This window comes from Nuphar pumila, chromosome 12, assembly GCF_984573655.1.
Source record: "Nuphar pumila chromosome 12, dmNupPumi1.hap1.1, whole genome shotgun sequence".
Lineage (NCBI taxonomy): Eukaryota > Viridiplantae > Streptophyta > Magnoliopsida > Nymphaeales > Nymphaeaceae > Nuphar > Nuphar pumila.
Window position 1 is genome coordinate 37,627,217 of NC_143260.1, and position 72,089 is coordinate 37,699,305.

The 72,089-nt window shown below is 36.2% G+C and overlaps 2 protein-coding genes and 1 pseudogene across 2 annotated transcripts; 2 read left to right on the forward strand and 1 right to left on the reverse strand.

Annotated features, from left to right (window-relative positions):
• The first annotated feature begins 27,395 nt into the window (after positions 1–27,395).
• Positions 27,396–34,023, forward strand: LOC149820732 (vesicle-associated protein 3-1-like). Its single transcript, XM_089983831.1, has 9 exons — positions 27,396–27,542; positions 28,601–28,723; positions 30,706–30,776; positions 31,013–31,094; positions 31,418–31,533; positions 31,610–31,795; positions 32,652–32,693; positions 33,458–33,535; positions 33,675–34,023. Exons 2-9 carry the CDS (start codon positions 28,675–28,677, stop codon positions 33,783–33,785), a joined length of 735 nt encoding a protein of 244 aa, XP_089839957.1. The 5' UTR covers positions 27,396–27,542; positions 28,601–28,674; the 3' UTR covers positions 33,786–34,023.
• A 1,982-nt stretch (positions 34,024–36,005) lies between these two features.
• LOC149820733 (pentatricopeptide repeat-containing protein At2g29760, chloroplastic pseudogene) lies at positions 36,006–36,500 on the forward strand (annotated as a pseudogene).
• Positions 36,501–40,521: 4,021 nt separating this feature from the next.
• LOC149820734 (N-acetylglucosaminyl transferase component family protein / Gpi1 family protein) lies at positions 40,522–52,084 on the reverse strand. Its single transcript, XM_089982449.1, has 10 exons — positions 51,799–52,084; positions 49,228–49,680; positions 48,979–49,137; positions 48,796–48,905; positions 48,487–48,708; positions 47,892–48,386; positions 47,203–47,561; positions 46,519–46,612; positions 46,258–46,423; positions 40,522–40,903 (listed from the first exon to the last, which is right to left on the reverse strand). The coding sequence occupies exons 1-9, from the start codon at positions 51,979–51,981 to the stop codon at positions 46,303–46,305; spliced, it is 2,196 nt and encodes a 731-aa protein (XP_089838575.1). The 5' UTR covers positions 51,982–52,084; the 3' UTR covers positions 40,522–40,903; positions 46,258–46,302.
• Between the last annotated feature and the right edge of the window lie 20,005 nt (positions 52,085–72,089).

A 72,089-nucleotide genomic window follows, 5' to 3' on the forward strand; every position in this document is an offset into this window, starting at 1 on the left:
AGGCAGTCAAAAATTTTTATAGTGATTCAATCATGCATATATGTATTATAAAGTATTAAAAAACTTTCATATATGCCAATATTAGGCTCATATGTCTTCTAAGGTTGTCATAGTGATGAAAGCATGCTTGTATGTGTTCTAAGGTATTCAAAAAACTTTTATAGTGATTAAATCATGCATATATGTGTTATAAGGCACTAAGAAATTTTTGTAGTGATGAAATCATGCATATATGTATTGTAAGGTTGTAAAAAAACTTTCATAGTGATTCAATCATGCATATATGTGCTATAAGGGTGTCATAAAAATTGTATAGTGAATCAATCATACATATATGTGTTATAAGGTGTCAAAAAAATCATAGTGAGGGAATCATACATATATGTATTCAATCATGCATATACTAGCTTGAAATCTAATGACATGAATCTTTATACCTGACGGACACCGAAGCTCATGTTGAATGCATATGAAGTTCTCCTATCCTAAAAAAAGTTGCATAACTCATTACAGACAATGTTGAGAATGACTTCATTTAAAAAGTACTGCATTTTATCCTCAAGACGTTGACAGACACCATCCCAACACATAGCAAGGTCAATCGGACGTTGGGAGTTGATGTTGGCAGGAGAACTCTGAGAGCCATTGCTGCAGAAGGCAACGACTGCTGTGGTGTTCATGTTACTTCCAAACCCGAACACACGACCCTTTTTGAGTTCACCAATTGGAGTCACCTATGCTGTAGGATAAAAAAGCGGATGCTAAGTAGAGTCATCGCCATATCGCTATACCATTTGCTGCTCGTATGACTCCTACAGAGTAATGATTAGAATATGAATTAATAATTAAGAATTACAATGTTTATGATAACGTAATTCATAGTAACTTGTATATTATAATGTTTATTAATACAATAAATATATACCGATGTCGCTCTCGCCTTCTCTGATATAAAATCTTTCGTGGAACAAACACGTCCTTATAAGGCTATCTCATTTTTCTACTTTCTACAATGTTAAATGATAAAAAAATCGATTAATAAATATGCAAAAATGCTTACAAATTTGACTATATATATATATATATATATATTGATGAGTTACCATTTTCTTCCGGTCGATCCTTAAAGTCCTAAATCCACCTGTGTGTATATGGGCATCGAGCATCTTTGCTCGATTTTGTGCAGCCTTTGCTGAGCGGTTTTGAAATTCATTGTTCGCCCACTTGTCGCATATGCCCTCACAATAATCTCTCTTGATAGCAGAAGGCTCATGACCTTTCCACTACAGTTGATCATCTATGTCACCAGTTGCTTTTTTTGCTGCAGTCTTCATATTGTGCAGCATGTCGGCAAATCGATTTGCAGCCACCTTCTGCCATACTACCCTCGCGTCTTTCTCCTCATTCTCAGTCACAAAGCGATAAGAAACCTACAAATACTTTCAGAAAGTTAGCACACATGAGTATAAAAAAAATTAAATATGAAACAAATTAGTCATGATAAACGATTGCATACCATGAATGAGGACATTAATCTGTCCAACACCTTCGTCATGTACTTTTTCCATTGCGTGATCGGTCCTAGAAGATGCTGCAGTAGTAACTTCCTAATTTTTTGTATTACTTCTTGCTGCTCGAACCTCGCACTATACATGAATTGATACACATTAACAATGGACTGTAGATATACACTATGTATAAGATAAATATTGGACAAGTGATAATAAAATACTTACGGTCGACTATCGATATATACTATTTGAATGAGTCATTGTGTGTCACACTGACAAGACCCTGCATCCAGCATTTTCTCGTGATGTGTATGAGTAGCTAGTATACAATTATTTAAATGATATACATATCAAAGCATTGCATGAAGATGAAGGCTGAGTCTGCCTATCACTGAGCTAGGATCCTATAAAGACGATTAACAAGTAACAATGTTTATATCAACATATAAGTAAAAATATAATGAATGCCTATATTTAAATATAACACAAAGACATTTACCTGATGATGTCCCACAACCTCCACTTGGTCCTCAACCATTGTGACCTCCACAAACCATATTCTAACAAATAAAAATGTTATTTAGATAAGTTACATGATATGCAATTTCATGGATACATATTCAAATAAAAAATAACTTCATGAAGCATGAATACAGTCATATCAAACGTGACAATATAGTCAAATCATTCATAGCATATCAATGTCAAACATGTACTTGCAACAAACACACTCCAATATTCCGCTAACTACTACCTCATAACTACTATCTCATCAAACATGACAATACATTCAAATCCTTCATAGTACTCAAACATGTATTTCACTAGATCGCGTATGCTTCATCATCACTTGTTTCACTTTCATATTCTTCTTCCTCCTCCTCCTCTTCGTCTTCTTCTCTTTTACATTAAGTGCCCATCCACTTGGTATATCATTTGGATCATATTCTTTCATACATGTGTCATCGGATAATGGAGATGTGACATACAAACAATGTGTGATATCGTGACCATAGGAGAAGTCATATATATCATCTGATTGATAGTAATTGCTCTCTTCAGTTGACTTATCTTCCTGTAATTGATCATACTCAGAATATAGTTTAGACTTAACCTTACAAACTGCCTACCATTCATTTCTATCTGACTTCCTTGTACTTGGATATGAAGTATAGTAAACTTGTTGAGCTTGCGAGGCTAATATGAATGGTTCATATGTTCCAAACCTTGATTTATGATTCACCTCCACAATGCCTGAGGGTGAGAGAAAAGTAGCAGAGTGACTTGTATGACACTTCTTTTGACCTCCTGCTACCATTTCTCCTTGTCTTTGGCTTGAACCGAGGATGTCCACATGATGGACATGATCTACTATTTTTTGATCTTTAAAATACAACACACAGTGATTTGGACAAGCATCTATCTTTTGATACCTCATACCTATAGCATTAACTGTAACCTTCGCTCGATAGAGATTTTCTGGCAATTTCTCATCTTTGGGCAACACACTCTTCACAATAGAGCACAAACAGTCAAAACATGATTGACTCAAATTATAATCTGACTTCAAATTCAGTAGTTGAAGAGTTGCAGACAAGATAATGTGACTCTCGCAACCATTCCACAGTGGCTCATCAGCATCTCTAAGTAAGTCATAGAATTTACTAGCTGCATCGTTTATTGCTTCTTTCTCTACCCCAGTTGGTACATCACTATGTCCCATAGCAGAACCCATTTTTGGTCCTGGGATATCAAATATCAAATTCACATATGGATTATTGTGCACCACATCCACCCGTGCGTCAAAATTATTCTAAAATTCTTCACCATGAAGCCTCCAATTCTAATAACCACTAACAAAACCCTTCCTGTATAGGTGATATCTAACGCCATTAGGTTCTACAAATCGATTGTTCTTACACATTATGCAAGGGCATCTGATCCGACTGGTGGGATCCACTACACTGACACTTGTCGTTGCGAATTCAATAAAACTATCAACACCATCCATATATTCATGCGATACCTCATTATCAACTATCCTACAGTACATTCATTCATGGTTTAAAGTCATTTTGTCCTATAATATTACCGATATTATAATCACCAGTTAAAAGAGAATCTTAATAATGCTATGGTGAAAAAAATATCTAATTTATCTACTAATTCTTGTTTGGTGATTGTTTATGAGTATTTTTTTATTTAATTAATGCATACATTTTCTTTCCCTCTATACCACAAACATGCTTAACATAAAACACAATTTCATGAACTATTAAGCATGCATTGATAATTCAATATTTTTGTATGTAACACCATCATATCATATTTATACATATCACGAGAATATATAGAAATATGAAATCACATTCCATAAAATGATACATTCATTTGAAGTATGTTTTCATGATACAATTTCACGTGGAAGGCATAATCAAATGAAAAATAACTTCATGCAAGCATGGATACAAATACATCAAACATTGTAATACATTCAAATCATTCATATCAAAACAATGTCAAACTTGTACCTGCAACAAACACATTCCAATATCCCGCTAACCACTACCATGCCTAACATGGAATCTGTACTCCAAAAATAAGAACACTTCTATTTTCATACATTAAAATCATGCTCAACATGATCTCCAAACTCCATTAAAGCAATCCTAAATATCCACAACTAAGTGTGTGAACATAAAAGTGTTGCATTCAAGAAATTAAATAACATGTGATGCGCTTGCATCACTTACTCACCACGGGTATTTACCCGATTTTCATTTTACTTGTTTATTTTCGCATAGCATTTTAAGCCGCATGCGATGCTTAGCATTAAGCATTGTGCATTTTGCTCTGTTACGCACTTGCAATGCACATTACTCTTGCCCGCTAAAGATAAAGACACAAGACAGTATGAGCTCGACAAAGCAAACATAACGGTAGGGAGAGGATTCCTCTGCCGCTGTTGCTTAAACAAGGGCAGGGGGCAAGAGCCCCCTACTGGAAAGTACCAGCGGCAGGGGTGTGGGTGCTCCTGCCGACCAAGCAAACACAACGACAGTGGGGGAAGATCCCCTGCGCTATTGCTTAAACAAGTGTAGGGGGCTCCGCCCCCTGCAGGTAGATCCCCCTGTCGCTGGAAAATACCAGTGGCAGGGGGACTCCCACCCCTGCCAGTCGAGAAAACAGAACAACAGGGGGGGGGGGGGGGGCAGATCCCCCTGCCACCCTTGCTTAAACAAGGGCAGGGGGGCTGCGCCCCCTGCCAGAAAATACCATCAGCAGGGGGGAGGATCCCCCTGCCGCCTTTGCTTAAACAAGGGCAAGGGAGTCCGCCCCCCTACCAGAAAATAACAACGATAGGAGGGGCAGATCCCCTACTGCCCTTGCTTAAACAAGGGTAGGGGGGTCCGCTCCCTTGTCAGAAAATAACAACGGCAGGGGGGGGGGGCGTCCCCTGCCGCCCTTGCTTAAACAAGGGCAAGGGGGTGCGCCCCCCTGCCAAAAAATAACAACGGCAGGGGAGGGGGGGGGGATCCTCTGTCGAAAAATAACAACGACAGGGAGGGCGGATCCCCTGCCGAAAAATACCAGCGACAAAGGGGCGGGTCCCCTGCCGACAAGTTAGAAAGAGGGTCTGAGGGGAGGTGCGGGTACGGGAGGTGAGCTCACCGGTGTATTTTCCTATCGGTGGGTCATCGGAGAGCGGGGGTGGTCGGCGGAAGAGCGGAGGCAGAGATGGCTGAGGCGATCACCAGAGAGCAACACGAGGGTGGTCAGCGAAAGAGTAGGTGCCAAGATCTCCTGAGCGGTCGTTGCATAGCGCGAGGTGGACGGGGCAGTCATCGATAGCGGGAGGTGGTCGGGGCTATCATCGGAGAGCGGGAGGTGGTCGGAGAGGTCGCCGGAGAGTGGGAGGTGGTCGAGGCAATCGCCGAAAAGCGGTAGGTGGTCGGGGCGAGCAACATAGATGAGTGTGTGTGTGTGTGTGTGTGAGAGAGAGAGAGAGAGAGAGAGAGAGAGAGAGAGAGAGAGAGAGAGAGAGAGAGAGAGAGCAAACACAATTTTGTGTCCTAGATGGGCATTTTACATCAAAACTTAGCGACAGAACAATTTCATCGCCAACACCGACGTTAATTAGCGACAAAATAATATCCGACGCTAAGCCATCGTTAAGTTCCGACATATTTTGCGACAGAATAATATAAGTTTCTAATCCGTCACTAAGTTGCGATGGATTAGTGATGAATATTATTCTGTCGCTAAACCCACAATTAATTTCAATGTTAGGGACAACTCGTTTTCTCTCGCTAATCCGTCACTAAATTGAGACAAATTATTTTTGCCGCAAATTTTTGTCGCTAATTGACAATTTTCTTGCAGTGTAAATAAAAGATAAACAAACAATCCAAAATCATCTACAACCAAACATAAATATTACAAGACCAATAAATATATATCTATAAAAAAATGATGCCCAACGTGAGTGGGACCTTTTGCTCCTCATCTACACTACAGTTGAACAGCTTAAATGATGGGTCACATTGATTGCCGAATAGAGATGTCATTTGCTGAGAATAGGTTAAGAGATTGAACAAATATTATTAGGGTATTGTGCAAAATAAGACACATGGGTACAACTTTTTTAATTTATAATCAATAAAAAATATGTTTTCAAATTTAATATTAAAAATAGTTTTTTACCCAAATAATTTTAAAAGTACTAAAAATTGTTAAATAATACTAAAATATTATCAATAGGCTTATGCATTTATGTCAGCGTGTCATAGTGGGTCAATGTCATGTCACAAAAACACTCAGCCAAAATCCCATGTCATGCAAGGAAGAGAGATAAACTAAGAAGGTAAGACATGCATTATAAAAAAGAAGGTAAGGTGTGGTCCACTTGCTATACAATCAAGCTTTTGCCATCGAGTTTGGGTTTTGGAATAGGTCTCTCAATAGGTCAGGTATATCTGAACCATCAGGGTATACCCGAACCCGCCCAAATGGTACATGCTTGAGCCCTATACAATGAACTTGCTTGAGCCCTATAATAGTATTGATTATGGTTTCAAGTAGGGGATAAGGAGTGTTACGACAATAAAGCCATACATGATACTTCAAGTACAAGGTTTTGATGATGAGCAAGTGGAATCAACTGCATTTCAGCTAAGGCTTTGAAGAAATTGAAGAATTCGGTGAAGAATCCTTGAAGACTAGTGTGCAAATGTTTAATTCATTAAAAGTCTTAGATTCTTGTAAGAGCCTTACTTAGAGTGCATATTTAGGTTGCATTTCACCTTAAAAGTCTTTAGAAAAACTTTTCTAAAAGAAACTCTTTTGAAAATCTTTTTAGAAAACTCTTTTCTTAAATTTTCATGTTTATTAGTCGACCAATAGACTTATCAGTCGACTAATCCTTTCGCGCCATATTTTCTAAAAAGTCATTTTTTGTCAAATTAGTCGACCGAAGGTTTTATCAGTCGACTGGACAGAATGTCTGTTTTCTGGAAAATTAGCAGCAGTCGACTAAACAGAACATGTATTTTCTGAAAAATTTAGCAGCAGTCGACTAATGCTTTTTATCAGTCGACCGAACAGAATGTTTGTTTTTCAGAAGTTTTTAGCAGCAGTCGACTAAAAGGTTTTTCAGTCTACTGATGATATTATCAGTCGACTAACTTTTCTTAAGTCGACTAAGTTTCAAAAGTTCAGATTTTCAAACGGCTCGATTAACAGATCAGTCGACCGACGATAACTGTCAGTCTACTAATAACTAACTATTAGTCGACTAACTGATGTTTCAGTCGACTAATTTTGCCGTTTTCCTGAAACTTCAAAAAGGCGTGTCTTTTCATTTTTCAAACGTTTTGATCGTTTAAAATGGACAGTTTTGACACCCTTTCATACTCTCAACGTATGGAATCTTTTAACTATAAATATGAGTGCATTCTACACTCAAAGATAATCAAATTCAATAAAAATTATAGTGAATGACTTCTTGCTTTTCACTCCTATCCATTCAAGTATTTGTTTTCTCACTCACATGATATTTTTACTTCAGTTTTTCACTCAAATCACTTTGAGAGATAGTGAATTCGTGAGTAGAGTGTTTCAACAACCTCAAAAGCCAATTGCATCTCATTTGCATTCAAAATGAAGGCTCATAGGTTGTATTGTAAGTTGTTATTTCTTTTGTGTAAAAAGAAGGACTCCTTGGTGTAAAGGAGTTGTTTGCTTTCAGTAGGGTTGTTACTGAAAGTGGGACCGGTTATGGTTTGTGTGATCTTGTAGTTTACAAGGTTGATAGTGGAAAATCTCAAGCGGGTTTTGCTTGGGGACTGGATGTAGGTCGGGTTTGACCGAACCAGGATAAAATCTTGTGTTCTTTGTGTGTTTGCTTTGAGATTTGCAAAATCATTCAATATTCCGCAGAAATTTTTACAAGCACTATTCACCCCCCCTCTAGTGCTCGTTGCCTCGATCCTAGTGCACTTTCATTTGGTATCAAAGCACAGGTTTGCTATTACTTTGATTTGACCATCATCTAGCATGACAACTACAACATCTCAGCACAAAGAAGGAAGTTCCTCTGTTCGTCCTCCTCTCTTCGACGGAACAAACTATGGATACTGGAAAGTAAGAATGACAATATTCCTGCAATCCATGGATCTCGATATCTGGAGAGTTGTTTCAGAAAAGTACCAAACTCCATCAACTGATTTAAGCCGATGGACCGATGATGAAAAGAAGACTGTTTCACTTAATGCCAAGGCAATGAATGCCTTATATTGTGGCATTGACAAGGTAGAGTTCAATCGCATCTCTCAATGCTCTACAGCTAATGAAATCTGGCATACTCTTCTCGTAACACACGAAGGTACGTCAAAGGTAAAGAAATCTAAAATTGCTTCTTTAGTTCATAAATTTGAATTGTTCAAAATGAAGCAAAATGAATCTATATCGGACATGGTAACTAGAATGACCGATATAACTAACACTTTGAAATCCCTTGGAAAAGAATATTCACAAGTGGATTTAGTCAGAAAAATTCTAAGGTGTTTAACTCCTGAATGGGAGAGAAAAACCACTGCTATTGAAGAAGCAAATGATCTCAATACTCTCTCTCTTGAAGACTTAGTTGGTAACCTAATGGCATATGAGGTCCAACTTCAAGACAGACAAGAAGAAGAGCCTAAGAAGAAATCTCTTGCTTTTAAGGCTACTTCTGACTCAGAAAATTCTGAAGAAGATGAAGATGAAGATATTGCCCTCATCACAAGGCAATTCAGAAGATTCATCAAAAAGGGAAGATTTCAAAGAAAGGCAAAGAAAGCAGATTCTTCCATTCCCAGTGAAGTAAAGTGCTTTAACTGCAAAAAGGCAAGACATATCAAGAAAGATTGTCCTCTTCTCAAATTCAAGCCCAAGGACCAATTCAATAAGAAAAAGGCATTTCAAGCATGTTGGGATGATAGTGACTCCTCTTCCGATGATGAATCAAATGAAGAAGTCGCCAACATGTGTTTTGTAGCACAAGAAGATTCGGTAAGTCAATTTGACTATGATGAGTTATTTGAAGCATTTAATGATTTATATGCTAAATTTAAGAGTCTTAGTTCTAAAAATAAAGAGTTAAAAACTGAAAATTTAACTCTTGACTCTCAAAATAAAGTGTTACTTTAAGAAATAGAAGATCTCAAGAAGGAAAATTCTTGCCAAGCACTTGAGATAAAAGAAATTGGAGTTATAACCAATCTCTTACAAAAGGAAATATCTAGTCTTAAAGAAAAGTCAAATGATCTTCTTTCTATAGTGACCAAATTCACAAATGGTCAAGAGAATCTAGAAAAACTTCTTGGTTCTCAAAGATGCTCGGTTAATAAAACCGGATTGGGATATAGCTTCTTTGATACTCAAAATAGACCAAACTATGTGGTGAAAAATCAAAGACATTATTCTCAACCTTTTGTTCATAAAACTAAACTTTCTAGTTCTAATAGAAATGCATCTAGAAATGTTTATTCTAAATCCTTTTATAGAAAGAATATTTATTATCAAAGGAAACCAAAATCCAAATGGATATGGGTTCCTAAGACTAACTCTCATGGACCCGAAAATAGAAAGGGGTCAAATGCTCTGTTTTCTGATTTTGTTATAGGTACACAACATAAGGAGCAAATGGATATTGGACAGCCGCTGTTCCAAACATATGACTGGAAGGCCGGAGTTATTTTCCACCCTCCAAAATAAGGATAGAGGAACCGTCACCTTTGGTGACAATAACAAGGGAAAAGTGATAGGTATTGGTAATATTGGTAATCCAAATCCCTTGATAGAAAATGTTCTTTTAGTTGATGGTTTAATGCATAATTTAATATTTATTAGTCAATTATGTAATAAAGGTTTTCATGTTTCTTTTGAAAATGATTTATGCTTAATTTCTGATTTTCAATCTAAAAAGATCATTTTTAAAGCTAAAAGAAGAAAAAATGTCTTATTGTTTCAAATGAAATTCAATGGTTATGGCACAGGAGACTTGGACATGTTAACTTTAAAATTATTTCAAAATTATCCAAGAATGATCTTGTAAGAGGCCTACCTAGAATACCATATAAAAAGGATCACTTATGTGATGCTTGTCAAAGGGGTAAACAAATCAAGAGTTCTTTTAAAGCAAAAGATATAGTTTCAACAAAACGTCCTCTTGAACTTTTACATTTAGATCTATTTGGACCATCTAGAATTCAAAGTTTGAATGGTAGCAAGTATGCTTTTGTTATAGTAGATGATTATTCTCGGTTTACATGGGTGATTTTTCTAAAAAGCAAAAATGATGCTTTTTCAGAATTTTCTAAAATTTGTAGAAGAATTACAAATGAAAAATCTACATCTATTATTAAAATTCGTAGTGATCATGGTGGTGAATTTGAAAATGAATCTTTTCTAAAGTTTTGTGATTTACATGGTATATCTCACAACTTTGCTTTTCCTAGAGCGGATCCACAAAATGGAGTTGTTGAAAGAAAGAATAGAACTTTGCAAGAATGTGCTAGAACCATGCTTCAAGATAAAAATCCTATTCAACACTCAAGAACTAAGCATATTGAAGTTAGACATCATTTTTTAAGAGATCATGTGTTAAAAGGAGATATTTCGTTAAATTTTATTTCCACTAAAGAACAACATGCTGATATCTTCACTAAACCTCTTAAAAATGAAGATTTTATGAGAATTAGGAGAGAACTAGGTATTTGCTCGTTTTTGGATTTATAAAAATGCTGATTTTTGAACAAAATCTCAAAATCACACTATATTAGTCGACCGATAAAATTTTAGTCGACTGGTGTTTTATATATTGGAATGTATCACACCATATTAGTCGACCGATATATTTCTAGTCGACTGATGATATTTTTAGAATAAGTCGCACTTTTTACGACTAAATTTTTTTTAAAAAAAAATTTTAAGTGAAGGGACCCGACACCCCTTGGATTTGTTTTAAAACCCATTTTTTTAAAAGAGGCATCATTTCACTTCGTACCTTTTCGTTTTTCTTAAAAACGAAACCCTTAAACCGAAAACCCCTCTTTCTCTCTTGCCTCTCTCTCTTCCGAAAAACCCTCGGAGTGTCGTTCGACTCCATCATCGCCGGGATTTTCTTACTGTAACAAGGAGACGCCGGAATCTTCTGGCCGTGATCTTGAAACGCCGGAACTCTCTTGCCGTGACAGTGCATTGCCGGAATCCCCTTTTGGCCGACTTCTTTTCACCGTTAGTCACCACATTGTCCTTCGTTTTTTGATCGCCGAAAAGCTTTTTTCCCTTGCCGGACGTCATTTGGAAGCCGACATTTTGGTAACCATGCCTCGTACGAAGTCTGCATCTGCAAAAGGTTTAGGTTCTCCTCCTCCAACACCTACTTCAAGACATGGTTTTTCACTAAGATTACTTCGCAATCCTCTTCTCTATGACACTTTTGGATATATTTCTGCATTACCTATTTTACCAGGCCGAAATGTTCTATTTCACTTGTTTTCTTGTTACAAAATAAGAGAATTATTTCCTGGTATTTCACATCTTTTTGATGCTTGTGCAGACACCCTTCACTATCCTTTTCTTATTCACTTGTTTTAGACGAATTTACAAATGAATCATGAAACTGGAGTTTTGTCTTCTCTTGTTCGTGATGTTGAAATCGAGTTTGATTCGAAATTACTTGGAGAAATTCTTGAAATTCCACCTTCAGACACTCTTTTCAACACTATTGAATTGAATGATGAAAGAGTTTTTGAACAAATTATTCTTCCAGAAGCACCTCACTGCCCTCCTTTCAAAAATACTAATCTTCAAACTCGTGCACGCATTGCTGGATGAATCCTTGCCCACAATGTTCTACCCAAAACTGGTTCTTTTGATTATTATTCCACAGATCTATCTACGACTCTTTATGTTTTATTTGGAAATATTTCTGTCAACTGGGCCAATGTGTATTTTACAAACTTGTGGAAACAAAAACCATTTCTTCCTTATGGTTGTCTTTTAACCTGTATTTTTAGACACTTCAAAATTCCTTTAACAAATGAAAAATACATTGAACAAAAAGAGTTCTTTGATCAAACAATTTTTAAAAGAATGAAAATTAAATATCTGTCTCCCTTAAATGTTGATCAAACTGAACCATCTGATCCTAATGAACCATCTATTTCTGAACCTTCACCTTCTACGACACCTTCATCTCATGCAAAAAGAAAGAAATTTTCGATGAATCAAGACCATGATGAAGTCATGCAGAGACTGGAAGCTTTGGAGCTGCATCAACACACCTTTCGTGAAGATGTGACTCAACAACTTGCTTCAATTCGGAAGGATGTAATTGCCATTAAGGATTTGCTAAACTCTCTTTTCTGATCTTTGATCTTTGAAAAACATACTTTATGGGTTGTAATATTTTTAAACTTGTATCTCTATTTCTGCTTATGCTATTTTTGCCCTTACGCTTTTTGATTCTGACAAAGGGGGAGAAAAAGATAAAGATAGCATTACATTGAAATTGCAGGAGATCTTGAGAAAAAGATGATAGCAATTACATTACAGAAGATCTTGCATGAGAAATGCAAAATTAAGAGAAAAAGAAAGCTTTGAATGAATGTATTTCTAAATGCATGAAGAAATGATGAATGAAAATGCAAACCAATCAATATGTGATATATGTGCTTTAAATGTGCTAACTTTTAATGTTTTGCAGCATATTGATAGGGGGAGTAAAATCTTCATCTATGCATCTAAATGTTTCATCTCTGATTAAGTTTGTCATCATCAAAAAGGGGGAGATTGTTGCGACAATAAAGCCATACATGATACTTCAAGTACAAGGTTTTGATGATGAGCAAGTGGAATCAACTGCATTTCCGCTAAGGCTTTGAAGAAATTGAATAATTCGGTGAAGAATCCTTGAAGACTAGTGTGCAAATGTTTAATTCATTAAAAGTCTTAGATTCTTGTAAGGGCCTTACTTAGAGTGCATATTTAGGTTGCATTTCACCTTAAAAGTCTTTAGAAAAACTTTTCTAAAAGAAACTCTTTTGAAAATCTTTTTAGAAAACTCTTTTCTTAAATTTTCATGTTTATTAGTCGACCAATAGACTTATCAGTCGACTAATCCTTTCGCGCCATATTTTCTAAAAAGTCATTTTTTGTCAAATTAGTCGACCGAAGGTTTTATCAGTCGACTGGACAGAATGTCTGTTTTCTGGAAAATTAGCAGCAGTCGACTAATGGTTTTTCAGTCGACTGAACAGAACATGTGTTTTCTGAAAAATTTAGCAGCAGTCGACTAATGCTTTTTATCAGTCGACCGAACAGAATGTTTGTTTTTCAGAAGTTTTTAGCAGCAGTCGACTAAAAGGTTTTTCAGTCTACTGATGATATTATCAGTCGACTAACTTTTCTTAAGTCGACTAAGTTTCAAAAGTTCAGATTTTCAAACGGCTCGATTAACAGATCAGTCGACCGACGATAACTGTCAGTCTACTAATAACTAACTATTAGTCGACTAACTGATGTTTCAGTCGACTAATTTTGCCGTTTTCCTGAAACTTCAAAAAGGCGTGTCTTTTCATTTTTCAAACGTTTTGATCGTTCAAAATGGACAGTTTTGACACCCTTTCATACTCTCAACGTATAGAATCTTTTAACTATAAATATGAGTGCATTCTACACTCAAAGATAATCAAATTCAATAAAAATTATAGTGAATCACTTCTTGCTTTTCACTCCTATCCATTCAAGTATTTGTTTTCTCACTCACATGATATTTTTACTTCAGTTTTTCACTCAAATCACTTTGAGAGATAGTGAATTCGTGAGTAGCGTGTTTCAACAACCTCAAAAGCCAATTGCATCTCATTTGCATTCAAAATGAAGGCTCATAGGTTGTATTGTAAGTTGTTATTTCTTTTGTGTAAAAAGAAGGACTCCTTGGTGTAAAGGAGTTGTTTGCTTTCAGTAGGGTTGTTACTGAAAGTGGGACCGGTTATGGTCTGTGTGATCTTGTAGTTTACAAGGTTGATAGTGGAAAATCTCAAGCGGGTTTTGCTTGGGGACTGGATGTAGGTCGGGTTTGACCGAACCAGGATAAAATCTTGTGTTCTTTGTGTGTTTGCTTTGAGATTTGCAAAATCATTCAATATTCCGCAAAAAATTTTACAAGCACTATTCACCCCCCCTCTAGTGCTCGTTGCGTCGATCCTAGTGCACTTTCATTTGGTATCAAAGCACAGGTTTGCTATTACTTTGATTTGACCATCATCTAGCATGACAACTACAACATCTCAGCACAAAGAAGGAAGTTCCTCTGTTCGTCCTCCTCTCTTCGACGGAACAAACTATGGATATTGGAAAGTAAGAATGACAATATTCTTGCAATCCATGGATCTCGATATCTGGAGAGTTGTTTCAGAAAAGTACCAAACTCCATCAACTGATTTAAGCCGATGGACCGATGATGAAAAGAAGACTGTTTCACTTAATGCCAAGGCAATGAATGCCTTATATTGTGGCGTTGACAAGGTAGAGTTCAATCGCATCTCTCAATGCTCTACAGCTAATGAAATCTGGCATACTCTTCTCGTAACACACGAAGGTACGTCAAGGTAAAGAAATCTAAAATTGCTTCTTTAGTTCATAAATTTGAATTGCTCAAAATGAAGCAAAATGAATCTATATCGGACATGGTAACTAGAATGACCGATATAACTAACACTTTGAAATCCCTTGGAAAAGAATATTCACAAGTGGATTTAGTCAGAAAAATTCTAAGGTGTTTAACTCCTGAATGAGAGAGAAAAACCACTGCTATTGAAGAAGCAAATGATCTCAATACTCTCTCTCTTGAAGACTTAGTTGGTAACCTAATGGCATATGAGGTCCAACTTCAAGACAGACAAGAAGAAGAGCCTAAGAAGAAATCTCTTGCTTTTAAGGCTACTTCTGACTCAGAAAATTCTGAAGAAGATGAAGATGAAGATATTGCCCTCATCACAAGGCAATTCAGAAGATTCATCAAAAAGGGAAGATTTCAAAGAAAGGCAAAGAAAGCAGATTCTTCCATTCCCAGTGAAGTAAAGTGCTTTAACTGCAAAAAGGCAGGACATATCAAGAAAGATTGTCCTCTTCTCAAATTCAAGCCCAAGGACCAATTCAAGAAGAAAAAGACATTTCAAGCATGTTCGGATGATAGTGACTCATCTTCCGATGATGAATCAAATAAAGAAGTCGCCAACATGTGTTTTGTAGCACAAGAAGATTCGGTAAGTCAATTTGACTATGATGAGTTATTTGAAGCATTTAATGATTTATATGCTAAATTTAAGAGTCTTAGTTCTAAAAATAAAGAGTTAAAAACTGAAAATTTAACTCTTGACTCTCAAAATAAAGTGTTACTTCAAGAAATAGAAGATCTCAAGAAGGAAAATTCTTGCCAAGCACTTGAGATAAAAGAAATTGGAGTTATAACCAATCTCTTACAAAAGGAAATATCTAGTCTTAAAGAAAAGTCAAATGATCTTCTTTCTATAGTGACCAAATTCACAAATGGTCAAGAGAATCTAGAAAAACTTCTTGGTTCTCAAAGATGCTCGGTTAATAAAACCGGATTGGGATATAGCTTCCTTGATACTCAAAATAGACCAAACTATGTGGTGAAAAATCAAAGACATTATTCTCAACCTTTTGTTCATAAAACTAAACTTTCTAGTTCTAATAGAAATGCATCTAGAAATGTTTATTCTAAATCCTTTTATAGAAAGAATATTTATTATCAAAGGAAACCAAAATCCAAATGGATATGAGTTCCTAAGACTAACTCTCATGGACCCGAAAATAGAAAGGGGTCAAATGCTCTGTTTTCTGATTTTGTTGTAGGTACACAACATAAGGAGCAAATGGATATTGGACAGTGGCTGTTCCAAACATATGACTGGAAGGCCGGAGTTATTTTCCACCCTCCAAAATAAGGATAGAGGAACCGTCACCTTTGGTGACAATAACAAGGGAAAAGTGATAGGTATTGGTAATATTGGTAATCCAAAATTTCCCTTGATAGAAAATGTTCTTTTAGTAGATGGTTTAATGCATAATTTAATATCTATTAGTCAATTATGTGATAAAGGTTTTCATGTTTCTTTTGAAAATGATTTATGCTTAATTTCTGATTTTCAATCTAAAAAGATCATTTTTAAAGTTAAAAGAAGAAACAATGTGTATGAACTATATCTAGATGAATTACCATCTTTTAATGAAAAATGTCTTATTGTTTCAAATGAAATTCAATGGTTATGGCACAAGAGACTTGGACATGTTAACTTTAAAATTATTTCAAAATTATCCAAGAATGATCTTGTAAGAGGCCTACCTAGAATACCATATAAAAAGGATCACTTATGTGATGCTTGTCAAAGGGGTAAACAAATCAAGAGTTCTTTTAAAGCAAAAGATATAGTTTCAACAAAACGTCCTCTTGAACTTTTACATTCAGATCTATTTGGACCATCTAGAATTCAAAGTTTGAATGATATATAACCATGATTTTTTTCATGCACTGTTGTTATGTTATTGCATGCAACTATGTCTTATGCAAAATCTTATCATGATTTTACCAGTTTTGGCTACATGAAGAGCTCATCTAAAAACTTATATAATTTGTGTCAATTTGGATATAAAAAAAACTACAACCTCAAAAATTTGGACAAACTACCTTTGATGTCTCACAAATCAGGTTAGAGGTATAAGTTTGAAAGTAGGGGTGATGCAATATATCTTATTCTTTTTTTATAGTAGTGTATCTTGAAAATGAGACCTTCAAGAGATAGACCTACTTATGATGCAAATATGGGAAAAATCACCCAAGAACCTGATAGAAGCTGTGGAGCATGCAACACATATATTTGCAGTAGACCCAACATTGCTTCTCTGCTAGTTAGACAATTTGATATGCACGATAATAGGTAACCCTAATGAGAGACAATGTTTAATAACCTCACTTGTTATAAGCCTTTAAGATATGATTGACTACGTAAACTTTGGTGTTAGACAATCAACATATCCTATATTGGTATTATATATTTATGTATTGGGTGAGCAAAACTTTTCTGATACTTGTAATGGTAACTAGCCTGAGCACATTATATTAAGGCCAGACCTTTAGTATATTTTTTAATGTGGTTCAAAAAAAGTATATAAGTGAATATGAATATATTGAGGCAAAGTTGTGATTTGTCAAACAAGTTTTTTATAAATATTGTTTTAGGACATATTTATAATTATTGTGTTTGTTAAATTTGGTTTTGATATCTCTAAAATCTCTATAAATTTTAGACTCTTATTTTAATTAAAAATATTATCTAATGAGAGATGACTTTGTCAATTAAGAAAGTGTAGTTGGAGGCTGACATCAACTCAGACTCCTTTTTTGAATGAGAGATTGAAGTCCCCAAACTCTATAAATAGAGGATCTCACACTAGAAAATAGTAATAGAGAAATCCTTCTGTGTAGCCTTGTGTCATGTAGCAAAGAGTCAAGCTCAGACCTGCCACATTCAGTGTGCTCCTAAAACTAGGGCAGATATAAAATCTTGAGCCCAATTATATTTTAATGGTGGTTCAAGTTAAAGTAAGTTTATCTAACCTTGTGCTTTACTTTTTTTTTTATTTTTCAATCAACATGGATTTGAAATATTTGTCTAGTGAAAGGTACATTTTCTTTTAATCTTTTTATTGATGTTATTATTGATTTATGTAAATTATTTATTCAAAATTATGCTTGAATCATATATATATATATATATATATATATATATATATATATATATATATATATATATATATATATATATATATTTGGGTCAGATCATACCTAAAATCGAATAATACTTTACATAGTCAATTTGCAGAAGTCATAACTTTATAATCGTATATCAGAGTTCAATGATTTTTTATGCATTGAAAATCTTATTCAATTATCTGAATTCTGTATTTTTAAGCAAAAAAAAATTCATCCTCGCTTATGTCTGAAGTTTCATAACAATCAAATGGTTTCTGTTCTAACAGATTCAGTTGCTTATTTAAATAAGCTTGATCTTATTTTTTATATTAATTAAAATCATATTTATGATTTTTGGTTATGATTATATGTTTGTTTCTAATTGCAAGTGTCTAGTATTTAAATTTTGATTTATCTATATAAACTTAGATATTTCAATTGGTTATTGATGATCATATATACTAATTTAGAATACCGATTTGGTCATAGAGATTTTGTTTGCATATTTAAATTGACATATCATATGGATCATGCATATAAGTGTATAACTAATTAATCTCATTACTATGATTATTTCAAATGAATAAAAAATGAGATGTGATTGTTTCTTATAAAATAAATTAATAAAATTCTATAGTTAATTACAATCATATGTGGATATGTCATACTCTATTGATAATATTCCTTATAGTATTTAAATTTCATAAATTTTATAGGTTATTTTTTATATCTTGTCCTATCAAGTTTTTCAACATTGGTATCATAGCTTGATTTAATATCTTATAAGAAACTTTAATGAAATTTCATAGTAATAAAAACTAGCCTTTGTCATTTATCGAAAAGGCAATTTGTAATAGATATTTTTTTATTGTGGCTTAATCAATTATGTAATGTAATGAATGTTGAATGATATGATGCCATTATATTTTACCTTTTAAGGTTAATGGATTCTTTTTGTTATTAAAAGTATACTTCATTATCATTATAAAGAAAATGAGTCGTCTTAATGCTTAAAGTTTTTTTTTGTAAACTTGTATGCATTTGTGCTCTATGGAATATGACATGTTTTTATATTGTTTGTCACCATGACGTTTATTGGATTATGAATATAAAAATAAGTAATAAGACATTGACTTGTGCTACCATATTTTTTTGATACTATTGTGTTTATGTATTTAAGGCTTTTTCTTTTTTTCATAAGTTATTTGAGTCATCTTGGAGTTGTTATAATTAGTTTGAGTAACATGTTCTAGTGATGGTTTGAATATAATAATGTAATTATTGATATTTTTATTTTATCATTAAAGTTAATAATAAATATTAGATTAAACTTAGTTATATACTGGTTGAATATGCATGGTTGTTTATTTTTCAAATATGTCTTCAAGAAAGAGATACTTTATTTTTATCTTTATTAAGTTATATTGAATAATTTATTTTTTTTGTATCTCATTAAATTGTAGAGCATGATGCATAGACTTTTTCATCAATGATAATAATTCAGTAATAAACATATTGATTAAATTCATGTCACGTGTACTTGCATATTATACGAATAGGTGATATAACATGATCAAGTTTGTGACTTGATGATCTATTACTGAAATAAAGTATTTATCAACTTACTTAATTGTTGATACAAATTATTTTGTGTTTATATTATGCATAAGTAAGATATGATGAGATGATTCATTTGATTGCAATTGTAGTTAGATAACTACCAATGCAAAATTTATATAATGCAAATTGGATAATTGTCTAAGTGGATTTTTTATCCCTCAATTATACTTTATATGTTATGATATCTTATAAATATATAAATCAATCATATATTTAGATCCAACTGAATAATTGTTTATTTGCTTTTATTTGATTTTTTTCTCTTTTTTATCTTGTTATAGGTTTTGGATTCAAAACCTTATATATCATTTAAATTAACATGAGTTTTCTGATATAAGTAACACTATTGATTTACTCGAGTCTTGGATGTTATATTGTTTTCTCATAGATAATGAGAATAAGAAATAAATTATTTGCATTATGATTACAAATAAACTATATGTAATTTTTTTCTCACTTTTTTTCTATATCCCTTATTGATGTTCTTGCATATGCATGATAAGGTAAAAATGGATAATGTCCTGAATAACAAATTAATATATATATATATTTTTGGGAAATAAATAATTCATATATCAAATATAGCAGATTTACAACTTTAAAATGTTTGCATCACTAGGAATCATGTTGGTTAGTTATAAATCATTGAATGATTATATTATATGAAAGTTTTATTACTGTGTTTTTATATGAATACGATAATATAAGAAATTAAATTATGTCATATGGTAACAAGATTCTTGATTGTTTATATTCTTATAATGTTTCAATATATTTTCTTATTAAAATGATAAGATGATTTGGATAATATCATTTATCTCAAATCTTAAAATAATACCTTGTATATAAAAAAATATGCACTAATATTTTCTCTTAAATTGTAAAATTACAAAAAGTTCTTTGTTTAGAATTTGAGGGTTTATAAATGTCATGATTATATTTAATTTAATCTCATTAAAAGAAAATTAGATGTTAATAAATTGTATAAGTTTATTATGTAGAATATTATAAATTATTTGAATTTAGAATAATTTATTTTCAATAATGATATTTAGAATTTTAAGAGGCAAAATATTTAGTTGGATGTGTAAGGATCAACATAGGAGTCATTGGGAGCTTGTATTGATCTATAAGTTATTTTATGATCACTAATAAGTTTAAATATGAGTATGCTATATGTGACAAGTTTATAGATTTACTTAATGATAAAGAATAGTTGGATGCAATGAAAAATATTTGTAATCGCATCAATATAAAAATATATGATTATTTGATGTATAATTAAAAAAATATATTTTGACTTACATTGTTGAAATATAAATATAAATTTTTTTGATATTTACACGAAGAAACTACCTCCAAAGTTAGAGGCCTACTTGCAATGACTCTGTCTATCGTGCTTATGATCATTGTCCTGGTAGCGCAAACTACATGTGCTTACCCCTTGTCCTAAGAAGTTGTCACACAACATAAAGATAATTATTATATTAAAAAATATAAAAATTCTTGTTTAGTAAGTCAATGATTATGATAAGACATTCTTCGAGATATAAAATTTACATATCTTTAAATTTTATTGTTCAAAGATTTCAAATTGCATACAAAGCATGATGAAACTTTTTTCCTGACGAAGATTTTAGAGGAAGATGTTTATATGTTGTAACTTTTTTTTTTCTGATGATGATAAGATTCCTTGTAGTATTTGAATTTCATAAAGTTTATAAATTATTCTTTAGATGTTGTCCTATTACGTTTTCCAACAAGTTTACCTATTTAAGTGGAGGAAGGTAGGAGCTTTCAATTCTTTGATGCTCAAGAAGCACCACGGGGAAGAGAGAGAGAGAGAGAGAGAGAGAGAGAGAGAGAGAGAGAGAGAGAGTTAATATTTGGTGTTATTGAAGGCAAAATTATATAACACTATTGACCTGGAAATCATATGTATAAAGACTGGCTGTTTGTATCTTATATGAAATATATTATTCTCAATACAAGTTATTCATAATGGGCCGGGTAATCCACATTTGATATACTGGCTTATTAAAATTTGACCGATTTATCAGATGTGAATTCTGTAAGCTCCAGTCGACAAGAATGCGGTACTTATTCAATATCATTCATCAGAACATCATGCCATGACATAAGATGTGTCACTAATACCCAAACCATGGGGCCCACAATGATAGTCTACAGTAGAAGTTGCCATCCTTAGCTAGGTCCACCTACACCCAAAGAATACTTGATTATGATTTCGATACTAATTGCACCGAATACCTTGTTCCTTTGAATGAGGTGTGAAAACAACACTAGATATAATTAAGTGAGAAAGAAAAGAGTTCTAAAATTCATAGTGATGGATGGTCAAAGGAGGATCTCTCTCTCTCTATATATATATATATTATTGGAAAACATGATCCAAGCATTAACGCATCTGTGAAGTTAGATTTCTATAAAAACAACTCAGAAATCCCTATTCACTGATAGTAGGCATGAAACAGAGTAGACAACTACCCCTATATATATATATATATATATATATATATATATATATATATATATATATATATATATATATATATGAATCAGAGTATCATGGGACACCTCTAGCGTCAAACGAGGTTAGACATGCCAAAGGAATCTGATTATATTTTTCCATTTTTTGGGCTTATGGAGGGGGGTGACACCGATGTGATTTGAACCTAGACTGCCCGTCAAACGGTCTAGGCCCCATCCCACCAAGTCAAACCCTTTGGAAAGGTTTCCATCCAAAGGGCATGATCCTTGTAGGGCATGTCCTGATAAAGGTTCTACTTTAGGGCAAGGTATAAGGGCAGAAGGATCCAGTGATGCCATTCCATTGTGTGGTGTGGACCCTAACCACTCCCATCATCACTAAATGATCTGAAAAGATACCCTGAAAAAAGATAATGCAGCCATAAGAAAGGGCCAATTGAAAGAGCACATTATTGTTCTGTTTAAAGTATGTCCTTTGTGTAGGGTGGGGCTGAGGGCCTTACCAATTGCAGCATGAAGTGGGAATAAAGCAGCCAACTATTGAGATGGTGATTGCCCAACTGTTGAGGTTAACAGGTTGGATTATGTAGGTACAGTTTGGGTCTGATCCAAATCAAAGTTATTTATCTATCATATGGATCAAGATCCAGATTCACGACTTCAATAGATATTTGGTTTGATTTTCTAAACTAACAAACAAAAACATGTCTTTCCCAGCATCTCTCAAAGTCATACGAATCTCCCTTGTTGAGACCTTATTAGTTTTTGCTATTTAGATAAATCAACAGGGCTTCTACAATTTGTAAGATGATTGGGTCTAATTCCAATTGGATCCAATCCATTTCAATGTCTCATATGAACAGGATACACAACTTGTGAAAGCCTTGAAGAAGGTCCATGGTGTAGGGACCTCTCATAGTGTACCTCTTATGAGAACATTATCTTTATGAGACCTGTGGGAATGACACTCTGCCCATACTGGATGAGATCATTACCCATATGTTTTGGACCCGACCCGTTACAAGAGGGTTAAGTTTTTTTTTCCCTTTTTTTTACTGATATGGCCATGATTTCTTACTTATTGCTGGACAACTCAACCAGTTTAATGAGACAATTCCAAAAGCTGCATACAAAATGAGACAAACAGAGAAAATGTGTCCAATATGATGGCTTCATTCCAAATCTGCAACATTTTTCTTAAGGGCGCGTTTGCTTGTCACTGAAGCACGCCCTTTTCCGTAGAAATTGAATCGGACCACCCCCACGAGAACTGAATCAGTGGAAAGGAGGTCCAGCTTGTCGGGAGCTGCTCCCATGTTTGTGTTGCATTGTGGGGGCCGTGAAAATGGCACAGGCCCCTATGGTTTTCTGCAAAAAATTCCTATTTTCCGTGAAATGCAAATGGGCCCAAAAGAAAAAATCAAACCAAAAAATCTTTTTCATGATTTTTTTTTCTATGTTTGGTGTTGGTGGGAAAGCTTCCCGCTTATTGCTACAGTTGATCTAATACGACACTAATTGGAATTTTCATAGCTCTCTCTTTGCATAAACAATGCTGTTTGGCTGAAAAATATTCTTGACAACATTTAAATTGTCATTAATATTTTTCTCAGGGTGTACAGGTGCCTTTAACTGGTGGGGCTTTGTAAGGGCTTCAGGGTGGGAGATTCCACTCAGGGTTTACCTCGCAGGGAGGTGTGTCCATTAAGTGACCTGGTTCTCAGTGAGGGTTATTCGTCATTAAAAAAAAAGTGTCATATTAGGGTGTGTACATAGTGACAAAAGTTAAAAATTCAAAAACTTGTGAAAATTTGATTTTTTTTCATAAATCTTGCATTTTTTGGCAAAATCTCGGCAATAAAAAATAAATTTTATAAGAAAATATTAATAAAAAACCTTTAAGAATAAAAATGCATGTTTTTTCACGACAAATAGCCATTTAAAGCATAAAGATTGCATTTAAATTATTGTATTTATGTTTTTTAATAAATCTTATAATATTTTGAAAAATCTTGCAAGAAATTGCCGTTTTAAATTCAGGTAATTTCTCGCGATATTATCACGAGATTTTCATAAATCTCGCAAAATTTGTCACTATGGGTGTGTGTAGTTAATGTGCTTCACATAATACACTTTATCCAAACATAAACAAAGGCAAACAACTTTAGGTAAGACTTCCTTTTCCCACTGTGAACAAGACACAAGAGATGGACGAACAAGGCCTTTGACCCCAAGATAACATCAACCATTAAGTCATTATGTCACATTATGGGGCCTATGGTAGGCCCCACATAAAGACAGTCATAACGATTGATGTAATTCATGCATCAATGCAAATTAAAAAAATGAAGTGGTTGGAAAAAAGTGAATCCTAATCTTTATTCTTTTTGAGGAGGACATTAAAGATTAAAATCAAATGGTAATAATAAAATAATGATAATAATAATATAATAAGAAAAAAGAAGTATTTTTTATTTATAATTTTAGATATTATTTTATAGTTTTTTTTTTTTAAAATTGAGGCGTACACTTAGTTTTTTTTTGTGGAGCGCCTCGCTCGGTAATAAGCTTATAAACAAAAATAAGGTCCTCAATAAAGGGTCTAGAATTTACCAAGGATGCACATGGGGGTAGGTCAAGTTAATGATTGACCAAAATGAAGCATATTTTTGTTTATTACATAGAAAAAATGCACTTGATATTCAAAACCTGATCAACTTAGTCTTGACCTGCAGTTGGGGCTGAAAACACGGATCGGATATGATCATATTTGATCCTAGTCCAGCATGCTATTTTCAAATTTGGATCCTTTAAGTAAAACCCGAATGTGCATTTGTATATTAAACTCGAATCCGAACCTCATACCATACTTAAAAATCTGGTTCAAGTCTGATTCCACCTGAGTCCGAACCAAACCCGACCGGTTGACACCCCCAACGCCTCCCCTGATGAGTGGTCCGGAGTGCATGTATGTTGGCTCCCGTGCACAGCTGAAAAGAGGAAACCAGGCGGGGAATGATCGACGGAGGGGAGGTGCATACGTGGACGTGGACCCCACATCAGCATGTCCTGGGTTCCCTGCTGGCGTGGCAGAGTTGGCATTATCCTATGCCAATTGGTCCACAAAACTCAGTTGCGGAGGAGGGTAGTTACGTAACTTCCCTCCCTGCCTTACGTCCACGTTGATCGTCAACGCCAGATTGGCAGGGAGGCGTTCACTCCCTCCGCCATAATAGAGGGAGAAACATACGTGGGTCCCACAAGAGCAAAAATCGAGTTGGCATTGCACGTTGCCAACTGGACCTCCTTCTCGGTTACACAACTGCTCTCCTTGCCTTGCACCCACAATCTTGGTCACCGGACGGAAAACTGAGGTCGGCCAATTGCCGGAATTGGCCGAGGCATTGACTGCAATGGGGTCGGATTTTGATTCTAATCAAATCGGGTCCACTATAAGAAAAACCATACCCGGACCTGATAAAAACTACATGAACCAAACCCGGTAAAATCATATATATATATTTATCATTTTTACATTGAAAAATTACAGGTCTTAATTGGAACTCGGGTTGTATTCAGGTCCATGTATTAATCGGACATTCGGGTCCGGACTCGGGTCTTAATAAAGTCTTATTAATTATCACCATACCCGGACCCTATACGGTTTGGTTCGGGTCGGATCCGGGTAAATCAGGCCCGTTACACCCATACTCCAAACTCCTCTGTTGTCACAAACTGGGATAATTTGATGCTCACAGACCACCAGGCCCTATCCCTCTCTCTTTAGGAGTATCAAACTGATCAACCCATTTCTAGCTTAGTGCAAGTGGATTCGTCTTCGAGCTTGGAAGACTCGAACCAAGAAGAATCAGCAAGTGGTGAGTGCAATGATTCTACCCATACTCCGGCAAGGGCGGCCACCTTAGACGTGAAAAGTTTTGGGTCAGACATGAATCAGGATCTTGGATTCCCTCTTTGTAATTTGTTTTCCACTTTTCTAATTAATAAACAGGTAGGGGTCTGCCTAACCCACCTTTCTCTGCCCCAAAAAAAAAAAGACCAAAGTGAAAAGAACATTATGTAAAGTGCAAAGTAACAAAGGCATGCTTCAAATCCATTTAACTGTACTCTTTGAAGGCTTCAATTGGGTTGGTTGGACTTGGGCCTCTTTGTTCTTCTACTTTCAAGTCCTAGTGTACTTTGTTTTAACAAGTCTAGAAGAGAATGAGGAGAGGCTTTTAGAGATTTTTTTTATTTTTTATATTTACTCAAAGAAACCACCCCCAAGATCAGAAACCTAGCCGCGCGCCGGTTCTGCCTACCGCACTTACTGGCGCTGTCCTGCAGTGTAAAACTCTGTGAGCTAGGGAGGGTTGAACTGGTGAAAATGCTCAAATCTAAGTCAGGTGGGGCTTCACTGGGTCTGGTCTGTTGAGAGTTGGGAGTCTTCAATTGGAGTTTAGAATGACAAGAGTTTGTAGCACGGGGCTGATGATTCACATGATTAGGTCAACCCAGCCCAGCAGTGGATCTCTAGTTTTGCTGATTGTACTCTCCAAGTCAACTTAAATTTTTTAAACTCAAATTCATCACTTTAGACACATGTTAATCCCAATAGTTAAGGCTTTGAATGACTGAAGAACGCTGGACCTTGAGGTCTTATTTATGCATCACATTGGACATGATAGGATCCAAAGTCCAACTCATCCAAGTGAGGATCTCCTTGACACTTGGGGTATGTTTGTGAGCCTTGCAATGGGGATGGAAACATGTCCAATGTGATGCCGAGAAATGCCAAATTGCTTGCCGGTGAAAAGTTGGGGCTTTCTAGGGGAAATGAGCACCTATTCGCATTATATATAGTAACCTGCTTGACAGCCACTCATCTTGGCATTTCTCGAGATAGGTGCGGTGTCCATCTCATGAAAAGTTGAGATGGATGGTCATCAGCAGTGGAACAGAATGCTAAGCATGCAGCGCTGCTGCAAAATGGGGATATTTCTGCGGCACACAAATGCCCCCCCTGAATCCCAAGAAACTAAGCATGGAATTCACCTTAGCAAGGAGGCCATTAGCTCAAGCAGAAACCTGCAAACAATATAAATCCAGATCCAAATCAAATCCAACCCATTTAGACCTTGGCAATGATGCCTATCTTGTTTTTGTTTTGGTCCTACACCAGGTGCAACTTGGATTGCTGTGATTAAAAGGCTGACTAGTCATCTCGAAAAAACAACTCATAGTGATAATTACGGTATGATTAAAATAAACAAGGATTTAGAATTCTCTCAATTTTAGTCATGGATCTATTCTTGAGTCTCGGGAAGTTCTAACTTCTAACCAAAAGATTGAGACAAATATCTTTTTTTTAAGAAATAAGGAAAAAGAAAAATACTTGGGATGGTTCAATATTGGTAGGTAATGCTTACTGGTTACTGCTTAGATCAAGTACGGGTGTCCATTACGAGCAGGTGCAGGCACAGTAGAGAGAGAAACTCCTTGATTTCTTTCCTTTTCTATCTTCTTTCTCCTCTAGAGAGAGAAAAAAAGGAAAATTCTTTCTGGGTTCTAGGGAGGTAAACCCCCTCCCGTTTCTCTCTCTATCTCTCTTTGTGGGGTTTTCTTTTTTTGTTGCTTTCTTCAAGTTTGATAGAGTGAACAGAGTTGTGTTCTTCTCCCCTAGATATAGGTTGCACTTTGTATCTGTTCTTGTTTTGGTGGTGATCTGATTTGTTGGTCTTATAGTTCTTTTTTTTTTTACTTTTTTTGGGTTGATATTGAGAAGGAGCTCTGAAGACAATTGGGGTACTTCCCTTTGGTTCTTTATAGGATACATTTTTTTGTTGGGTGTTATGGAATGTAGTGATCTGGTGATGGGTTTCGTTTTCACGAGTACTATAGTTGATCTGATTTTGTGGGTCATCGTTATTTTTGTGTTTTTGATGATCTTGGTGTTGGTGGTGTTGTTCAATTGCGGGGTCTTGTTTCTTTCTTCGGTGAAGAGAAGAAGATCTTCTGTTGTGATTTCAGTTTGTTCTTTGCTGTTGTCTTCTGTTACAGAAGATCCTGGTCTGGGTTCACTTGTTTGGTTTGATTTCGTGAACAGTAGTAGTTTGTCTCAGGTTATCTTTGTTTCTGAATTCCAGTGGTTTTGGTTGACTTGGATTTGGTTCCTGTCTGTACTGGATATGTTGTTTCTGGGGAGCCTCAAAATGGGGTTAAATGAACGAAGTTTGGTTTGTATTGTTGATTTCTGGTTGAATTTCATTGATTTTTCAGTTAAAAGGATCATGACTTTTCGTTCGTAGGTCACTGCCTTTATAACTTTTGAATGATCTAGACTTTTATTGGTTTTCTTTTGTTGCTGCTGGAATTCGATTAATTCAGTCCGAACGAGGACTTACTATGCCTTTTCTGCTATTTGCAAATACGTTTTTGGATTGAGTTTGCTTGATCCTATGTGGTTTTTGTTGTTGGGTTTGGTGAATCAGAGTGCTTCATTTTTAGCTAAGAGGACTAGATTGGATTTTCACATGTTTGGATGCTAGCTTTGACTCGAATACGTTGGATTTCTTGATTAGTTTTCACTGTTATGTTTATTTCTTACTGTTTCCTTTTGATGTTATTGTTGCAGGTCAAGATAATTTCAGTTTGGCATTAGTCGGGTTTTTTTTTCCCGAGTAAGTTGCGGATCTCTTCCTAAGAATCATGACTAGGGAGCTTGTTGAGATTCAACCTACTGAACTCAAATTTACTTGTATGTATTCAATTGTATTTTTCTCAATTGGTTATCATTACTTCCAGTGCAAGTTGATATTACTGTGGCCATGATCCAAAGGGAAAAAATACTTAGATGAAGCTATTTGTTTATTTGTGAATTTCTAATAATTTGGTAGATCTTGCGAGATTTATACTGAAGCATTTTGTGCATTCTAGTGGATTGATACCATTACATTTTACTGAAACTCCAAAGCGGTGGCTTCCACATAGATTGAATTTCCTAGGAGTGGCTACTGTCCAAAGTAGATATTCTTGCTAATGTCAGTTCTTATCTGGTTCACGGGTTATTTTTTTTTAATTTCTGATAATTTGATCAGTGTGCAGAATCATTGCTGACACGTTTCATTAAAGAAATTGGGCTATTATTACACAGGAAGCTTGTATTGTACTTATTTTTGGCAACCAGCCCTTGTGGGTTGTTCCTTTGAAGTGAAATATTGGCCTATCAATGTTCAGAATGAAGCTCAATAGACTGCAGAGTGTTGCTTCTAATTGTTTCTTAGAAACCTTGAACATATTTTGCTCCTGTATGGAGAGATCGTCAATATTCTGCATAGGCAATCTATTGTTGATTTCTTTTAGGCATTTGAACAATTTCATGCTATAGTCATTGATATAAATCATCAAATTACATTGGAAGAACAATGTTTTTTCCATACTTGTGAAGGATTTCCTCTCTTCATGGTCAAACAAGTTTGATCAGATCTTCTCATCTATGGACCAGATAGTTTATTCTTCCAATTTGATGTGAAAAATTTATATCAATCTAATGATAGCATTAAGTGTTACATGTGCGTCATGGTTTGAATTTTGTTATCCCAGTGGGTGGACCTCCTTCGAGTCAAAATAGCTATCCCAACTGTTCAATCAAGGTCTGTTGCAAAGCATAACTTATAGGATGGGATTTTAATATAGATGCGGCAACTGCTCGGAGTAGATGAAGTCTGTGATACGACAACTGATTCAATACAATGTCTAACCCTGTGATACGAGTCATTTTGTAGTTTCAGGTCCTAGTAAAGTATTTCAGATCTGATGGAAATGTTTTGTCAGGCTAAGGTTTGTGGCAACTCCGGTGATGTCTGTCTATTGCTATAATTCTCAAATCTATGTTAGAATTTCTACTTTTTAGCAAATAGATGTTTTGTTCCATCTCAGTTGTTATTTGGAATCATGTTTTGAACTCTTACATAGATCATGGTTACCTGAAGCTTCTTGCTGCATGGGGAAACTCATTTCCCTGGAAGCTCGATTTGGAAGCGGGAAACTCCCCGCTTCTCCGAAAGGAGGAGATGCTTTGGGAAACCCGCTTCCAAAATATGGGAAACTCAATTCCTTTTAGTGGAAAGTCCACTTCCTCTTTGTTTCCCAAATCGATTCCCTTTCATGTTCTTAAAGTTTCCTTCTCGCTTGTCACTTCTCTCTCACATTTTTCATATTAGAAAAATATAATTTTTTTATAATAAGCTTGCATATTGGTTTTATATCGTATATATTTGTGTTCACGTCATTTCTTACTTGTTTCTGCCGGTGCTTCATATTGCTTTCTATGTGTTTCCTTTTATATTTTTCATGCACTTACATAATCGCTTTGTAATCACTTCCCGCTTCCCGCTTCATACTACTTTTTAACGCTCGCTTCCGCTTCACGCATCACTTCTCGTATCCATTTCGTTTACTGGTAACTATGATATAGATTAGCAGGGAAGTAAGAGTTATTTGATTATGCTTCTTCTATTACAACTTTTTTTTTTAAATTGTAGCTCAAATTTAATTCTGTAATGAAGCTATCAGCATACCTTAGGGAGTGTGTTGCTTGTGCATGCATGCACAGTTTCTTGATAGTGTGGTTGTATGTCATTTGCATTGAAGTTTCTTTCTAATTTTGTAGATTAGTTTTTTTGGTTTGATCTGTATATCCATATGTGCTAAAATTTGAAATTCTTTCTTGTTGCATAGTTGAGCTGAAAAAGCAAAGTTCCTGCTCTGTTCAGCTGTTTAACACTTCTGACAAATATGTTGGGTACAAGGTCAGGACTCTAATTATTTGTATGAAATTTCAGTTTTCACTTATAGTGTTGCAAATGTCAAACTTTTGCTCTCAAAATATGAGATTCATGTATTTGTGTCTATTGCCTCACTAGCTTATAACAAAGTAAAATCTCTCTCTCTCTCTCTCTCTCTCTCTCTCTCTCTCTCTCCACATGCATGCACATTGCACACACGCACACACACAAAATGTTCTAACCATAATTTGTCTTGGCAGGTTAAAACTACAAGTCCAAAGAAATATTGTGTGCGTCCAAATATTGGCGTCGTCTCACCACACTCACCATGTGAGATTATAGGTAGGTTTTGCCATTAGAGCATTGGATTGTTGAAAGCTCTGGGATAATAAGCCACTGCCAGCATGTTTTATCTGATGATCCATTTTTCCACCTCACATACCTTGTGATAGATTTGCCTTGTCCCTTTTTGTCTTTCTTGTAAGTGTGTTTTTCAATATTTCTTTATGCACATTGCAACAGTACATGTTCCGTTCTTCAATATGTCAGGATGGTTCTGTGTTCACCATCTTTGGCCTCCCAGTTTTATCCTGTAACGGGCTTCACACTATATAGATGTTTGTGTTGTATGTTGTTTGCGTTAACCTTGGTTTTCAATCTTTTAGTTACAAGGCAAGGTCAGGAAAATGCTCCACCTGATATGCAGTGCAAGGACAAGTTCCTTGTTCAAAGTACAGTTGTCCCACAGGGGACCACCGTCGATCAAATTTCTCCAGAACTGGTGAGTTTTCATAGTCTTTTAAAGCATTCATCTTTTGGTTTCAGATTTGGTGAGTTTTACACCATTATCTTTGCAGTTTGCAAAAGAAAATGACAGAATTATTGAAGAAAAGAAGTTGAAGGTGGTCCTTGTCAGCCCTCCCCAATCTCCAGTCTTGCAACCTATTAATGGTGTAATAAAGCAGGATCCTATTTATGAAGTTTTAAAGCCAAAAGAACTAGTTCATTCTTCTAGTGAAGACAGTCCACCACCATCACAGACTGTAAGATATCCATTTCCTTTCTGTACCTATCATACTTAAAGCATGCATGCTTGGTGTTCTTTTGACCTATAGGCCATACAGAATCACATGACACATTTATGTGTTATGGGATTGTGTAGCGCATGCACAGACCCACAACTTATCCTAGGACTAGAGTTCTTCAATAGAAAACCAAAGGAAAGTACTATGACCTTTTCAAGAATAAAGTTTGGCTGCTAATGAGCCAAGATTGTGCTGTTCAAGCTCGGCTCATACTAGCTCAAGCTCAGGATGGATATCATGATGAGCTGAGCAATGTGTGTGTGTGTGTGTGTGTGTGTGTGTGATTAGGTTGCGACAATGAAAATCGAATCCCATACCAACTATTTGTGAACCATATGCTGTGACCATCTGTGCAATACTATATGACATAAGCAACACACACACATGTGAGAGAGTAACAGTGGATGGGATGTAAGCATTGAATGGGCGGACCCACACCATGCATCCGCCCAAAGGGCCTTTAGTGCAGTCCCGCTAAAGACCCTTTTTGTGCAAATAAAGCGTGCACTGTTGATCGTGCACGCACTTGTCTGACCACTGCATCCACTGTTTGGACGTTCACCAATACTCCCATTATATATATATATATATATATATATATATATATATATATATATATATATATATATATATAATAGAAGGCTCATACACAAGCTACTTTAGCCTTATCATTACTTACGTGTTAGTAAACCTCATACTTTTCCTGGATGAAATGTTTTCATACTTGGAGAATGTCTTCTGCTATACTGGTGGAAATGGATGGTTCTATTAATGCTGATTGGTTCTGAGTAATCGTGCCCTTTTTTCCTGGCAGGTATCAAAGGATGTTGAGGAACTAAAAGCAAAGCTGAATGAGGTCAGCTAATTGAATTTTCTTCTTGCTTTTTGATGGCTTTGTTGAACAAAAATTACTGTCATCATTCATATGAAAACTCTGCAATATATTAATAAAACTATTTAGGTTATGCAAATATCAGGAATGCACAACTAATTACATGGGAAAAAAAGGAGGAAAAAAACTAATTGATAATACTCAATAGGCTGACATTTGAATCTTGCTTAAAGGGAAAAGCCTTTGAATCACCTACTTTCCTTTTTTCTCCCAGTAGTCTTTTCATGTCCTGTTCAAGATGTGTATGGAGCTCAAATTTTAAATGTCAGGGTTTTTCATTTTTGTACAAACTTATATCTTGTCTGGAAACAACCTTTTACGAATACAGTGGTTAGTTTAAACTTTTGGCTTTGCGTGTTCTGAAAGAATGTTTTGTGCAAAATCAAGTGGCTTTATCTGCCAGCCTGGCAAACTTTGAAGTGCTCTCAGCCACTGTCATGGTTATTTTTTCTGCTCATTATTTTGCAGCATGCTGCAAGTTAGAAAAACTTGAAAATAAGGTCTCAAAATCTGTACAAATTGTTTCAAACACCTTGACCCACCATTTATGAAATGTCTTATAAGCTAGAAGAGGGATCTTAGAAGACGAAGGGCAGCATTTCGAAAATACATACAATTCTTCTTCTTTTCCTTCAAATGTCCAACTTGCAGTAATGATTCTTCTTCTTTGACATCTTTAGCTCTGCCATTCAGTTTGGCGTTAATTTGAGTGTGATTGGATCTTTCAGGCTGAGAAAATAATCACAAGCCTAAGAGAAGAAAGAAGTGTGATGATTCAGCAGCACGATGTGTTGCAACAAGAACTTGTAACTTCACTTATCTCCATTTCAAATTGAACCACAATTTTTGCTTACTGATTAGTTTGCTGCTTGCTTTTCTTCCCTTCTTTTTCTCTTTCAGTGGTTCTAACCTTTTATTTGACATGACTTGTTTGTTTTTCTCTAGATGCTAGCCAAGCAGAGAAGAAACAGTCAAGTTCGAGTGGGTTATCCATTTCTGTTTGTTTGCTTTATTGGCTTTCTAGGATTAATGTCTGGATACATGTTATGCCGCTAAGACACTTCCCGTCCAACGTCTTTCTACAACAAAATGAAAATTTGGTAGAGTTTTTGTCTTTAGTTAATATTTAGCATTAGAACAAAGTGCCCTTTCTAGGTAAATACAGGCGGGGCTATAATTCGTCTGTACATATAGATGGTGATTTTTCTGTGTTTTATCTGAGGTTGCTTATGTAAAAATGCAGAACATCTGCAGTTTGAATAATAAGAAATTAGAGGAAGGTTTTGAAGAGCTAGGGTTGGGTTTGTTTTGATATTGTGTTGCTAACTTGCTTCTAAGTATGGCAAAAGCTTCATTTAGATTAAAAAAATGTGAAGGCATGAATGATGTTAGTCTTATATTGTTTTCTCCTGCTGTATCATGTTTGGGCATGAAGTCCTTAAGTTCAAATCTCAGTTTGAAGATTGCCTTGGATAATATGCACTTGTTTAACTTGGCTTAGCACATTTACATGGAGAATATTTTCACCTTGAGAAGCTACTTGGATGATCAGTTGGACCAGCTAAGCCTTCCTTTCTCGTTTGGGTTTCTCTCATATCTTTAGGGGAAATAATGTATTTTGGATTTGCAAACGTGTGAAAACAATTAAGGCTGTTTGGGACTGGATTTGAAAGGGAGATGGGAGGGCTGTTTGGGAGCCCTTACCACCGTGGCTGTTTGGGAGCCATCTCCTCATTCCAACTACATCCTCACTGAGGATGAAGTTAACGACTCCAGTCCCATCACCCGTTTTCATAGCCACTCATCACCCCTCTCATCTAGGCTCCCGAACAGAGCCTAAAGTATGACAGGTTGGGTGGTCGTGTCCTCAACCCGGAGATTTACCTCACAAGGAGGCGGGGCCATTAAGTGACCCGGTTCTTGGTGAGGGTTTTCCTTCTCATAAGAAAAAGGAAATACTATGCATTCTTAGTATGGTGGGAAAAGGTTACATTCTTACTATACATCACAAAAGTACATGCTGCTTCCAAAGCATGAAGTGACAAATTTGGCTCTTGGATATGGGAAACTGTAGGGCTACCTGACGTGATGTCTACACCCAGAGCAACCTTATGGAGGACTCTCTCTTTTTCTATGAGCAACCTTATGGAGGACTCTTTTTTTTTCTATGCCCACCTTGTTCTGCAAGGTGGCTTCTTCCCTGATCACTTCACCTTGCCTTATGTCCTCAAGGCATGTGCTGCCCTTTTGGCTAGTGCCGGGTGAGGGGTTCACGCCTTTGTGGCGAAGAGTGGCCTTGTTTGGTGTTGCCTTTGTGCAGAATTCGTTGGTTGATTTGTTTACTAAATGTGGGGATATGGAATCTGATTTGCGGGTTTTTCGCAGTATCTAAGACCCCCATTCGACATCGTTCAATATTTTGATCGGGGGGTGTTGGTGCTGGGTTGCGGGGATATGGTGAGTGCCCGCAGACTGTTTTATGAAATGCCTAAGAGAGATGTTTCTTGGAACACTATGTTGAGTGGGTTATGTTAGGGCTGGTGACTTGGTGGGGGCATGCTGGGTGTTTGGGGAAATGCCTGAGAGGAATTTGGTGTCTTGGAATGCGATGATTGCTGTATGTGCACAGAATGGAAGGGGTGAGGATGCTTTGATGGTGTTTTCAGAGATGAGATCGAATGTGAAAGGAGATATGGCTACCATGCTGACATTCATGTCTGTTATATCTAACATGTCAAATTCAAACAATGTGGATTGGGCAGTTGATCTTGTTACGGGATCATAATTTGCTAATTCAGTTTCAACTCTAGAGCTGTTCCGAAGGATGCAATTGGAAACTGTTAAACCAGATGCCCTGACCATGGTCAGTGTGCTTTCAACATGTGCTCAGCTGGGTGCACTGGGCTTAGGTGAATGGGTTCATAACTATGTTAAGAGAAATGGGATATATATGGATGTGTACTTGGGGATTGCATTAGTTGGTATGTATGCAAAATGTGGAGACTTGAACGGCAAACGTAGTGCCTTCAATAAGATGCCACAAAAGGACATGGCTACATGTAATGCTATGATAGGATTAGCCATGCATGGCCATGGCAATGAGGCCCTTGAGATCTTCTCAATATGGAGAAAGAAGGGTTCTAGCCAAAGTACATCACTTTTGTTGGGTTATTGAGTGCATGTAGCCATGAGGGCTTGGCGTCTCATGGTTTGAATCTCTTCAACTCCATGAAAACTAGATACAGAATTATGCCTGTTATAGAACATTACGGCTGCATGGTTGATCACTTGGGACGGGTCAGATGTCTCACTGAGGCTCGAGAGTTCATAGAGAAAATGCCAATTGAGCTTGATTCATTCATATGGGCAGCATTGTTAAGTACATGTAGGTTTCACTACAACCTCGAGCTAGCAGAAGAAGAAACAAAACATCTCATTACGTTAAGCCAGCAGCACCATGATGTTTATTACGTCCTCTTGTCTAACATCTATGCTAAGGCTGGCAAGTGGGAGGATGTTGCTAGAGTGAGGGGAAGCATGAGATCACGAGGTGTTCGAAAGACACCCGGTTGCAGCGTAGTTGAAGTAGAAAATTCTGCTTTTGAATTCACAGCTGGAGACAGGTTGTACCCACAATGTGCTGAGATCTATGCAAAGTGGAATGAGTTCACTAAACAGCTGAAGCCAATGGGCTACTCATCTGATACCAGTACTGTCTCAAGGGACATACTAGAGGAGGAAGAAAAAGAACAGGCATTGTATAGACAGTGAGAAGTTGGCAATTTCTTTCGCACGTATCACCACTGAGCCTGGAACACCTATTAGGATAGTGAAGAACCTTAGAATATGTGTTGATTGCCATCAAGCTATTGAGCTCATCTCTGCACTTGTCGGCCGGGAAATAACCGTAAGAGATCAGAACCGGTTCCGCCATTTCAGGAAAGGACAGTGTTCATGTAAAGGCTATTGGTAAGGGTAAATTCAACTGCCTGGAGATAAGTGCAAGGTTTAGGGTTAGGGTGCTTGGGTGACAGTAATATAATGGATGGTGAGCCCAGGAGTCATCCTTGTGGATCTCCAATCTATCTTGATCTGCCTGACCCAATATTGATCTGTGGGAGTTTGAGTTAGCATTTATGGGCGTATTGTGTACAGAGGATATGTGATTCATTTTGAAAGGTATCCATTGATTCCATATTTGGCATATCTTTGATTAATCCGTTCCCATCCCTATTGCCATAGGTGCAGATGCATAAGATATCAAGTATTCACTTTGACCATGATGAGAACATTCACAATATGTGCTGCAAAACTCATAAAGAGTTGCTGCCTCTGGTGTTGAAGAAAATACAGAAGTGGAGAGCTGTCATGAATCTTTCCAGTTAGTGAATTTGGAAGCTGTAAAAAGTTCTTGTAATTGTATTAATCAATCAGCCAAGACATCTCTGATTCCATACTGCAACTAAGCTCCATAAAGTGACGGTTGGTGCACTTCCATTCATTCACAATCAAGAGGAAGCATCACTTTAGGTTCTTAGTTTATACATCACCATGATAAATAAATCATATGTTTCATTAACCTGTACTGATTCAGTTTCTCATTTCAGAAAACTGATTCATAAGTTAACACAATTACATATTTAGAAAAGAACAATACCATATGGATCATGATTTCACTGATAATCAATTAGTTCCAGAGTTCGTGCAATCTTGCTCATAGTGAAATTACTCTATCAACCACCTAAAAAGAGGATGGACACAACTGATCGAGGGGGGAAAAGGAAAAAAAGAAAATGATATTCGTTCAGAGGTTTCCTCAAACAATTGGGATGTTTACCAAACTGCAATATAAGCCTGTACCGATAGTTTTGGACGCCTAAGATGCAAACTTAAAGATGGGTCATCTTTGAGCTAACTCAAATCAACACATGATGGTATTTTCCTTTACATTTGTTTTTATGAAAGCTTTAACTTTTCTCAAAAAAGAAAAAGAGGTTGGAGTTAGCATTCAAAGACACCTGAAGCTATGGTCAACGCCTTTGATAAGAGAAAATGGGTGGCACAAATTAAAAAAAGCAAACCTCCCATCTGCGTGGAGTCAATATGCCAAGAGATGAGCCCTCCTTGTGGGACGGGCCTAACATCTCACTTTCTTTCTCGCTTATACTTATACTACAGTCGATTGCACCTGCAATCCAGTTGGGATCTCATGATACAAGTTCTGATTTAATCTATTCTAACCTCATAGATGTATTCAGCATACTTGATTTAGTAGGAATCAGCCCTTAAATCGTGTTTTTTGACTAAAAAAATATGTTTTTAGGAGTTGGAAAAGATCGATGCTTTCATCAACATATCATTAACCTTTTTTTGTCATAATGCAAAGTTTCTTTTAACATCATTTTTTTTCACCTCAAACTTAATATTCATCACTCATGAAGCCATATCTGATCTTTCTTACAACCAATAACATTGATACAACTTGCGATTTTTGTAGCCCGTGCCCAATATTATACTAAGTTAGATATGATATTGATATGCTTAGAGAAAACAAAGAAGAAAATAACCACAAGACGAGAATTTTATGTGATTCAAAAATTGCTTACATCCACGAGGATAGTATCGATAGTCTTTATTAATATAATCAATTACTGATACAAGAGAGAACAAGTAACATCACAAACGAGAACAACCACACTAATCGTTCGACCCACCAAAAGGATCGATGTGTGCATCCCAAACCTTCCTTTATCACAAAAAGTTGATATCCTATCTCTCACACTTATCTCAAAATCCAAAAGAAGCCCCAAACATCGGTGAACCACCCAAGAGAGCAAAACCACCAACTTTCAGCACCAAAAGAGATATACCTTCTTTTTTCTCTCTCTCAAGCCAAGAAGTATCTCTCCACCTTTACAAAAGAGGTTACATTCGCTATTTATAATTTCCAAAAGTAAAGTCCTTATCCATCAAAGAATCTCATATGGTTTATATTTCTCATCCCAAAAGAAACTTCTTTATGTGGCAAGGTGAGTCTTGGTCCACTGAAGACTCATTCAAACCACAATCAACAAAATGATGATTATGATTGATCACGACTACAGATAAGAGGAAGTCTTCTAAACAAATGGAGAGAGAGAGATTATAAACAAGATAATAGGCAAGTTGTAGTTATGAACCCCTATCAGCAAAAATATCTGGCCAAAAAAATTGCTTACAAAAAACACTCTAAACTTGACATCTAACAAAACCATACATAATGGACTATAGTTTAAAAACTCGTTGGGTCAACCCAATGACTCGATTGACTCGGCCCGAATCACCCAATCACTGGGTCAAAAACAAGTGCAAACTCATTTTGTAAAATACTCGGCCGAGTCACCGAGTTGACCTGGTCGAGTCATGAACGAGTCAGCCGAGTCATGCATATATATACATGTATAATATAATTTATATATAATTACATAAATTATATAAAATATAATATAAATATTATGTATATTATATATAAAAATATGGTTATACATATATTAATACATGTATACATTAAAAATATTATAAAAATATCATACAATGCATATTATATATAATATATTGATAAAATGCTATAAAATATACATAGTATATACATATATTTATATATTTTATATAAAATATAAAGTTAACATGACCCAACGGAGTCACCGAGATGGGTTACTCAAGGACGAGCCGAGTGATAAGTCAACGAGTTTTAAAACCATGTAATGGATAAATGTTGTTAAAATCAGTGGGAATCAACCAATTAAGATCAAATCGGTCCAAGGCTGATTCAATTCAATTTTGTAAATTTTTAAGGGGGTTTATATATATATATATATATATATATATATATATATATATATATATATATATATATATATATATATATATATTTTTTTTTTCCATGACACTTGTTGTTTGATGCTAAAAAAAGATCGATTTGATCTGATTCTGTGGTTTTTTTAAAGAAACCGATTCACCTAGTCAATCGATTTTAACAACATTGTAATAGACATACGTTCTTGAGGCCTCTCTAACACCAATTGCAGCAGCAGCTGCTTTGTGATTTTTTATTTCAAGAAGAAATGCAACATCAATCTTCTGATTGTGCACCCATTCCTCCCCAAACCCCTAAACCCTGATCAGATTTAATACCGAACCTGCATCCGATCAGCTAATCACATTTCATATGTAAGGGTGTCCGTCCCATTCAGGTTTGGTTCAGATTTGGATGTAAAATGCAGGTAGAAATTGGATGCTACCTGATCAGATGATAAAAATATTAAATCTGGATCTCAGTAGCTCATCAGGTACGGTTCACATGTAAGAGTTTATCCATGGATTTGGGTTCCATTCAGATTCGAAATTGCATTTGGATGAAAAAAAACTACATATTAAATCAGGCATAACCTGCTTTACTGAATCTGACTAAACATATTCAGATTCGGTTTCGATATGTGACCAACATCCCTATCAGGAAGAGCTGTGGCTGCTATTCGCAAGGTGCAGACAAGTAGTTGAGGTTTTATGTTGATCCTTAACATGTAAATTTGAATTTTTTAACATGTAATTGAAGAAAAACAGGGGTCGAATGAGATTGCTGGATGGTAAGATCGCACTATCCCATGAGGTCTAAGGTTCAAATCCCACAGGGTTATTTCCCAGTTTGCCTAGCAAAAAAAAAAGGAAAAAGGAAAACAAAGCAACTGCAGCAACTACCTTCCCAATTCCTGAAAGGCCTTCTCAACATATGCACTGGGACCAAACATGAAAATGAAAAGGAACACAAATGAATAAATTTCTTTAGACACTCAGTAATCAGTGGAAGTGATCATACAAATTTCAGTCAACTCCTGCTAACCTTTCAGTGCATAGGAGATTAACTTCATTTCTTGCTAAAATCGGTGAAGCCTGTGTATATCACCAAATTCTCTTTCCCCAAGTGCAATTCTTACATTTCACAGATAAACAAAGAATTAATGAAGTACACTTGAACATTTTGGATGATGAAGACCTGAATGTCAAGAGGCATAGACACCCTTGATTATCTAAAAACAAATGATAACACTACTCCCATACTCTAACATCCATATACACATGGTACAAGTGATGGATGTATTAACATTCAAGCCTGATAACACGAAAAAATGGAGCGCCTGCACAAAATGGAAATAACAGCTCAAATTTTTTAAAGAGACATGTTCTTATATATATGGGTTAAGATTTGCTCATGTCGACATTACCTACAAACGAGTTTTCTTTTTCTGTTTTTTTTGTTTTTCACGAAACTAACCTTACAGATGTGATCTACAAGTTTAGGTTAGTGGAAGTTGACTCTTAGATCTGTCCGATTACAATGTGTAGGCATGATTTTATGATCCTTGAAAAACCAACGACATACAATGTGTGATATTTTCTCAGCTCATAAAATCATGTTTTTTCATCAAAAACACATGACCCAAAAGCCGGTTACTAGCATTTGGACCATGCTGAATCCATGCATGAGGTCGGATTAGGTCAATATGACCTTCACATATGATTTCCAGCTCATTCGGACTGTCAGGTCGACATTAGCAAATGTTAAACCTGTGTGTGTGTGTGTGTGTGTGTGTGTGTGTGTGTGTGTGTGTGTGTGTGTGTGTGTGTGTGTGTGAGTGTGCGTGTGCGTAATGCTACACTTCTCAAGGAGCACCTAAAACGACCAATTAGAAACCATGGCTGTAGGCTGAATTGTTCCAATCAGACCAAATAGTGAGTTCAGCATAGATCATTTGATAGGAATCATACTTTGGATCATGTTTTTTGGATGTGAAAAAAAAAGATTTTTTCATGAAATCTTGGCACATTATGGGCCATTGATTTAAGATCTTAAAAAACATACATGTTCATCACAAAAAAATTGATCCAAAACTTGTTTTCTACTAAGAAATGTAAGTAGATCATATATGTAGGTTTTGATCAACAAAGAAAAATTAATAGTTTCTAATAATTGGTATAGTTGCTCCCGGAGCACCTTATTATATATATGGGAAAAATATTGGCTACTCTTTCCGTTTCTTGACCAAATCTGGACCCCATGGATGCGTTCAGCATGGCCAAATAATAGGAACTGACCCTTGGATCATATTTTTCAGAAGTAAAAATATGCTTTATTCAGGGTTGAAAATTTGGTACATGATAGCCACATTGATTTTTTAACAGCCAAAAATTATCACATACATTGGAAAGGCTTGATCTAAGGCCCAGTTTCTACTAAACCAAACATGTATAAACATCTGGAGGGTCAAACGTGCAAAAAAACAAAAACAGAGTTTTTCACTAGTGGTTTGGATTTGGAACCCATAAGGTTAGCAAACATTATTCCATATATATATATATATATATATATATATATATATATATATATATATATAGAGAGAGAGAGAGAGAGAGAGAGAGAGAGATGGTCCATCCCTTGTCCTCCCTTTCAAAATCTTCATGTTAAATATGTTTTTTCGCAATTCTAACAATATGGATGTGACCTTCATGGTTGAAAACATATGAATAGTCTCTTGGATCAAACTTTTTTGATGTGTATGTAGGATTTTACAAGGTTCCAAAAATTAACAGTTCTGAAATTTTTTATATTATAAAATCTTACCTACACATCAAACAACATAGATCCAAGTGTCCGTTCATATGTTTTCAACCAAGAATATCACATCCATATGGTCAGATTTGCCAAAAAACATGTTTAACATACATTTTGAAGGGGTGGACCATCCTCCTTCTCATATATATATATATATATATATATATATATATATATATATCATTCAAGTTAATTTCTTGGAGAGGGTTTTCCTCGAAGCTATTTTCAAAAGGCGAAAAATATCAAAAAAAATCTTGGAAGCTTAAAAAATTGAAAAAATATAAGTAATAGAAAGCAAGAATAAGTTTTCTATTATTTTTCTCACAATAATATAAAGAAAAATGTTTTAGAAGTTTTTAAAATACAAAAGAAACACAAAAATAGAAAAACTAATGTAAAACCCACCCTGGATGAGTCAGGTGGGTTCGAACCCCAGCCAAGCCTGGCCAGGTTGGGGAGATAACGATGAAAAATAAACAAACATGAATTTTTGAAAAAAAAATGGGAAAGACAGTTTCCCCAAATCCATTCCCCCCCATGATTTGGGTGGGGTGAGGTCACGATGAGCCGCTCTACCCCACCCAGAGAGAGAGAGAGAGAGAGAGGTTGACGGGGCGGATAATGAGAGAGAGAGAGGGTAAGTCAGAGCACAATCAATGGGAGGAGCCGCCACCAATAGGTAACAGACCCTCCCCCTGTTTTCTTTCTTTCTTCCTGTTTTTTTTAGAGGAGGTCGGCATCCATGGGTGCTGGTGGGTTTGAGGAGAGGAAGCTGGAAGCCACTGACTGTTGGCGTCGTTAGAGAGAGAGAGAGAGAGAGAGAGAGAGAGAGAGAGAGTCAGCAACCTCTGATGAGAGGGAGAAGGAGTCATGTCCTTTCCTCCTTAACCACTGTTCCTGTTGAGTCGAAAGACCGACTCGGTCTAGGTGCAGCCCAGACCGAGTCGACTCTGTCGGGACTCAAATGGGTGGGTCTGGGTGAGACAAACCGAACCAGTTCAGGAAAAAAAATGTCTCGGTTGGCAGCCAACCGACTCAGTCTGGACTGAACTAGACCAAGTCGATCTAATCGAACCGGCCTGGATGTAAACCTAGACCGGGTTGGGTCTGACTGATACTGACTCGGTCTGAGTCCAACCAGACCCAGTCTGGTCAATGTAAAAGAAAAAGAGAGTCGAGATGGATTGAGCCTGCCTCAGTTTTCTTGTTTTGGGTATAGATTGAACTGGACTAGACTGGGTCTAGGTCCAGTTCGATCCAGTGGATCTGGACAGGTCCAGGTTAAACCAGACACAGACAAAACTGGGTTTGGATCTAATCTGTAACCAGACGGAACAATTCTGGATCTAGATGAGAACTGGGTCTAGATCCTGTTTGTAACTGGATGGATCAGTCTTGGATCCAGATCAGAATCGGGTCTGCATCAAGATTAAAATTGGACCTAGATCCAGATTGTGATTAGGTTGATCAGTTCCAAATCCCAACTGGAACTGAACTTAATCCAATCAAGACTGTTCTTAATTGAAACAAAACTGGACCGACCCAGTTTATTCCGAATTGAAACAATTTGGGTCCAGTCAAGTTACACAAAATTAGATATGGATTCGCATCACTTGTGAGTAGATCCGATATGAAATTTAGAGAAGTCTAGATGGGTCAAAACCCAAACCCAGTTGGGTCCAGACTATGTTTAGCAAACCCAGTGTTCTAAACTTAGACTAAGCTTAGTCTGACCTGGGGTAAGTTAGGTCAAATCGTAATGAGTTGAAATGACCAAATTACCCTTATATGTATGACTTGATATCAAGTTAGTAAAACAAGCATAACTTTGCACTCCGAATTCAGAATTGAGTGAGGTTTGATGTGTTTGGTTTGTACCGCAAAGAGAAAACTGCCTGTACTATGGTTTTGAACAAACCAGAGCACACAAATCGAGGTTTGACATGCTACCTTGGGAGGGGTATTTTGATAATTTTGATAAATTATAAAGAATAAAGAATGTATGTTATTAATATGAACATACTTGTGTGATGATCAGATTCTATTATTAGAGCTACGTGAGACTCAATTGCGGACTATAGTGCAATGTTTGCATTTGGGGTAAGGAAAAATTATAAGCATTTTAGTTAATAATACACTGTATGCTGACATATTTGTGAATTAGACTACATGAAATCATGTTTACTTAAGATTATAGTTGTATTCTAATGAGTTTGCAATCATATAATAGAAGTGTACCTTTCTTGAGATTATAGAATGAATGCATGTGAATTAGCATTAATGCAATAAATGATTTCATGTATTTGTGATTCTTCAGCATGCATTGCAATATTTTAAATGAAATGCATACTTGAGTTTATGAAGAACTTAAAAATACATTCATGAGAAGACAGTCATTGAAATGAGATTGAGTCATATACTAGTTACAAAAACACTATTGTGACTTGAAATACTTTATCATGCTAAAACCTCATAAATTATCGGAGGGTGACAGGTGAAAATGACTACCTGATGGTCGTCTGTGTGAGAGTTGCCATTGTCAGGGCCCTCAAGATTTATAGATTCATAGACACTACATCTCTGCATGCTTAGAAAATTGGTGAACCTTAGAACTATAGGATTGTCCTTGAGAATACTTGATTGAGAATGTCCATTGAGAACACTTGTCGAGAGACGGTGAGTATGAACTCAAGTGAGAGTTCATGTGAATGCATGAGATGCATATTATATATGTCCTAGGTAATTTTAGGGTTTCACCGAGAGAATTGAGACTCTAGAGTTAGAATAAGATGTAGTATAAACCATGAAACCTTAGAATAGGTATAGCTCTAGTTATAGACTTGTCGGTCCGCTATCAGGGGTCCTACACTGCAGTGGACAGAGACACAGATATTGGTTCATAGTCTGGCAACACCGTATAATTAGGGTATTCTACACGGGTTCCTACGCCCACAGTAGGCTATTACCGATACAACCAAAGTAGACAGCGGTTAGCATTGAGAAAATGCTAGCTTGTGAGAATTGATTAAGAAAATTAAAAAGCACAAACTAAAATAAAACTAGGGGCTTAGAGCCCATTATAGTTATAAATCTGAGTTGTTTTGCTTGTAATTTATTTCTTACTGAGTTGTAGATTCACCCCCTTTTTTATTATTACAAGTGTAGATTTCAGGTGACTTTGTAAGACAGGTCTTGGTGTTAGGACGTTGTCAGCTTTCTTCAAGACGTAGGTGGCCTGTCTGCCGGCAAAGTAGTTTTTTATTTCTTCTTTTATTTAGTGAACTTGAGAGGCAATGCCTCATTTGGATGATGTAGCCTTTATGGCTTAAGTGAGATTTATTTATTTGAATTTAATTGATAACAGTTTATTTAGACAAAAAAATTCAGCACCATGTTTATGTTTGCTATTTTGGTATTTTCCTTTGGGAAGTAATACCCATGAACCCAAACTCCATAGGTCCTGAATCGGGGTGTTACAAGTAAACTTAAAATATATTAAAATAAGATTTAAAAAATATTGTGATATTTTCATTTTAGTGATATGTTGAAAATATCATAAGATTTTTTTGATATTATTGGCTACCTTAAAATACTAGAATTTCTCGCAGTATTTTCAAAATATCACTGACATCGGTGACTATGATATATATATATATATATATATATATATATATATATATATATATATATATGTATGTGTGTGTGTGTGTGTGTGCATAACTGCCAATTTTATGAGATTATGCAACATCATACACCATGGATAAATGAACACTACTTGAAGCCTTCAGCCAGAGCGGAAAACCATATAAAAAATCATATATGGCATGCAGTTGCAATCTTCTCACTATATGTTAGATGGAAATGAGAAACCAGAATAACCTGTTTGATTGGTGACCTCGTTAATGGTAAACAAAGAATGAGAAATTAGCTTTCGTATCCCCAAAGTGAAAGCACCGAGGAGTGAGCAAGCAACCAAAGCTGTTTAGAGTCGATTGACATCCATGGCATTGTAGATGGCATACCAGTATTTATAGAAGATGGAATTCTGTAACATATAAAACTTCAATAAGAAACATTATAGGCACAATATGAAACTTTGAAAGAATACAGCTCAATCATACAAAATAAAACCAAGCCTACCTCCTGCCACTAAGAAGATCATAAACAGAGGAAACACCGAAAGGAAAAGAAACCCCATAAAAAATCCTTTGGTAGTGTGGACTGATAATTTCACCTGTTGCATAAGAAAGAAAACCAGTCAGTCCAACTTCAGCACCATGAGAAACAAAGAGAAAACACTTGAAATAAAGGATCCAAAACTGACAGAGGACACTAGAACAAAAGAATTTGCAATCAAAACCTTAAAATTCTCATGACATGTTAGCAACAACAGAAAGAAAACTGCACCTACATGGGCAGTTTTCAGAAGCATGATGCTGTTGGATACTAGGAAAAAGCATGAGAATCTAAAATTCTAAGTGCTTGCTTTCTTAATGATTAACTTTCATAATAATAATTGAGACATGACAACCACTGGGCAGTTTTTTAAACTTTACAAAGTTATAGTTTCTAGGCCTCACTTGTAGACTTATAATCATTCCCATTAATTTGAAAAGGATTTTCAACAGGTTTTCAAGCAGTTTCTTAATTACTAGATGCCATCCTGAAATATCAGGAACTATTGATCTCTGACAAAGATTAGTAAAACTGCCTGTAAAATCAAGGATCCAAAACAATTTTGGGTTAAAAGAAGGCGGCAAACTCATTAATAAGATTGACATATGCAACAAAAACACCACAGAGTAACTCCAGTGTAAGACTCACCCAAGCCAGCAGATTTAATATTTAGAACTGAAACAACCATTGCCGGTTTATCCTGAATTTGCTGGTTTTTGAAGCCTGACAATATTGTGAACCATACTCCAGAAGGAAATCTTCTTGGTTGAAGAATCCAAAAGAAAATTTCAGCATATGGAGTTGCATGTAGGATTGAGATTGAGACCTCAATAAATATACAAATAAAAGTAATGGTTGAATTCAGGATTGTGAAGAAAATGTAGAAAACTGAAGTTGTTGGGAGAAGAAGAAGGAGAGGTGTAAACAGAAGAGATCCAACAACATGTTGCTCCACACTATAGTCATAGCTATCCAATCTTTGTCGAAGAGGATTCCACTTTCGGCCCCTGCAAGAGCAATAATAAGTCAAATTATTATGCAACATTTATGCTGTGAAATGCGAGTTGGCAAGGCAAGTCATCAAATAATAATGATTCTAGGACACATTGATTAGGAACATTCCGTAGAAGCAGAACCAACCCCACCACCCTTGAGCTACTCTTGGGCAGAAAACAAAATGTGAATGAAGAAGAAAAGTAGAAAAACTAGGGATACAAGAATACTCCTTTCGGAGGAAGCATTTATAAACTGAATGCTTCCAAAGATGCTAATTCAGACAAAACCAAAGGTTCACAAGTAACTTCTAATTATAGACCCAACATAAAAATGAAGTTTACCTGAAAATGCGCCATAAAGATGCCAAAGCTTGAAGTTGTTGAGCATACAAAAGTGATAATAACCAATTTAGTGTGGACAAATGGGATGTCACAACAAATATCATGTCCAGACACAGGGCAGATGCTACTGTTATACCAAAAAACATAGCTGAGATTGAAAGTCCTATAGTAAAATATCTAAGAAGAGGCCACATAAGAAACCAAAAGGTAGACCAGACTTGAATAACATTCAGCGAGATCACTCCAAGCATTTCAGCCAGCTCAGTATTAAGTTTGAAACCAGCAGGGACACCCATAAGCCAAACACAACCTGAACGGAGTAGATTATTTGTAACATTGTGAACCAGCAGCGAATACCATGTACAAACAGCATCAGCATGAGTGAGCAAAGACAGACCGGCAATGTTTCCTAGAATAATGTCAACAGCAATACTCAACCACATAGAATGCCTGTGTGCTGCAGCTCTATGTGCGTATTCTATGCATGCTTGGCATCTGCATAATATACAATGGTAGAAGACATTGGTCTTCAAGGATTCCCTTGCAAGAAAAGAACATGAGAAACCATGAAAAATAAAGGAGTTTGCTATATAACCTGAAACCACTACCTCGAAGGTAGATAGGCCAATATAGAAGCTGACAACTACGGATATGAATGTTTTTCCATGTATTCTTAAATAGTTTGCTCAGCATCATGCACAACGGTGATAACGGCCAGTAATTCAGGACCTTATGGAAAAACTGGAGAAGAACATAAAGGAAAGCTGATGTTGATGCTGCACAGATAGCTACAATTTGCCAAAAAGAGGCTGACAACCTACAATGTCAAAGTATATGGATAAAATAGTTCCAAGCTCTTAATCAAATAACAAACAATTTTTGGCACAAATAGAAAATAACTTACATGTTGATAAGGTGGGCAAGTTTTGATCTATTCATATTCATGGGCGTCATGCATATACAAAAGATGGAATTTGCAGCTGAGGTATTATTGAGTGCCAACATGACTACATCCTGCAATTTAAGTAAGAACATGAAGCAATTGGAAACACTATTACATGAGCGTATATTCACTAGAAGCACTAACCAACTTAGGAGATGAATTCTTTTGTTCAAGCTTGTGAACCCACTTAGGCTTCTTAACAATGGATAGAAAGCTTGTTTGAGTCTTGACATGCGCAGAAGAACACCATAATTTCACTGAATAATGGTGGAAACCGTAAAGTGGTTGCTCATAAATGATCACCTGCAATCATTTCAAATGCTGAAGAGGATTATTCAAGATAACTTATGTTTCTAAAGAAAAGTATTGGTAACAAATTCTCAACTTACATACGTGAAAATCACACATAAACAACAGCCCATTCCTATGCATATGATGAAGCTGAGGCACCCACTTGAGCTTCTTAGTAGAGAACCCATGGTTATCATGAAATAGCTGAACCCAATAATTTTTTCTAATAGAATTCTGTAAGCAACAGTCTAAGTACGCTTCCATGACATGGCGATGACAATCACAGCTATTTCCAAAACTTGCATTCTCTGATAGTCTTTGAGTAGTTTCTGGACAGGCCCCCTCCTCATTCATAGTCCTTGTGGGATCATCCTGTGCAACTCTGGCACTTCCATGTTTCTGATTTGAATTTACAGACAGGAGACAATTGTTCTGAATCGCAGTAATCTTTTTCATAATACTACTACTATCAGCGGCACAATGCCCCAAAACAGAAAATTTTGCATGCCCTTGGAGTAAAAGGGTTGTCGCACAATTTACAGAATTAAGATTCTCCTGATCATCGAAACAAACACAATTAACCAATTTCCCAAACTGGGAAAACAATCACATTCATTAGATTGCCAAACATGAAATGTTGAAGTGATCAACCCTTTAAATCACATAACTTTTCGTCATAGTATCAAAGTTATTTCTCTATTACACAAGTACCAAATTGAAATATAACCAAACCTACCACCATAGCAGTAGAGTTTAATACTAGATTCTTATATAATGTCAGATAGCAAGATTTATGTGATAGAGAGAAATTAACATATACCGTATCAATTCCTAGTGGTTACCATGTGTGTCCTAAAAACTAAGCAGCAGCTTTATTCTTATATTGCATTCTTGATATGAAAAAAGTACAATAAATATTCAATATCCTTATTATCACTGGTGAATGTTGACTTCCAGAGTTCATGTACGAGTTGTACCTACAAATACCAAACACAGATACCTCCATATCCATCAATGGTTCCATAGCTCAAATGGCCAAAGCTCACCCTTTAATCACACCTTTAGAACATATTACATCCATAAAATTATCACCGCAACTAGATCAATTGGCAACTCTGTTCAGAGTCACTATTTGAAAATTGTACTTTCGTAATTCATGAAAAGACCAACAAACCTACAGGTTATGACAGGCTCACAATCAAATATGTTGTTATGCCCAGATTAGGCATTCAACTTTGCTCATTAAAAGGGAATTTCATATATGACCCTCATAGCAAAAGATATTTACAGTCACTTGATATGCAACTAACATCCCCACTGACCAGAAAGCAAGCTAAACAAAGAAGAAACTTATCCCGTTTTTGAACAATTAGGATTCAATATAATAAGTACTAAAGCTGCAAACTTTTTGACTTAGGTTAAGCTGATTAAGTCACATAAATATAGACATCCCCTTCTTAAAAGATTCTTCTCCGCTGTCATCCATATCTTTCACATTTTTACGTAATTAACTATATAAGCCACAGCCTCCAACAAAGACTAATATGCCCTATGCACTGCAATGTATGCCTTCCAACTACAATTGCATATGGCAGCATAATCTTGTTTCCACCTTACTGAGTAAACTCCAGAGTTTCAATTTTGAAAGACACCACAGAATAAACTTCCATATAACCAAGGAAACACATGAGCTGAAAACTAAACCATCTATACAAAATACCAAAAACAACATACAAGAAAAAACTAGATAATCATATCTTATCCAGATCTTTTATGAAAAAATGTCTTTCTAATAATTATCTTCATTTTGCACAATAATCTGAAAGGTCCATTGATCTAACTCACATCTTTTCAAGTGATTTTGCACTTTTATGATGAGTTAAAAACTTTGCAGCCAAAAGAATTGGTTGAATATTGCAAAATGTGCATGTATTTTAGGGACATTTTAGCATTTTTTTCCATTTAGAATGGAGTATGATTGAGCTAAATTAAGAAGTCAAAATTCTCTCCCTTGAAGAAAGTGGGCTTCCCCATCCTTATTTGCTTACCAAAACTATAGATATTGGCTCTCTTTACCATCCATCTATAAGCTGTTATTTGCACCATCGCATAGGGTTATGACTGCTGATCAAATTGAGCTAAACTAGAACCCTAGAACTTCAGATTCATCAAGTATAAGCATAGGAATACTGATGCCAAAAAATTGAAAAATAAGGGAAGGTAAAAATGGAAAGAAATGGCCATAAAACAAGTAGCACTACTGCAATGGCTTCAAGCTTCGTACACCCAAAGAAAAATGAAAGAGACCTGAAAACAGAAAACGCGAATCAACGTCGATAATTAGGCGATCTAAAAAGGGATTCCAGACCTTGATATGTAACAAATCTAAGCATAAAAAAACTAAAAAAATGCCCAATTGAAATCAAACAAGAAAAGAATGAAGAGACTAACGGAACAAAGCATATAGGGAGTCAAACTTATCAATGCTACATGATGGCATAACAAGTTGAACTCAACGAGTTCGTTTCAAGTGATCCATTTGAACAATACCAAATTAAGAATCCGATGTGAAATCGAGATGGGTACCTAAGTTTTGGGATTTTATCAGATTTGGAAGATAACAAAAAAAGATAAGAATCTCGCTTTTTTTTTCCCACCCCCTCCTTTGATTACCTCAAGTTGGGATGGAGAAAATTGGTGCAGGGAGGCTGTGGTGGCGACGACTACGTCGATCGAATCGTTGTGGTCAGAGGAGGCGGAAAGGAACCACCCAAAGAGGAGGAAATCCGAGTCTGGAGGAGGCCGAGATGTGAGGTAGCTGGGCCACCATAACCTACATTGTCCGCCTCTCTTCATCTCTTCCCCTCACTCTAAACTTGCTCCTCCCCAATAATCATCAAAGAAAACACCTCTCTCTCTCTCTCTCTCTCTCTCTCTCTCTGGGCAACACCACATCGGAGAACTCAATTCTAGAGCCCTATCATCGTTTTCCGGCGCGCGAGTGTGTGTGCACACACGTGCTTTAGTATGAGAGAGGGAGATCTTCAAATTTCTATTAAACGATCCAAACGTAAGAAAAATTAAATTCTCGGTATGTTTTTCTGTTTTTTAAGTGCATCCAAACTCTGTATTTACTCAAAATTTAAAAAACTTTTTTTGATATCTACTCCGCCACGCCTTGCCCGTTTGGACCGGGGATGGAGGACATGAAACAATGATGGAGGCAGGGATGAAGGTTAAAATCAAAACCCGTGCCCAGATGGAGGTAGGCAGGGGCGTAGCTAGGAGGGGGTGGGTGGATAGTCTTGGGTTCGGCGGCCCCCAAATTTTTTTTTTTGAAATAAAATAAAAAATAGCTACAATTGTTATTAAAAATCTATTTCATATGGACAAATCAAACTATTTGCTTCAGTCAGGGCTGGGCTATAAAAATAGATAAAAATCTATTTCATATGGAATCAGGGTTAGGACTGGGCTTTTAATTTTTTTTATATATTTTTTGCAGGACTGGGCTACAGCCCAGTTCTGCCCCCCCCCAGCTCCGCCTATGGAGGTAGGGCCGAGGGGAAATGGAGACAAGGATGGAGGTTAAAATCCAAACCCATGCAGGGATGGTGGACTTTGAGGCAGGGCGAGGGTGGAGACCTTGTCCCCCGCCCCCTGTCCAATGCCATCCCTACCCAGGATAATATACCTAGCCGTGTTGACTTTGTCTGCCATGCTTCCGAGCTGTTTCGGCAGCATAAAACTTGGTAGCCTTAGCCCCAGCTTGGACAAAGGTAACACTCAAGGATTTGAACCTAGATCACCTACCTAACGGGTTAGGTTCCAACCCATTAGGCCAAACTCTTTTGGGGCAAAATTTTAAAAAATAAAAAAACTAGAAAACTAAATTTTTAGATTTACAATAAAAGAAGAAAATGATGACAGTGTGCAACAAACTTCTCCATTCGGCCTGGTAGAGACATGATCATATCAGAGTCATCTCATGTGATATGCAGTATCAACCACCTTTTGTGTTTTGGCATCATCAGCCTCACTTCTTTGCACGATGAATGGCCAGGATGATGTAAAATTTTACTTGGGATCAGTGATTTGGCATATCATCTGATACTTTCATTAGGTGACCGTCCCCAAAAAAAATTGACTGAGGCAAGTTTGACTTTTTGTTTCTTGTTTTGTTCCATTTAAATGGTGTTTATGGGGTTGGGTGGCTTTGGAGGACCTTGACTGTTGGTCAAAGGTGTATTACCATTAAGGATAATTTTTGTTTGTTTTTTAAAATTTTGGATTTATAACTATTTAATCTCATTTATCATCGGAAAACATGTTGGTCCTCCTAAAGTTTATAAAAGTTCTTCATTCAAGTCTTTTGTGTTTATCAATATCTCTTGACTGTCTAGCTTATTCTCTATTTCTATTCTTTTTTTCTCATTTGGGCTTGCAAGTTCAGAAGAACTCATCTGATCTTGTGAAGCAACAAGCTTATTTGTATCTTGATAACTCAATCGCGAACAAACCTAGTTCACATATTCAGAAATTCCAAAATAAGGTGATTAAAATTTTAAAGATAGCGATCTTAAGAACGTGCCTCTAAGCTTGGATCTTGATTTCTCTAACTCTTGTTTTTGTCACCGTTTGCACTAAGAGAATAACCTAGCATTGGTGGTGGTACTTAATATATAAGTTGAAGAGATCATTGGGGGGTATAGGCAGGAAAATGTAGGCTTTGTCCTAAAAAGATTGTGTTCTCCAAAAAGACAAGTGTACATCCACATCTACAGCGTCTTAATCTAAGCCAAAAGGTAAACCACGACTTGTTGGAGCATAGTTTTGTTTTATTTTTCTGATATATGATCAAATTCAATTTTGTTTAGTTGTATCTGGTAAGCCAAAACGACAGCTGATTATAATAAGATGCATATGTGATTTTGGTTTTTGTTATCAAATCTAACAAATATCCCAATTTGACAGATATTCAAACTTGTTTACTAATTAGATGAGCTTTCCACTATTTGAATCTGAATTTGAATCAGCATCGATTAGTTGAATATGGTATTGGTTGGCTACATCTGATCTGAATCCAAACCGTTTACATTCCAATTACAAAGTAACACCATTTTTTGCAGTCCCTACAACTATTTTTACGGGTCAAGGAAAGATGTCATTTCACCCCTACTTATCAAACCTGCATTATTTCATCAAGCACATATCCCATCATTTGACATAAGATCGGTTTCCTCTTACATTCAATCCTAGTCATCCAATCAACCGCTGGGATTGGCTTACTTTCATGTTAAAGGATGGGTCTTTTGTATTTAATCTCTCTCTCTCTCCTTCAAAAAGCATCTTATCTCTTGACATTTGATGTCAGATGATCTATGTTGATTTTAGCCATCCAATTAAAGCATTTAGAGAGATGAATTCCATTATATGTCAGATGAGGGATTCTCTCTCTCTTACATTGACAATACCTTAAATATAGGGTTCAACTTGAAATACAAATGTCATTTTTGTGACCTTTTTGACATGAGGCATGCGTTGGATTAAGAAGTTTTGATGTATAATCGTGTTTTCAAACGAATCTAAATATCAAGGGTCCACATTGCATCTAAGCTTCATAATAGACAAAAATATTTTTTATATCAAAGCAATTAGATTTAAAGCATATTTACAAAAAAACCATGACAAATACATTGATATGGTCAGATTAATTAAATGAGATGATGAGATGTCAAACCCAAGTTTTTGAGGAAAAAAAATCTTTTGGGACCCAGGTCGGATCTGGACCCAACCATGATCTGATAACCCATTTCTCCCCCACGCTGCTTTCCCCCCTTCCTCCTTCTGCCGAAAGGGTAAACCCTTTAGGGTTTCCTGATCTGTCAACCCTCCCCATGTCTTTAAAGCGAGACGCAGGGGCGAGGGGCCTCTCACTCGAAAGGCCCTCTCGCCTGCGCCTTCTCTCTCGTTTCCCTCTTTCGCCTCCCCGCTAGAGTCATCGATAACACCACCGATCCCCCTCCCATCCGGCGTACCTTGACGATGCCCTCCTTGCTGCGCCTCTGAGCATCGACGTCGGCCCTTGCAGGTAAGACACTATCTCTCTCTACCCCTGTCTTCTTCTCTTTCTCCTTCTGATTTCTCTTTCCCTCTGTTTTCCTTCCCCCTCTCTTGTTGCCAGAGGGATGGCAAGAGGCCGGCAGCTCCTGTTCTGCCCTCCCTCTCCCTATCGCCTGAGTTTTTATAGGCAGAGGCTTTGCTCCTGCCGACTGTGTTTTTTTCAACGAGGGCAAGGCCCCTGCTGACTGCTATTTTCCCGGCAGGGGCAAAGCCCTTGTCAACCACTATATTCTCAATAGGGGCTTTGCCCCTGCCAACTGTGTTCTAGCAGGGGCAAGGCCCCTACCGACGGGTTTTTTTGGTGGGGGCTTTGCTCCTGCCGATTGCCTTTTCTGGGAGGGGCAAAGCCTCAACCGACTATCATTGCCTCCGGTAGGGGCTCCAGTGAAGCGACTATCTTCCTCAGCAGGGGCAAAACCCTTGCCGACTGTCATTATTTGCGGCAGGGGCTTTTGCCCTGCTGACTGTCTCTTCTGGTAGGGGGCGTGCTCCCTGCCATTCGTTTTCCTGCCTCACGGTATGCTCTGAGGCAGAGGCAGGGGTTTCACCCCTGCAGAGGTTAGCCTGCCGATCCATTTGATCGACAGGGGCTCACCCCTCTCCTTTTTGTCAGGCCGACAGGTAGGGGTTGCACCCCTGCCCTTTTTTTCCTACTTTCGAGCAAGCAGGCGGGCAAGGGCTGCACCGTGCCCCCTCGCACTGCTGTCGAGGATCACGGACAGGGGCTGCACCCCTATCTCCTTTTTCGGCTAAGGGTCGCACCCTGGCCCACCCTCTTTCATTTCATAGGGTCGACCCCAATGCAGTCAACGCTTTTTGCATTTTAATAATCACGTTTGTTTGTTTGCAGTTCACACGATGGATCCCGCTCGTGCCCTTCTGTCCGTGTCTTACATCAACTACAGTCGTACGCACGCGCGATGACGCAACCTTCCGAGGTAGAAAAAAGAGAGGAAATGAGGAAGAAGAAGAGGGTTTCTCTTCTTCAACAACCCTTGTTCCACCATCATTCTTCTCTATTTTTCAATTTTTATCAAAGGTACAGGTTCTTTCTTTTGAATCATGTGAGAAATTGAATATTGATTCGATTTCCATGCAATATTTAGTGCAAATCCATAGTTAAAGAGTGATTCTATGTGTTCACTCTAAATTACATGGATGAGGATCCATAGATCCTCTTTTATATGGGGGTTTTCGGTTCTTTACACATAAAAATTTTGTGTATGGGTTTTTCATACAAAAACAGATTCATATTGGGTTATGATCGAGATTTATTTCTGTTTGTTATGATCAAGATTTATGCTCGTATATACATACCTTAATCATCGTTTTCTGTTCTTGAATTGGGTTCATGTTGTATATAGTTTGAAAGACTTGATTGATGCTTATAAAACTGTTTTTTTTTTAGGCACAGTTAAGATCAATGCTTAGGTGATGATTAGGTTTGCAAAATTGTTTTCAAGTTCATTGACTCAGCAAATTGCATATGGCCATATACAGATTCTCATATGAAAAGTGTTCATGTTATCCCCTAGTTTACATGTGTTAAAGATTTAGTTTTCTTTCTACGCATGTGAATGTATGGACATGTGCATGTATTGAAAACATGAATCATGAAAGTTTATTGTTATTGCACTCACATACTTATATACTTGTATGCATGTTTTACTAGAGGTGAATCAAGGAAAGAATGATATTTCTCTTGTGCTTAGAATCAACATGTTAGGCTTCATTAAGACATTAGTGCAAGGTTGTTTGCATATGCATGTGCATACATGAAATTGATATATTTTGGCACGTACGTCATGACATGCATGTTCACATATTTTAATTGGAACCGGTTCATGAATAAAAGTATGCATTTGACTTGAGTATGCATCCGAATTGAACAAAGACATGCTTATTAATATTTTGTGGCTTACACGTGATATATGTTTGCATTTCTGAATGTGTATATAAATTTTCAGAAGGTGTGGTGTGCATATATTTTTGGTTCTCGAGACATGTCAAGATTCGAAATTATTTATATGTTTTGACTTGATGTGACATGCTTAAGCATCATACTATATGAAGTTTGTTTCAAATGCATGTGCATACATGCATTAATGTGTGTTTTCGCATGTACATAAATGCATGAGTTGTTCACTTGTCCCAATTGAGATGATTTATGAGTGAATGCATGTATGTGGAATGATTTCGTAAAGTCACATGCACATGAATGGCGAACATATGTATATGAATGTGATATATCATGCATATGGTTAAATTGACATATATATATGCATTTGGAAGCATGTTGACATCATTACATACATTGCAAGTTGTTATGGTTTTTGCGTATGATGCATCGATAGTCTAAATGAATCATCACAGGCCTGGAGAGCCTTGAGCTTTGGTTGCTCTTTCTCTAATTGTTTACATGCATAACAAAAATCACATTTATTTTTATTATACTCTATTGCACTATTCTATGTGTTTCCATGGGCGGGAGTTTCGTGATGTTTCTCGTAGAGGTAGATGCAAGCTTTTGCCTTGTTTTTACATGTTGAATTGCAAAACTCAATAATTGACTTTTAATAAAAAAGATAATGAATAAGAACAATGTAATATACGTTCTAGGATCTCCCGTCTTGATAATGAGGATCTTAGAAATCCGGTCTTGGAGAGACTGTGAGGATACAAAAACTCTGTGTGCTTTATTTTGTCCCTTTAACCCGATATTGAGGTTCTTTCTCCTGACCACAGTTTTAGGGAGAGTTCGCCACTTGACCTGGGGGTGGTATGTTTGACACAACTGTTGTTTTGGTACCAAGAAAGTGTTTGACACAACTGTTGTTTTGTGTCTCCAACATTATATGTGGAGGTCTAATGTTTCTATGAACGGTATTGTTTCTTGATATCGGTCGAGGGCTAAGTTTGAAACCCAATAATAAAATAAAAATTGTGTGTTAAGCTATTCTGGAAACCTAACTTGACCTTAGAAATTTTACTCGTTTGATGTATCCGCGGGTAACAATAATTAAAAAGATGAACTTAAATTGTATGCATTTAATAGGGCATGCATATGAAAAGATAAACTTTAACGAAAAATAATGAAATGTTCATGCATTGCACATAAATCATGCATATTCCTGCTATACATTAGAACATGCGTATGCTATCTGTTTTCTTAATTGTTACATGTTGGTGGACGCATGATGTTTAATCTATAATGTCTTGCTTACTTAAATTGTGATTCATGTTGTTTAATGATTCTTCATACTTAAAAATTATTTTCTATTGCATGAATAATTAATTGAAGTTATGAAGTTGTCATAATTGCTTTCCTCTAAATGATTGTATGAAATCTTATTTGTATTCGTTATGCTCACTTGTTTCATTAGAAGTACTTGTGCTTAGGATTTCAGTTCTAACACCCTACTTCTATGGTTTTTTGCAGTCGTAGGTGAGCAGTGAAGCGACTGGTTTTTGGAAGAGTTACGAGTGTCACATTCTTGCTAGATGGTTCACAAAGGGACAATGTGACTCAGTTTTTCGTTATTTACTTTTATGTCATTTAAAATAACTCTGATATGTCTTTTGCAATTATTGTTAGATACTCTTTCTTTCATGATTAATAAATAATGAGTTGTTATGGGTTGAGATGATAAGTGTAAGCTCTATTGTGGTGTATTTGGTTATCCAATTGGGAGTGAAACTATAAAGGCCCCAAGTTTTTGGGATTGTTTCCGCACTTGTAAAAAAAAATCGCATTTTTCAAGAGGTATGAGTTGGAGTCGTTACACCTGCAATCATGACTTAAGTGTACGGTACTCTTGAGGGAGGATAACCAAAAGATAAGCCTAAGGATGCAAACAGATGGAATACAGAACAACTAAATACATGAAGGAATCAGATCTAGAACAACCAAAAAATTGCAAAACCTTCAATATATATATATATATATATATATATATATATATATATATATATATATATATATATGTGTGTGTGTGTGTGTGTGTGTGTGTGTGTGTGTGTGTGTGTGTGTGTGTGTGTGCGCGCGCCCATGTGCACACATGGAGAGAGAAAGGTTTGGACTAGTTATTTAATACATTAACAAAAATCAACATATATCAATGGGAGCTGAGCAGTTATTGCACGTCTACGGACATACAATGAACCAAGCTGACTCAGACTCAACTCAGTTAAAGCTTGGTTGGGACTTGTCAGCTTGGTAAATAAGCTCAGCTTGAAATGGTGTATGAAGCTCGGACGAGCTATCAAGCCGAGCTTGAATGACCTGATAAAGCTCGACATGCTTAATAAGGCTCGATTTGTCGCAAACCCAATATATATATATATATATATATATATATATATATATATATATAATATCTTTGCAAATAATTTCACAAGCACATTGTTATTGTAATGGGTAGGGCGTTAATAATCTTTAGAATGTGTTGGGTTTAAATTTCAATTTTTGTGTTTTTTTTCGCTAAGAAGTTTTAGTATGTATACAATTGTTTCAGTAATAATAATCAAAAGATGTTCTTTGGCCTAATGGTGGGTACGTTAGAGAGGTCGGGGATCAAATCCTTTATTCACAATTTTTTTTTAATAGATCTTGTTGAAGCTCGACTCTGATTGAGTTTGGAATCAAGCTGAATTCAAACAATGTCTTACAAGCTCAACTTTGAGCTCAAGCCGAGCTTGGAACTGAGCCGAGTTCAAACAATGCCTTATAAACTTGACTTTGAGCTTGAGTCGAGCTTGAACAAAGTCATTTTGAACCAAGTTGAACTTGAACAAAGTTATTTTGAACCGAATCGAGTTCAAAAAATCCGAGCTCGGCTTGAACTCTACTAATGCGCATCTCTATGCAGGTCACCTTGTGTTGGGACGTTGCAAGTTCAAATCCCAATGGTATAGTTGTAGAAGTGGTAGGGGTCTACCCAACCCCAATTTTCTTTGTTGAAAAAAAAATGAACTATTTTTCATAAAATTGCCATAGTTTCATTAAAACAAAAATATTATGATATTTTCCTAAATCCTAAATATTATAAAAGCAAAAGTCAAGGTATTAGGTCCCAAAAATTACATGCATTGTTACTTTTTTTAAAATGACATTATCACCATGTGCTATAATAGTGCAATTAGAAATTTGTTTAACCTTTTCTATAGAGTTTTTTAAAGACAAAAAAATTGTTACTTATTGTAGACACCCCAATTTTAACCTAGTTGTCTTTGACCTTGAGTTATATTTTAAAAGTCAATCATCCCCACTTTATAAAACACTCTTGACTTTTAGTAATTTTTTAGGATATGAAACAACATCATCAAGATCTTTGTTCAAAAAAGAAGTCAAAACTAGAGTCTTAGCTTTCAAGCATGAAAAAAATCGTGTCATTTTGATATCGAAGCACAAAGTTATAGCCAAAACAAGATCATTTATTTGATAGAAAAACTTATTTTCAAGTAGGCTTTAATTTGAGTTTGATTTTGATACTCAAAACAATTTAATTTGGTTTTATAATCAAAAGATAAATTAAATTAGATGATGTTAAATTTTCAACACACCAAACCTCACCTCAAAAGGATATACAGTAAAAGAGAGATGATCAAAACAAGTCGGTCTGTTGATATAATTAGGTTCAATTTTGTCTGACGATAAGTCCAAAAATTTGACCTGCCGTTAGACACTGTTTGACAACAAGGCAAAAAATGTGACTTGTTGTTAAACCCCAACTTTGATTTATCGTCAAACATAATGAATTGCCATCAGACAAGGGTAAAAATCATGACTTGTCGTTAGATTATGTCACTTATCATCTAATATTTTTTGGCTTGTCGTTAGAAAAAGTCAGATAACAAGTCAGGATTTTGACTTGTTAGACAAGAAATTGCCTATTTTTGCATAGGAGAGTAGGGATGCACAACGAGCCAAACTAGCTCGAGCTCGAGCTCAGCTCAGGCTCGACTCATTTAATCCTGGCTTGGATTGATCCGAGTAAATAAACAAGCCAAGCTTGTGAGTTTTAGGATATGTACATTATTTTATTGGACAAAAGTCCAAAGCAAAGGTTTCATCCAATTGGTTAGTATGTTAGACATTTGTGTGAGAGGTGGGTATTTTGAATCCCCCCATCCCACTTTCATTGATTTTTTTTTCAAAAAAATCAACTTGGCTCGAGTTGAGTCTAGCCAAACTCGAGCCAAGTTTGTACTCATGCTGTTCAAGCCCGACTTAGCTCGAAAAGAGCTTGAACATGACTTTTTCTGAACGAGCTGTGCTTCTTGAGCCTAAGCTCGGCTCGAGCCTGGCTCATATGCACCCCTGTCGAAGAGGCATGAAAATAAAAATAAAGTATACCCCACTTACCAAAACCACAAAATTTCGTAGTTAAGCATTTCCTAAACCCAAAAAAAAACCCACTCAGCCTGTCAAAAACTTGTTTTACCCATTTATGAAAAAGCCCTTTAAAATAAAACTTGCAGCTTGAGCCATATCATAGTTGTTATGCAACAGGATCACTAGGTTCAAAACTCATTAGAATTAGATACCCGATCAAAACCCAAAGTCCACCGCTCCCCTGTCATTCTATCCATCTAAAACCAGAGTAAGGAGATCTGCTATGCTAAGAGCCCACTTGAGCCTAGGTCGTACTCTGTTGAATGAACTAGCCCACTCAAACAAATTTTAGGTCAACCTACCAAGCTTATTGGGTTCATTTTGTCGAACCCAACTCCATAGAGTCTCAGTCCTAAGCAAGCTCTGTCGGATTCACCCCACACTCACCAGGTTGTCTAACTCTAACCTAACTAAGATATAGAAATAAATATGCAATACTTTTATATCTCTCAAGAATCATTTGTGAATCCCTGCTTGAGAGAGCTACCTAATCTCGTAGTGAGTTTTTTTTTTATCATATTTTCTTGTTTTATCTGGATTTCATTTTTTATGTTTTCTGAGCTTTGGTGGTGCTTAGCACCATCAAAGTCTCATTTTCTTATTTTTAAGAGTTTGTTGGAAGGAGTGTTAGAGCTGATCTCTCACTGTTTGATGAGGAAAAACTGTCAACTTATATGCCGAGCACCTACATTTTCTCCAATATGATTTAAAAAAAATATCTTTTTAAAACCTATTTTTGTTGAAAAATCAACATATCCACACTTCCATAGCATATTGAAATTTTTCCAAAAATTACTACATATCAGCCCGTCCATATGTCTGGGCTTAATAAGACAACCGAAATGATAAAAAAATCAATATCAAATACTTGTATCAAGATTGAAAGTAAAATTATATGAACCATAAACATACAGAAATACCAATAGTAATAGGTATCAAGTTTTTATTCACAAAAAAAAAAATAGCAACCTAATGCTCTTAAATATCGAAGGTGGGTGGTGGTACCAAGGAGCCTGGCTGGAGTTAGTGCAAGCCACTTTGTGTTGGGACGTTGCAAATTCTAATCTCAATGGTTTAGTTGTATAACTGGTAGGGGTCTGCCTAACCTAGGGATGGCAGTGCACCTGAGGAAAATGGGCCTCACCCCGTCTCGCCCCATTTGGATAGGGGATACAGGACATGAAACAGGGATGGAGGCGACGATGGAGGTTAAAATTAAAACCCGTGCAAAAATGGAGGCAGGGATGGACTTATGCTTTTTCTCGCCCAGCCTCGTCCCTATCCCGATCCCCGCTCCGCCCCGCCCTGTCTCCAATCCTTCTTTAGGGATGGCAATGGACTGAGGAGAAATAAGCCCCCCCCCTGCCTCGCCCCATTTGGACCGGGGATGGAAGACATGAAATGGGGATGGAGGTTAAAATCCAAACCCATACGATGCGGAGATGGTGGTCCGGTTTTTTAGACGAGGCTCGGGTGGAGACCTTGTCCCCCAGTACCCCGACCCCAGCCCACTGCCATCCCTAGCCTAACCCCAGCTTTGTCGTTGAAAAAGAAAGGTGGGGGTGGTACAATAAAAAAAGTGTTTTCATGAATTTTTCTTCTTCTTCCCCTTCTCATATGCGTGTAACTAGATTTTCTTCCACCAAAGAGAAAGAAGAATGATGAGAATGTGGAAGGTAAGCTGGGCGGGTCGAGTGGCTTAGGAACTGCAACGTTGGTGATTGCTGGAGGAGTAGAAGGTGAGAGCAGAAACACACATTGTGCCAAAGGCAGTTGTGCATCTAATGGTAGTGCCACCACCAATTCCTAAGGAAAAATTGGGATTGACGGTTGGCAAGGATTGCAACGATACAAATCTGTGTATGGGGTCATGGTTTGATTCACATCTTTGCTCCATTTGTGGATATAGTCATGGCAGAGGTGATCAAGTATATATATATATATATATATATATATATATATATATATATATATATATATATATATATATATATATATATATATATATATATATATATATATATAAGCTCTCTTGAGTTGAGCCGAGCTGAACATCCTGTATTCAGGCTAGACTCGTTTACGCTAAACAAGCTGGTTGTGGCTCAGCTCACCGGCTATACAAACTGATTATATTTTAGTTTCTCTCTCTCTCTCTCTCTCTCTCTCTCTCTCTATATATATATATATATATATATATATATATATATATATATATATATATAGGAAAACTAAATTATGTTTACCAACCAAATATGTTTACTGGTATGAACTAAGATTTTCTTAGGTTTTTGTAATTTTTTTTAAAAATTTTCACTGTACGGGTGTGATCTAGATGCTTGGTTTTATAGAATCAGAGACTCTTGGATCATCCAATTACCATGTATAATAAGAAATTTTTAAGGGTTGAAAATCAATAGCTTAAAACAATCACATTGTTTGATCTGATTAGGATGATTTAGTAGTCGATTCCTAGCAAATGGAAACTGAAATATGTTTAATTACTAACCAAATATGTTAGCTGCCACAGAGAATATCTACAGGGTTAGATTTGCAAAAAAAAAAAAAATGAAAATCTTCATTCATACCAGCAACGATATTTGGTAGGTAAACATATTCCAGCTTCCCTAGGCCCCTTTTTTTTCATTAGGTCTTTTTAGGCCCTTTCAAAATTCATAGTTTGAAGTATTTTTTTCTCACATCTAACACCGTAGATGTGATTTATAGGTTTTGTTTAGTGGGAACCAACTTTTGAATGGCCGGAATCTGATTTTTTCCTTAATCCAAAATTAATGACTATAAAGGTACCAATTTTCCCCGGCTCATAATTGATAGTTTTTCGTCAAAAAAATATGATCCAAGAGTCTATTCTTACTAAATCAATCATTATAAACATATCTAATTATTCAGATATATCATAAAATACTGAAAACCTATAGGGTAGAACCGAGCATAACAAGAAATAGGGCCTAATATGTTTGGTTCTCTCTCTCTCTCTCTCTCTCTCTCTCTCTATATATATATATATATATATATATATATATATATATATATATATATATATATATATATATATATATGAGTCACTAGAATATGAGAACTAATGGGTAAATCAAGATTTTCATGATTTTTTTTTGTTTTTTTCTCTTGAATCTAACCATACAGATTATGTGATCTACATGCTTGGTTTTATAAAAACTCAATCCAATTTTGATGCATAAACAAGATTTTTTTAAGGCTTTAAAGATCAATGACTCATAATCACCATAAATATTCAAACATTAAAAAAAACATATTTTTTCATCGAGAATACAGGATCGACATTCCTAGCAAATTCACCATGCCAAGCACGTCCACATAGTTGGATTTATAAAAAAGACTGGAAATACCTATATTTCTTCTCATATTCTCTCTCTCTAAATATATATATATATATATATATATATATATATATATATATATATATATATATATATATATATATCAAATTTAACCCGTTTCAAACATATGTTGTAGGATCCATGTCAGTACTAGACCAATCCACACCTAATAATGGTTCAAATACATATTAGAGACCAACCAATTTTGCATCCTTTAAGTCAGATCCATCAGATCCTTGTAGATCTACATCAGAATTGAATCATATCCGGGTTAAAGATACACCCATTTGCATCCTTTGGGTATGGATCAACCATATAAATTGCCCACCCCTGATAATCTCCACCAATAAAATGGAAGAAACTAAGGGCAAGAAAGATACGAAGAACACCCATGTTATTTTTATTTATAAAATAAGGGTACAATAAAAGCTTTTCATATGACAGAAACATAGTCACGAGATCTTCAAAAACTGATATAATCTCCAAAAAAAAAAACATGATATTTTCAAAATATCGCTTATTTGAAAAACATCATGTTTTTTGTGATCTATTATCATGTTATTAATATGACATTTATATTTTTATTTTTCAGTGTATTTTATATATATTTTTAAAATGTAAATATACTAATAACTTCCGTAGATTTCTTGCAAAAATTAATTCTTTTTTTTTAAGTTATCATGAATTAATAAAATCACATGTGATCATATAGTGTAATATCATCTCCACTTTTACAAGATTTTCAGCAATGTTAATTTCGTTCTAATTTGTGCAAGTTGTATGTTGTATGAAATACCATGGACATCACCCTTTATGCTGCTAGGACAGTGATAATAAGTACGGCAGGTAGAGCCAGCGCGGCCAGGTCTCTGATCTTAGGGGCGGTTTCTCCATGTAAATATAAAAAAAGTTGTATGTTGTAGGAGGGTGAGGCCCACATGATCATGGAGAGAAATGTGGGAACAACTTTGTTTTCTTCTGCATCCTATTAAGACCTTGTTATCAATATTTGTATTCTAGTGGGATATTTTTCATATTTAATATCTAAAACATCTTTACAAATATTATTCATAATCGTCTAAGGCCAGTTCAAGTGAAAACGACCTCCATGTTCTACATTTTGCTCTCTTGTGAGGCCATCCCATTAATTATATGGCTACATGGACAGTTAAATTTGTAAATGGTATAAAAATAACTTTAAAAAAAAACTTGAAGATAAATATCATAATAGAAAAATGCCCCTTTTGTTTGTTCATTACTCTTTTATTTCAGGAAACAATTAAAGGAAAAAAGAATTGTCTGAATATTTAATGCCAACTAAATATGGTTTCGGGTGTCCGACCCGACCCGAAACCTATCAGACCTTATATGGTCAGGAGTTGGTGATAAAGGAGGAGGTCTGATCAAGAATTTGAGTCAGACCCACACATCCAATTAGTATACAAAGCCGGGTATGGCTTATGAAATTTCATACCAGACTTGGGTCTGATTGAGTTTCAATAAGATCCATCATTTTCAGTATAAAGAATATTATTTTATCTGATATGAATAAGGTCTGGTCTATGAAATCGTTGTAAAACTTGGATGTGGTTTTTCTTAAGTCCAGTCAGTTGGACCTGAGTCCGGACCTGGTACCAGTACCTCAAAGTCTAATTCAAGTCCAGACCCACTCAGGCAGGGTGGAGGTCTGACCAGTTGATCACCCACTACACGAACAATGCTTGCATACGTGCACACAAATTATTTTTTTGGGAAAGTAATACAGTGATCATTCATACAGTGAAGTTGTCATTCTTTCTCGAGTTCCATCGCATGAATCAGGGTTTTCTGTTATTCTACACAAGGTTGTTAAATGCGATGAGGCGAAGCGAGGCGTTGAGCCTGCGCTTCGCCTCTGAGGCGTACGCCTCTCACAACTGGACTGGAAGTGAAGCGGTGGGATCGGGAGGCAGTAGGAGAAGGACCACGCACCCAGCTGGTACGGAAGCGAGGGGGGGCCGCGTCCGGTGGTCGGAGAAGACTGAGCAGCCAACGGCAAAGTTCGCCACCGGGGAACTGTGATGAGGGGCAATTTGCGCATCACAGCAACGCCTCAGTACCTTGAGTGTGTGCCTCGCCTCTAAGGCATACGCTTCAGGTACTGAGGCGTACCCCTCTCACAACACTGATTCTACATGTTTAATCCGACTTTGTTACTGTTGTCAACTTTTGTTTAGAGGAGTAGCATGCAGCTGGTAAGGTATCTCTATTTGAATAAAAGAACTTCGCACACCTGGTTAGGTGAGTTTGCTTAAGGCTTTCAAGTTGAAGGAGGTCAAGAGTTTGATACCCAGGAAGTGCATCCTTGAATGCAAGGGCTAAGCAAATGAAAAATATGCTCATGATAAGGGGAGAAGTACTCGTATAGTTTTATACTGCATACACCAACCAGGTCTATGGTTAACAAGACACCTATGGGATGTTCAAACCATAGCGATGGTTTCTCCATGATAAAAAAAATAAAAAGTATTTATCCATTTTCATTGGCTTGGACCATCTTGAGTGGTCCTGCTTAACCAAAACATCTGTTTCAGGATTGCCTAATAATATAATGACATATCATACCAAAGGGGCTCCGCTTGTCTGGGTAAGAGCAGGTAGTGCACGTTACCTTGTTGGGATGTTGCAGGTTCAAAACCCAATGATATATTTGTATAACTGGTAGGGGTCTGCCTAACCCCAACTTGACTTTAAAAAAAAAAAAAGTCACATCATCTTAAATTATATGTTTCAAAACCTTTATTATTATTTTTTGAATATTTACCCCAAGAAAACACCCCCTGATCATAGACCTAACCGCGCTGACTCTGCCTGCTGTACTTATGTTCACTGTCTTGGCTGCGTAAAACGAAGTTGATATCAGAAAAATCTAGGCAAAAGTTGAGGAGTCATGAGTGCCCAACGAGCCTACTTTTGCTGAGCTTTTGTGGGTGGACGTGTCCTTGTCATGTCTCATCCAAATGAGGGTTAACCATAAAGGAATCCACTTCTCAGGCACAGCTTGCAGAAGATAGCTTACTTTTTAAGATATACACGCCACGTACACTAGGCAAGGAGACATGATTGATGCTTTGTTATTGGCAACAGCTTTTTAACTTTGAGAGAGAGAGAGAGAGATTATTTTAGGTACCAATGTGATCTTATCAATAACAGTTGCCCAATCATGTAAAGTATAGCAGCATATCACACACAAGTTATAAGAAAGTCTAATATGACAAAATCTGAAGCATGATAAGAGATATATCTAGAATTCAAACTCATGCTCTAATAGTCAAAGTCAAAATGAAAAAAAAAAACTAAAGGTTGGTATTTCAATACTTGAGCATGTTTTAGTTCCTCTCAAAAGTGTAGGAGTTAATTTGTCACTTTGTAATATTTCAAATGGTTATAATTTGTATCATTCTCTTTTCTCATTCTTGGTTTTTTATTAGGACTTGAGAATACACAAGAAAATGGTTCCTGAATATGTTTCAGATCCAAATCCAGTCTCATCCATCCAGTTTTCAAAATTTTCAGTGTGAAAACCAAGACTCAGATGTATTCATGCATTTATTTATTCTGTATCTGTCTAGGGAACATGCAGGTCAAATCCAACTTTGCACCAACCTGTCTTCAACTGAAATCTAAGACCTGGATCTATCCTATCTTGGTTCCACATAATAGAAACCCAACCTAAGCCTACATTTGGATCATGGTGCATGCCCTATGATTGAAGTACCCCCCCAGTATGCTTCTTCTGTCAAAAGAACAGAAACTGAGTAAAATCTTGGCAGAGTCTACCAAAAACAGAAAAGAAAAGAACAGATACAAAATATTTTATTTCTTTAATTTTTCTATAAAAATTGCTATGGTATCGTAGAATATAAACTCAGGTAAGAAAAGAAAAAGATGAAAAATAAGTTTTTTTCTATATCTTTTGTTTTATAAAAATGGTTAGGGCATCCTAGATATTAAGTGATGCACCTTTTCTCCAGATGATGCAGAAAATCTCTATGTTACCCTACTCCTACGTACGGAAATTAAAGAAAAGCTGGAACGACAATGAAAAACGAGAAGTAAACTTTAACAAATCAAAGAAAAACAGAAGTCTTCATTCATCAATTCTAACTCAGAATCCCCTATAATAAGTATTTATAGAGAAACATTAGAAACCCTAAGTCTATTTTAGATGCATTACATTGAAAATATCTAAATATAAATAAAAGCCTAAACTGAAACCAAATCCAAATGGATCTCTTGGACTCGAGCTACACGCTGCTCCTCTCCTGCATCATTAAGTTAAATATTTTCTTCTGATAAATAAAAAATGTCACGGCAATATGAAAACTGTATGAAAAAATAAATAAATTTGTGAACTCTAGCATATACATGTGACTCTGGGTCAAATGTGCATTTTGAATGATGCTCTTGTTTGTACATAGTATTGGTATCTTGGCATTTTGTCATTCAAGAACATTTGGTAAAAAAAATGGAATCAAGAGATGCTTTTGTGACAGAGAGAGCTTCCAACTTGGTTAAAAGTTGTTTGCTTCTTCTATGTCACGTCTTCTTCACACCTAAACTAAAACCCTGTTGTGGATAAACGTGTTTTGGTGAAAATTATACAAATGGCAATTGCAAGCTTTTAATGCCATGGTTGGTTGCAATCTCTTTGGTTTTAGCATCTTTATAACAAACAACTGCTTTTAACAGTGTGTTTAGTTCAACCTTTTTAAGTTCTCTGAAAAAAAAAAATCAATCTTTTCGAGTTTAATGTCACTTGTCTTTAACAAAAACAATCAGATGATACACGGATCTCATATTGCAACCCATTTTTATTACGAATCTTACTTTTCTTCCCCGTGAGGTCATTCTGAATTTGGTCACTTTAACCTTATACTCAAAGTTAGTTCTCTCTCTCTCTCTCTCTCTCTCTCTCTATATATATATATATATATATATATATATATATATGGTGCACCCTACTTTGAGTAAATACTCAAACTTGGATTCTATTATCTTTAAATGTTATGCTATATATTTTAAGGGAAAAGTGGTAGCTGCATGCCTACCACTTGTTGAGTCTGCCACTCTTGAATAGGTGTTTTAGGGTTGTTTTTCATAAATCTGACTCTAGAAAATGACACTTTGATTATGTTTTTTTTTTAATAATTTTTAAGCATTGAATATTTTTAAAAATTATAAACTATTGTTTTTTAAATCTTATAAAAGCCTGCCTGCGTGTCCGAGGATATTAGAGTAGATTCTATAAAATCAAACATGTAGGTCACATCTGTATGGTCGGATTAGAACAAATAAAAAAATCCTTCCAAAGCCCGGTAGGCAAATATAAAATATTTTACATAAGAAACCCTTGTAATTGTCATCTCTATAGTTTATAAATAAATTATGGTAAACACATTTAGGGAATCAGATAAAGGAAAGAACTTGACTATGACTTTTTGAGGTGGTCCATAACGGATCCATACTTAAATTAGGGATGACAGATCTCTCTCTCTCTCTCTCTCTCTCTATTGATTGATTGGTGTCTACTAACGTGTTACATCCAAACCATATTAACTGCTTAAAGAAATAATAGTTGGAAGCGTTTTTGCTTTAACCAAAACATTCTCAATTTGATGTCTATAGCCTAGTTAGTGAAGCAACATAAATTAAATCCACTTCTTCCTACTTTTAAAGGATATTTTAGAGAAATCTAGGTAGGGACTTTGGAGTTTGATGCTTGGATTCTAGGTAGGGATGCAAATGGATTTGGTTTGGTTGGATCTTCGATCCGATTTCAACACTTTATTTTCAATTTTGAATTTTTAGTGTAAGATCCCAAAGGGTATTATGATTGGGCTACAGCGAGCCAGGGTTGTGGACTTTGGAGTTTGATGAATGGATTCTAGGTAGGGATGCAAATGGATTTGGTTTGGTTGGATCTTTGATCCGGTTTCAACACTTTATTTTCATTTTTTAATTGTTTAGTGTAAGATCCCAAAGGGTATTAAGATTGGATCCGGATTTATCCACTCTGATTTCTTTCAGGTTTAAATGGAATACGGATCAATGGTTAAATTGGGTCTACGTTCATATTTAGATCTAATCCAATCTGTTTGCACATTGTACATGTAAAAGCCTTGATTTCAGTCCTTTTTTTTTCAGATCCAGTATTACCACAGATATTTTGGATCTGAATTCAACTTTATATAATCAGACCTCTTTTTTATCCAAACTCATTTTCCAATCTCTTGTACATGATTTGGATTTGGATTCAGGTCTGAACTATATCGGATCCATTGCTCTAATTGCTAGGCTCTTCCAGTGTGCACGAGCGTAGCATTCTGTCCAATTCATAATTAGCAATAATACTTTTCGAAAAATGTGTGTATGGATTTAAGGAGTGGATATCCAATTCCTGCAAGATATGGGCATCATTGATATATGTGGGCCATGCCCCCAACAATATAACAAAAGAAGAGAATAAAAAACGCCCACGTATTCACAATGGAGGTGATCTGCCAAATCACTTTTAATGAAAGTGATTGGGCATCTTCACTGTCCACAAATTGCATAAAGACTGTGAGGTCATCTGGGATGAAGCAATGGACGGTAAAGATGTCAAATCACTTTCTTAAAGTGATTTGACGGATCACCTGATCGGCTCTCGGTTTTAAGCGCGGCCACCACACTAGCCACACACACAAAAAAGGTGTGTTTTTTGGATGTCACTGTTGGATCGTAAAGTCACTCTATCTTAGCTCAAATGGTTTCGGATCCGGATCTTTTCTCATGGGTTCATCCAACAGCTTGACCAGCTAATAAGAGCATGATAAAGCGGTTTTTCCTAACTATCTCACACCATCGATCTCGATCCCAATATTGGATTTTTTGACAAACAAGTTGACATGGCATGTTCTGTTTTTTTATGAAATTCAAAACGCGTGTCCCTTGAGTCGGATCCAGGATGGAGGTTTTCCAAATTTTGACTGTTCAGGACCCAATGTATTTAGCTGTTTCGGATCTGAACCATTTGCATTCCTAAAGCT

Coding starts and splice junctions, on each gene's coding strand:
- LOC149820732 (XM_089983831.1), top strand. CDS start 28,675: ATGACTAGGGAGCTTGTTGAGATTCAACCTACTGAACTCAAATTTACT. Junction 32,694..33,457: donor TAAAAGCAAAGCTGAATGAG/GTCAGCTAATTG, acceptor TGGATCTTTCAG/GCTGAGAAAATAATCACAAG. Junction 33,536..33,674: donor ATGTGTTGCAACAAGAACTT/GTAACTTCACTT, acceptor GTTTTTCTCTAG/ATGCTAGCCAAGCAGAGAAG.
- LOC149820734 (XM_089982449.1), bottom strand. CDS start 51,981: ATGAAGAGAGGCGGACAATGTAGGTTATGGTGGCCCAGCTACCTCACA. Junction 48,906..48,978: donor AGAATTCATCTCCTAAGTTG/GTTAGTGCTTCT, acceptor CTTAAATTGCAG/GATGTAGTCATGTTGGCACT. Junction 47,562..47,891: donor TCTTTATGGCGCATTTTCAG/GTAAACTTCATT, acceptor TTGCTCTTGCAG/GGGCCGAAAGTGGAATCCTC.